The sequence below is a fragment of the Strongylocentrotus purpuratus genome, unplaced genomic scaffold (genome assembly GCF_000002235.5).
Source record: "Strongylocentrotus purpuratus isolate Spur 01 unplaced genomic scaffold, Spur_5.0 spur5_scaffold_16, whole genome shotgun sequence".
Taxonomy (NCBI): Eukaryota; Metazoa; Echinodermata; class Echinoidea; order Camarodonta; family Strongylocentrotidae; genus Strongylocentrotus; species Strongylocentrotus purpuratus.
The window spans coordinates 24580164-24642877 of NW_022145601.1; the positions used below are offsets into that span (position 1 = coordinate 24580164).

The window sequence follows — 62714 nt, forward strand, 5'->3', positions numbered from 1 at the left end:
CATTTCCTTTCGTAATCTTTAATATATATATGTTTGTCTTTTTCACGTCATAGCTGAAACACGAATTATCGGTTAGGGTTAACAGGAAAACAAAATATAAGATTGATGTAATTAATCATGAAAAATGGCAACCTTTGCAATGCCTTTGATCTGCACTATGCACCGACACCACGGCCTATTAACCAACGTTATATTGCAGTGAAATCATAAATTTATTTTTTACCATTTCAATCTACATAATTTATCTCTTATCAAACTTTTGAAAGAAGCGGTGGGTCATTTGTATTTTCACTGTCAAAAAAGCCATTGGAAGCAAAATTTCTATGTAATGTTTGCATGCATGGACCAATAAAATAATCTTGAATCTTGAATCTTGAATCTTGAATTCAATAATAAGAGATATTATAATTATTTACCTCTTTTGTCTGAAAAAAATGAATAATATTTTGCATAAAAGAAATCTAAAGCTGCATATAAATTGATTTTGTTACGACATTGTTTTTAAAATCTGAGATGTTTGTACATTGTATATTCGAATTTTTATAACGTACGTTTGTGTATATTTTTGTACACAAGTGAGATAATTCTTTTAAACGTTTATGTTTTCCCATCTTGTTCAATACAAATAATGTCCCTATATAAAATCTAAAACGTGAAAAAGAAAGGACAAAGAAATTTAAAAAATAACCCGATTTTTGTCCTGGTCCTCAAAACACTAAGCTTAGCAATTGATCGTTTGATTGATTTTGTTTGCGATTGATTGCACGGAATGATCAATGCTTTCGATTACAAAAATGATGTAATTTGTATTTACTTTGTTTTGATTTTTATTCCTTTTGTTTGGAGAATAAAACATGTCATGACACTAAACAAAAATCGTACGAATACGCTATGATTTTAAACGTCTAGACAACACAACGTTAACAAAGACACGCTAAAAAGACGACCGTGTAACCGAATTTGATCAAGTTCATGAATTGTCTCAATTTGTTCAGGTAACCTAGATCTGATGAGAACATTGTGACAGACTCTCAATGGATTTTATTCAAATCATTGATGAAGTAAAATTTCACCAAATCAGGTATGTATCTTTAGATTGACTAAATCGAATGGAATAGAGTTCTCTCGACATTAATTATTCTTATCTTAAAGTGACCCGGTAACATTGTTGAAGGTTGATGAAAAAACTGCAGCATATTTGTATGAAATGTTACTTATTATATTCCTTATACTATACTTATCCTCTATCATGCAAGAAATTCTGAAAAATTCTCAAACCACAAAGATTTGAAGGCGTCACAGTACAACACCCTCAAACAGTTCGAATTTTCGAATTTCCCCAAACGTTTTTCCATGAAAACAAGACATAATACAGGCTTTTAAAAATCTATCATCACTTAGATGTCTGGAATGGTATATAGAGGCAAGTCATTGCTTTGTGACAATTTAAATTCACCTCAAATATAATTAAATTGTAATAACATAATTGGGAGGGTTAAGGTATCGATCAGATTAGTTTTTCTTAATTTGTATCATTAATAATGGTCTGTTTTCACTAAAACTTCCAGATTATCTTTACTTGTACATCTAGCATTGAAGTCACTACCTTAGCACCATTTCACTCATCTGAACTATGTTACCAAGTCCCTTTATAAACGCATGAATCTATTTGATGAGGCAAATCAGTGAAATCACACTTTGTTTAGTGAAAGTAAAATCTACTGACTTCAAATAAACAGAGATGGGGAAGGAAGATGGCGGCGTCGGCAAGCTGTCCACCCCGGTATTTTTTAGGTAACTTCCAGTATTGTGCTTTCTTCTATTAAAGATGAAGTTGAGTTCTGGACATGCAATTGCATTGTGAAAGAAACGGTGTGGAATCGACCAGAAAAGGTTTATCATCTAGCATATAAGAATTTGTGTGTATTGCAAGGTTCTGGAATCATCAAAATGATAAGAAATTTGGCCAAGTCTTGGTAAAGTTACAAACACTGTACACAGAAAGATGTATATGGGACTACACGAACACATGGGTAAAAAAATCCTACCTGGATTTTTACGATGTTACATGGCATATTTAGAATACGAAGGCATTTGAAGAGCCATGCTTTTCAGGGAACATGTCTTATCTGATGTTCTTCCACACTTGCATATAATAAGAATGATAATGCTCACAATTATTTTTCACCTCTTCCCAGAACTCAACCTTCTCTTTAAAGAGCCTCGTTTCCAGAATCTGTCATCAGCCATTGCTTCTGATCATATCGCCAACAAAAATACACTCATGGAGCCATACGTAATTATTGTTCGTATAAGACAACCCTCACAACTCAAATATGAGAACAATGTGAACAGAAACCTCAAGGCACTCAAAAACAAATAATGAAAACAGACATTTCAGCTATATATTTCATAACTATAACAGTAGATTTTCTATATTTTCCCTGAAAAGATATGTGAAAGACGAGGGACTTCGAACTCGTTCGGCACGGCGCAACACACGTTGCGCTCAAAATACCAGAAGAACGGGAACCAGCGTAGCTTATCGCTGCTCTTTGTGAAGACGTAAAGGCTAGTGAGCGTGTGATAAAAATGAAAGACTATGAAAACGAGAAGGATAGCGATGATGACGTCGACCGTGTAATGTCCCCTACCGACGATTAAGATGTAAGAGCCTACAACGTTGAGACTGATCGAAAAGTAACGTAAGACGTAAAAATTGCTTGGTGAATCTGCAGAAAATAGAAGACAAAACAACATTGATAAGAGTTATTATTTACTAAAAGCTATATGGGCCTACATCTTTACTGCGTTAACACTTCCTAGAGCGGTAAACTGCGTTTTTCTCTTTAAATGACGTAAAAAAAAAACTGCGCGCAAAAACAAACGTTCTTTCCAGCGTATTCACTGAGCTCTTTGAAATAATAATAATAATATACATGTCCCTTACAATTATATACGTCATCATTTACCCCCCCCCCCCCCCAAAAAAAAAAAAAAAAAATTAAATAAATAAATAAAATAAATAAATAAATAAATAAATAAAATAAAAAAATAAAAATAAAATAAATTAATTAATTAATTTAAAAAAAGAAAAATCGCGGTTTACCGCGTCATATCTCAACGAGGCGATGTCGCGGTGTAGTATACAAATAATGAATGTTTATGAGTTCAATGATGCGAATATTGTCCTGAGTTGAAAGATTAACGTTAATCTTTAAATGAATGAAAATATTCAAACTATTGTAAGAATGAAAAAACATTCATTATTTGTTTTACATAACATTGTTGTTTAGCAGCAAAATTTTGTTGTTCATACCGGCTGCCATGATGACCGCTTGTGAATGTCCTTGTCAAAGGTTGTGCTGTAGTGCAACGTCAAAACTACGGCAAACGATACGGGTCGCGTATAACCAAAAATGCACGCTCAATGACGTAGCCTAGTCGTTCAATAAGTTATTGAATATCATGCGACCAACAATCCTCCAATCAAATGGCTAAAATCTACTAAGATGTTATGTAAAAGATATTAAAGTCAGACTATAGGTCATAAGGTACGTGGTTCGAATCCCTTTCACAATAATGACGTCCTATATAACGAGACATTAATGCACATTGTCACTCGCTTCCCAGGTGAGCTAAACCTGTTTGTAACAATAAACTTATTATAATTATAATTGAGCACCTCATCATGTTAGCTTGAGTAAAGCCGGGAAATAGTATAATTATTGTATTCAAGCGCAGTAGGGTATATTGTATACTATGTTATAGATTGCAAACTCTGTTAATATAAGTATAATATTAAGGGCTAGTTTACATAAGAATCATTGTAATGTTAGGTTTTGAAATCCTCAAATTGATAAAGGATTGAATAAATCTTTCTAAAACTCACATGCACTTCTCATATGTGGCATGAATGTTTGGTCCTAAATTTTCCAACTGTATCATTTCATATTTCGAATATGAGGTCGAATTGAGAGCTCTCATTTTCAGTGTAAATCTCTAATAATGTTCTTCTAATCTGACCTAAAACAAATTAGAACACAACCTTTTTTTAACCGTAACTGGTTTGCTTAATATATTGATCCCTGCGCGTTTTATAGTTAAACTTTCCATTCCTTATTAAATTCGTTTTCTGAATTGTGTTTCTTTCCAATTTCCGCACTTTCTCTGTATCTATTTCATGTGATCAGGTCAATAATGAATGTAAAGTGAAATGTGTATAACATTCACAAGCCGAGCATAACAATAACATACTATAGTATGACTCGTGATGTATTTACTTATATCCTCGTTTCTGTTCCGTTTAACCGAGTATAACGAAACTGTAAAAATATGGAGGAGTGCGATTTGCTTAATGTATCGACTACTGCAGGTGTTATAGTAAAACTTTCCATCCCTTATTAATTTCATTTTTTTATACTGTGTTTCTTTCTAATGTTCGCACGCTCTCTGTATCTATTTCATGTAATCGGATACGGACAACAATAAATGCAAAGTGAAAGGTGTATAACATGCGTAAGCTGAAACCATATAATATAACTCGTGATGTCTGTACGTGCATCCTATTTTCAGTTCCGTTTAACCGAGTAAAACAAAACTGAAAATATAGAGAGGAGTGCGTTATCCGGATGTTGACGAAACAGTCCTTAGTTTAAAAGTCCTAGATGTACTCGGTACTTGGTTGGGTAATCCCGTTGGCAGCTCATTCAGGAAGCTATACTGGTCGAAACTAATTTATCTGTTTTGTACTAATTCATATTCACATCCTTTAAATAGATGCACATTGTGTGACTATGTATTTTTCTTATTTTTACAAGTAATTTCGTTTATGACATCACATTTTATAATAATAATGCCGAGGGCTTCTTAAAAAGGGTACATGTCCGTCACGCCGTTGCGCTCCACTATTATTACCCCGGTCGTAGCTGCATGGCGGCAAAATATGTGGAGATGTAGCAAAGCGGTAAGGCCCGTTTAAACCTGGGTGGAGGGTGGCATATGTGGATTACTACCTTGCCAAAGGATGTAAGTGGTTGGCTTTGATTCGAACCCTGAACCCTTTGATTGAGAGTCAAGTAAATGAACCACATATACCACAACACCCCTTTGTAAATGATGATTTTACGTGAAAACTTAAGATTAATGTATTTTTCTACACAATTTCTTCGTTCTATAGTTCTGAATAAGATGTATTATATTGGTATGTTACGACCCCGTGTATTCGTATCGGCTTACTTCATATCGCCTGTACTTGTTCATGTAAGATAATTAATTTCCAGGATAAGTCGAGATACGTCAGAAGGAAAGAAAGAAAATTAGTTTAATTTGCATATTTTGATCAAACGAACGTAATGTATATATGTTGCCTTATATCCTCCGTATATATCTCAAAATAATTAAGTGAATGAAACAACAGCCACGAAACCTAAAAAATTAAAGATCGGGCCTAAAGTGACCCATTTCAACTAGGTGAATAAACATAACCTTTACGGAATTACGGGAACCAATAAACTATACTTTTCATGTTTAACTTACTTTTTTTAAGTAAAATTTGCTGTTGGTTGATAATTCCTGGCAAATGAGTCCAAATGTGTGCAGCGATTGAGGCATGACAGATAAAGAGCTGCATGCACTTCAAGCGTGCACGCTGCATGTCTTCCTCATTTGCTATGTCAACCGTTCCAAACATTTTGTTGTTTAAATTGTGTTTTTCATTGGGATTTGAAAAAAATACCACTTTGTACCAAATGTTTATATTGTTACTGATTATCATTGTATGAAAAATGCAGAAATCAATAAATCAAATCAAATCAAATCAACCAACACGAGAAGTCAATGTATTCAAATAATTTCAAAGTAACTTATTTACTTCCCTTTTCTGTATACACATGTATTAACAAAATAGTAAAGTTATAATGTATACATATTGACATTGTTTGTTTCCTGTTGTCTGAAACTGATTTAAAACAAAATCACTCTATAATATTGATATCACATTTATTCATCGTGCTCACTTGGTCTCTAATGAAAATTGATAAGATAAGCTGATTACGTACTTTCATTCATAAATCAAAACATAAATGGTATGACATTGGAAGGAATTCATGGTATTAAACACTTGTATCATCAGGGCCCCGTCGCAGAAAACTTACCATTGATGATACCTTTGCCATTAACGGTAACTACAATGGAAACCTTGATTTTGATTGGCTGTTGAGTCCTGTTACCCTGGTGATTTCATGCATTGATGACAAAGTTACCATTAATGGTAAGTTTTAAGCAACGGAGTCCTGGTTAGTTAGGTACTTACACTCAATAATCATGAGATTTGCCAGGGTTAAGGATGTTATATGACCACTAAACATGTAGTCTCCACACATTTTAATACCACTCAAACGAGAGCCAGATTTCATCCACAAGGAAAAGGTAAGAGCCAGTTGCTCATAGTAGGTATCTGTAGGCTGAATGGTGGTAGGGAAGTGAAAATGGACATAGAAATATAAACAAACGGAGGACAAGTCGAGAATTCAGTATAAGAAAACCAAAGAGGTCACAACGTTACTACTCAAGTACTCTTTCACTAGAAGATGATTAATTATACTGTTTAGGTCTTGATTAATTGATTCCTTCATATCATAAATTGTTTCCTTGTTGTAAAATGTTACGTTTCGTTTTATAAAGGGGTACATGTAGATATAAAATTGACCTCAGGAGGTTTCATAAACTTAGAATGAAACAAAATGTGTAGATTTATGTGTTTACATTAAAGTAATTATAATCAAAAGATAAATCTTTTTATGGTTTCATATTTCATAATGTAATCTTGTCTGAAAAAAATACGTAGCGAGCTAACTAAAAATGTGTGTATCTATCTTCTTGAATTCAGAAATGGAAACGTTTGTATTCAGGGTCTACTAAATTCTATGATTAGAAATTTCCATGTAAAGGGCCTCAAAAATACCAGAAAAGAAAAGATTGTATGAGATAGGATGGGTTATTCACTTATAAAAGTTTGAATTTCCTATGTTTAGTTTGTGTCATGGCCCCAAATGAACTTACTGATACCTTCGTGGGAGGCCTTACAATTTAGAATTAGTATATCAGACACAGATTTACGTCACAACAGCTTTATACAAAGAACAAATCTTGGTTGCCTACCTGGCTAGATTAATCGCCAAATCATCAATAATTATTTGGGCCTATAAGTAGTATCAATTGAAGGACAAATGCATTTTCTATATGACAATATGTCAACAATTTAGAAAATGTCGGAAATCTTGCCCATTAAGATGACAAATACCAAAGGAGACCGAATATCTCTAGAGACTCCTGATTATCAACGCAACCACTATAATTTTTTTTAAAATTGTGGATGTATGTGTAAATCATACATATTTTAGTACGAGATGAGTAGGGTTTCTTTTGGTAAATTTGGGTTGGCTGTTGCCCCCTAAAAAACAAACTGAAGTCCCGAATGGCTACGCCACTGCTAGCCTACGTGATGCGCCATTATATCTCACCTGTTTTGTGCATTCATTGGGAGGCGGTAGAACTGGTAGTGCAGTGCTTAACATCGTGGATATCCGCATAATGTACACAGTCGCCAAAATTATGCAAAATCTCCGGAAAACGATAGTCCTGTAAAAGTTTAATTAAATGATGAAAAAGCGGTTAGAAGGATCGTAACTGAAACATATTTCCTTATAAGAATTATGGCTATATTTTACATTGCGCACATATCCATCCAAGGGGATGCTCAAGTCGCCTACGAATTATTATTAGGGACTTTTAGATTCTGCACGACGAGAACGCGCGGACTGCCCTTTTAAGGCAATGTGACGTCACTGCCAGTGTCTTAAAAGGGCAGTCCACGTTTCCGTCGTGCAGAATCTAAAAGTCCCTAGTATAACCGTGTAGTGGGTTTAGCTCAGCTGCCCCAAAGCACTCGAATCATACGAGGAGAGTGATTAATGTCTTAACAAAAGACATTAGTGCCTAGGAAGGACTCGAAGTGCAAACAATGTGATCCACAGTCCGGTGACGTATCCATTTGACCTTTGTACCTCCAATTTAATGTTCTGAATTGTTCAATAATAATATTTATATTGATTAGTCGAGTTTCTAGAATTGTAATACACTGTACCAAGATTAAACACATAGAGAAAACAGAAAACGCAAGGTAAACCTAGACGTAATGAAATCAGAAATGTAATGTTTCTCTAGCATCCAGTAGAATCACCAAAAGACATGAAGAAAAGATGGATTTTTTACAAAAATAGCCAATTCAAATGTGCGAAAGAAAATTCAACATAATCTGCTTATTTAAAGAACAACTTTCATCACGACTCATCTTAAAAGTGTCAGGGGGAACTTCATTTTTTGGTTGAGCTTGTGGGAACAATAAGAATATGAAATGGTTTTGATGAGTGAGCCCCGATACATGTGGAGCCTTAAATGCTTGAATGTGCGTAATGGCATAGCTTGCAATGAGGAAATAGCCTGGAAATTGCATATTCTGTGACAATTTTAAACACTGAGTGATGATTATGAATTTAAAAAAATAACAGATAACGAACAGATGGTTCCCACGCGGCTCAACAGAAATAGAAAATACTTTGATTGATATAATCCAGCCTATTTTGTTTTGATTGATTTAATGGGAACATGAGAGTGGGTCAGGGTGATCTTTATCTATGTGGCAGTCATAAGATATGAATGGGAGAGATGTAACAGAAAGATTACATTGTCACATAACCTTTCGAACAAAAAAGACATTTGACTTTGTGGTGCTCAATTGTGAAGAAGGGAACACAGATTGATAAGATCTTTTCATAGCTTATTGATCATGTTAAAAGTATCATGTCCGTTTAAAACTCTATTTTTTTAAAAGCCGTGACAAGGAAGGTGTAATCTAATAGTGTTACAACTTATATTTATGTTTAGAGTATGAGTACAAGCATATCTTGATATGTAAATTAGACTCCTTGGACATTTAAACTCTCAGAATGTTTAAACTGTTCACAGGGGTTTAAAACAAATCCTTCTCTATTTGGTGTCATGTCCGTTACGGTTACAAAGAGTACATTTTCTCTACAACTATTATTTAAGCGACATACTGTGAAATTTGCTTGGTATTTGGTAGTTAAATGTGTCCGAATCAGGTACTAATATATGTTTTCGGGTTCTTGATTTTGTTTAAAACTAGTTTAAATAACCCAGAACAGGTTTTAATGTCATTAAAATCTTAATGTCTTATATGTCTTAATGTCATAGGTCTTAGAACCAACGTCACGTCCGTTACGCTGGATTTGACCAGTACAGAAATTTTAAATGAGATGTCCATTGTGCCAATGGTCCTATGGTGCAGATCCGTAGAAACAGGAGATACATTCTAGTTTACTAGTATAGCCTACACGACCTCAGACGTCAGGCTCATGAGACCGACACTCTACGAGATAAAGATAACGTGAATCTTAAAGTTGTCAGACGTAATTTAAAGCCCCACTGCACTACTTATAGCTACTTGCGCCCTGTGTATAGCAAACAAGGCCAATCGGTGACCATTGGTCCCCCATGATCCTCCTTTTCTTATGTTAATTGAGAGCTTATTTGATGAGATAACCACCTGTCAGTGACCATGCAGGGAGGTCTAATCCCTTCTGGCCAAACTAGTGCGATGGGGCATATCGGCCTCACGGTCATGTGATTTGTCGGTATCGCAGACCGTCGGTCTAGAGGCCAGTAGACACAACATATTGTGTTACTAACCAAATGTGACTAGATGAAACTAACTTGTGAACTTCATGGAATGGTTTGTTCGGTCTGTAGTTCGTCTCGGGTCAGTCTTGTCGGTGTGAAAGACGATATCGGCCTAATAGTTGTATACAACAGGGATATTAAAGTCGGACGTATATTGCTATGTCAGTCTCGTGGGCCGTTTGTGGCTAGTAGCCATGCACAAGAGGTGTTACTGAGGACTACTGGAAACTAAATTCATGTATTGATTGAGAAATTACCTGTGTTTATGAAAGATCGTCATCACAAGCAATGTAAGACCGAGAACCATGATGCAGACTTCAGAACCCATTATTCCCCATGTAATGTTGGGCAGATTGTCCATAAATCGATCTGGAAGAGGTGGATGTTTCCTTCTATCCGGGGCTTCTCGATGAGTGATAACAGTAGCGTAGCACATGATAAATACGACAAGGTTCATATAGCCATAGCTCCACAGTGTCTTCCAATATTCCGGGATCAGAGGTTTGTCGGCGGGGCGTTGATGTCCATTCAGATGGCTGAAGTCTGGTATCGTGACCGTTATCCCATTTGGGGGTGAAGTTGGCTTGTGGTTGGATGTGGCCTCCATCCTAGCTCTGCATTACACGAAGCACATAAGAACAATGAAATTAATCATATATGTAATGACAAACGTATATTACAACAAATATTATTTAAAGACCTACATTTTATCATTCTTTACGGGCATTAAAAATAGAACAGACATAAATAAAATGCCCAGGACGAGATAACTATTACTGGACAAATATGATCTCAGTAATAAACGGTCAATGATTTACAACTTGTGGGATTCTTTACGTCATGTCATAAAAAATATTCTACCAAAATTAAACCCGACACTGGGTTTACACATAGAAGCGTTTGACTGAACTCAAATAGAATAGGGACTTGTGAGTTTTTTCTATTTCTCTTAAAGGCCCACTGCACTACTTGTAGCTACTTGCGCCCTCTATATAACAAACAATGCATAATCGGTGACCATTGGTCCCCCATCATCCTCTTTTTCTTATGTTAACTGAGAGCTGAGTTGATGAGATAACCACCTGTCCAGTGACCTTGCAGGGCGCTCTAATCCCTCCTGTAAACTATGGCAGATAAGCTTTAAAAACCTAACTTTGTTTGCTCTCATACTGATGGTGGCAGGTGCGTACGCAGGGGGAGGGGGGGGGGGGGGGTTGTGGGTTAACCCCTCACTCAATTTTTTTGTTGATTGTACACACACACACACACACAAAATGTTTTGTTGTGCTAAAGGAGGCAAAAACAAAGTGTCCCCCCCCCCCCCCCCTCTTCCCCAAACCACTGAACAAAATATCTGACGACGTAATTTTCCAATTATTCAGCGGCTGGCTGAGTTGTTGCGAAATTTCCCCTCAAAAACTGGACACACAAAGAAAAATATGTGCTCTTACCCCTCCCCCGCTTATTAAGCGGCTGGCTGAGTCGTTGCGAAATTTTTCCTCAAAAACTGAACCAATTTTTTAAGATTTTTATGTGCTCTTACCTTTGTATTATATTACATCGGTTCGCTTCCTGTTTATCTACTGTTATGCTATCACTCTTCAGGGTCAGTATGACAAATCAATATTGTCTGGGTTTTACGATTGATCAACAGTGCGTTTGTCCTTTTATTTAGTACGAGTAATATGACACAACATGTGGCAATTATTGTTGTATTAATAAGGTAAACATGGCAAAAACGACAATATACATGAAAACTGTTTTCATCCAATACCTTTAAATATGCACATACATTGTAATAATAAACTATAACACTATCTGTCGGTATCTCTGCCACCTTGCTTCTTAGGAAAGTAATTCGAATGTAGCGTACTTGGAAATGTACATATTTTTCATTGTGCTCTATATTATGATTTTTTGTATTATTTTATACATTATGTTTGTATATATTGTTTGTGTTATTTTCATCCAGGACGGCAGTTAAAATGAAGAGGCAACTCTGTTTGAACTTAACTGAAAATAAGAATGAAAAAAAAAAATGATACTACTACTAATGATAATGAAATTAATAATAATGATAATATTACTAGTACTTATTAATGATCATCATACTCTTTTTTATACACTGTATAGCGCTTTATACATCTACGGTGGCTCTAAGTGCTTTACAGAAAATTATTACCCCTTTCATGGGATGGGGAACAAAATAAACAACCTCATAACATTAAATTACACAAGGCAGGCTTGCCTGTATATCATTCCTTGTACATTGGACTGTGTATAATACGTAGCGGTGCCATTTGTTCCGTATGTACCAGAACTGTATGCAGAGATCATTTACTCTCCGCAAGGCCTTTGTCCAGCAGCCGCAATATCTAGTTCAACCAGCAAAGAGATATTACCCATGATGTGAGGGGTGGGGTTGATGAAAGTAGATGTTTGCTTTTGTCATCTCACTCACTTTTTGATCAAATTTAAGGGCATTGGTTGCTAAAATGTTCCCAATAATTAATACAATCATTTTAGGGTCAGGTAGTGCTGTGTTCTGTCAGTTGAAGAGTTTAGGCACGAACGAAAATATGATATATGCGTTCTATTAAAATCAACGTATTAAAAAAAGAAAAAATCGTGTAAATGTTTACAATGTAAAGTTGCCTAGGACCAGGGGCGGATCCACGTAGCGATTATTCCGGCCCGCCCCCCCCCCCCCTAGCCCCCCAAAACGATAAAAAAATAGGATAATAACGTAAAGTTAACCTTTATAAAACAAAAAACAAAAGCGCCCGCCCCCCGCTTATTCGCCAGCCGGCTGAGTCGGCACTAAATTGTGTATTAAGATTTGGCTACCCCCCCCCCCTTGACGCCGTCTGGATCCTCTGCAGGCGCGGATCCACGGGGGGGGGGGGGGTGCTGACGGGCCAACAAAAAAAGAATTTAAAAAAAAAATTCTCACGAATTAGGTGAACCCCCCCCCCCCCCCCCGCTTATTCACCGGCTGATTGAGTCGGCGCAAAATATTTCCTGAAAAATTGGACCAAAAAAAAGTGCCTCCTACCCCCCCCCCCCCCGCTTATTCACCGGTGGCTGAGTCGCAACTAATATTTTCTCACGGATTGGCCCCCCCCCCCTCTTCCCGCTGGCTGGATCCGCCACTGCCTAGGACCTACGTGTATAATCTAGATGGAGCTGTGCTATCTAAAGATTTGATTTGATTTGATTTATTTATTTCTGTTTGATTTTCTTTTTCTTTTGCATTTTTACAAATATATAACAAACAAATATTGCAAATTTACACGTGACAAAAGAATATATGTAGAATAAAGTAAGGCTGGGTGTAACTAATTGAGAACATCAAACAGGAGGGTTGACAAAATAAGCAAAGCTTGATAGTATGACTACCCTCAAAGGATACATAATCATACAAATATGGAGGAACAAAATATTGGTAAAAGGGGGAAAAGACAGAAAAAAGAAGAGAAAAGAAAGATGGGATGCACATCAATATTCACAGACTTATGTGGTAGTTGGATTTTAAATTGATATATAAAGATTTTAAATAAGAAAAGAAATGCAAATTTGAATACTGAGTGGCCATGTAATACATAATATGTATTCCATTCTATTCAATGTCTCAACCTTTGCAACATTACCACAAAAAAAGGGGAAGGACAGTAATGGGGAATTTCGATTTAAGGCACGCAACCATTATTCTCATTTCCTTTCGCATGATTATTTTCATTCTTGTACATTATGTGCAGTAACTGAAATACCCCCGTGAAAGTGGACTTTGGGTTCGGCGTCGAAATTTGACGGTTTTCACGAAGGAATGGGGCAAAAGGCAGCACAAAAGGGTTAATTCCCGTGATAATTCTCTTGCTTATGATGTCAATTGGTCGACTTCAGAAATCCTATCCTAGTATTTCTGGTTATCCGGGGGGTGTAACTCCTATTCGATGATTGTAGAGAATTTAGGGGGATATGAAAATAATTATAGTAAAATGGGTTTCAGTCTAGCTGTTCACCCCGAGTTGCTTTTGAGGTCAATTATTATACTTCAAGTCACCTAATTGTAATACCTTGTAACCCAAGGTTGTTACTTCTATTTGATTTTTCAAGAATTTTATTTCAGGGGGTGTTGTACTAGTGGCCTGAGCAAAGAGGCATGTATAGAGAACGAAAAAAGGTTACAAGATCAAGTATGCTAATGGTTAAAAAGTTAACATTAACCCCACAGTAAAATGAAAATAACAGAAAAGTGGGTTCTATGCACTCTTTACCACGGTTGCTTTGGTGATCGAGAAGTCCAATTCAATATATATATATATTTTTTTATACTAATAAACATATTTGTCATTGTTCAACCAGGCTTGCTTGTGAGGTCAAGTAGTCGGCTTCAAGTCACCTTTGGGTAGCATTGGTGACTCAGGGTGTAGCTTCAATTAGATGCATTTTGTTAATAAAGTGTGTGTGTGGGTGGGGGTAATTGTTGTGCAAGTTCATAGGACCAGCCAAAAATGTATATTATCCTTCAAATTTAATGGACATAATAGAGTTTATCTGGGTTGCTTTTGAGGTCAACTGCATGGTAGACTTCGAGGCATGTTCGTGAAGTACCTGGTATGGTATGGTATGGTATATTTTGTATTTATTCACGGCTACAAACAAATACACTATTGTGCCCGCATTCAGCAAAAGCTGTTTTTCAGCGAGGCCGTGATTACATAAAAATCGAATAGAATATAAAGCAATGAAAATATAATTTACAAACAATGGTAACTCGGATGTGTTACGTATTGATCTTTTTCTAATTTTCAAGGATTGTCCGGGAAACTGAAGGCAGGGTTGCATACAATAAACACACAAACAATACAAATATAAAGTAACCCGACTATTAAAGTCAACTTTCATGTGGGTATTTCCATCGCTGCATACATATCATATATAATCCGATTGGAAGTGAGAGAATCATGGTTATCTAGCTTAAATCAAAGTTCTCCATTACTGTCTTATTATTTTGAAAGGAACATGACTGATAATCTTTAAATATTCTCGACCGATGTTAATGTCAACGGATCTCTTTTCAAGAGTAATTATAACAAATTTTAGAATTAAAAGCGCCTAATCTATAACTGTGAGTAAGAACTAAATATCTTAACACTGCTATTGGTTACCAAAGCACTTATTAAACCTGATAGTCTTTCTTATTAGAAAGGAAAATTTCAAATCAACTTCTTTTTGCATGGAAGAATAAATATTCCTGAAAGATTTAAGTAAAAAAAATGATTATTGATCACAAGAAAAGTTTAGTCAGGAAATGGATAACTTTCAATTACAATAATAATTTCCGCCATACCGCGGTACGAAAAATTCTAGATTCATAGATAGGTAAATTCAAAGAAATTTAATATATTACTGTCGCCACCCATATGACCATGACACCATTTCCTCTAGAATGACATTTCAACATGTATTTCCAAAAGCTGAAAGTACCTTTCAATCGTGAAAGCCATCTCTCAATTTACATGATTAGAGCTTTGAAATGACAGGAGATTCGTAGATATATAAACTGATATTGACGTTTCTATTTGCACTCGGAAACATTCATGATGAAATTAGACAAGGTGTAATAAGGACAATGCAAATTCAATTCCGCTTATTAGAAATTATAACAAATTTTAGAATTGAAGTGTTTAAAGATAAAGTTGAGTTCTGGTCATGCGATTGCATTGTGAACGAAACGTTGTGGAATCGATCAGAAAAGGTTGATCATCTAGCATACGTAATGGTGTGTACTGCTAGGTTCTGGAATCATCAACATGATAAGAAATTTGGCCAAGTCTTGGTAAAGTTACAAGCACTGTACACAAAAAGATGTATATGGGACAACACGTACATGAGTCATAAATATCCGTCCCAATTTGTTTGATACTTTATGACATATTTACAATATTAATGCATTTGAGAGCCATGCTTTTCAGATAACTTTTTGTATCTGACGTTCTTACACACTTGCATAAATTAATACAATGATAACGCTCACAAATTATTTTTCACCTCTTCCCAGAACTCAATCTTCTCTTTAACCTAAACTTAGAGGAAGAACTAAATATCTAAATACAGCTATTGATCATTAACCGCAGCATTTATTAAATCTGAAATTATTTCCTTATTGGAAAGAAAACCAGGTTACAGTGCAAACCCAGACACATAGCATACCCATTTGTAAAACGCTTTCAATATAGTACAAAATTGCATATTTTTTCCCTAAGTGTTATGCACTAAATCCTTCATACAAGACCAGGGTTCTCGCAATCAGAAGAGTGAGACACGGTGCTGGATTATTTTTACCAGCTTAGTCGTAAACTGCATGATTGAAAACCTCTTTTGTTGGGGGGGGGGGGGGGTGGTAGAACTACAGTTAATTTAATGGCGGCCAATATGAATATAATGAAAGCCGGCTCTGTGATAAGGATGATTGCATTCATTCATACCGTACCTTACTAGTTCACCGCACACATTGGGCAAAATATAATCCCTGAATTTTCGTTTTATATAAGTCCAGTGGCAGCGTTGAAGGCATGTGAGTCAAGCATTTTGGGTTTGGAAAGAATTTGACATTTACTAATCTACGGGAAAATTTCGAATATTACAAATACGAATCAGCAGAATTGTTCACATTTTATGAAATTTCTATCTATCTAGTATCTTCTCTCGGTTCGGTGGTTGATTGCAACATCTCCCCATTTCACCCTATCTTCTGCCATTCTGGTGCACTCTTTCAGTTTTAGTCCACTCCAGTTTTTGACATTCTCTTCCCAGTTGATTCTGGGTTTCCCTCTCGGTCTACTTCCTTACACTCTTCCCTCCAACACATCCTTCAAGAGGCTTTGGTGCCTTTTAACATGACCAACGTATTTGACTTTTCTCTCCTTAAATAATCCTCGCCTATCAGTGCAATTTGTGGCCCTGCCTTGTGCAATATCTCTTTGTTGGTTTTCATTCGTTTCCCAGAGATTTTCATCATTCTTCTGTAAATCAACATTTCAAAAGGTGTTATTCGATTTTCCATGGCCTTGCTTATTGTCCATGTTTCAGCTCCATACAATAGGACAGACCATACATAACAGTTTACTAGCCTTAACATAAGCGCAAATTTCACATTTCTATCTATGAATAAGTCTTTCATTGCCAGAAATGTATTCCGAGCTATTTCCATTCTTCTTTTTATTTCTGCTTCGAATCTGGCATCATCTGTGATATTTTTTCCTAAGTAAATATAATTACTGACCTGCTCAATGATTATGTCCATCTAGTTTCAAACAGATTCTCGGCTTATTCTCTGTTCTAATAAAAATCATAGACCTAGTTTTCTTGACATTCATGCATAGACCAAACTCTTCACTTTTAACTTTTACAATATCCATTCCAGGGGGGTGTTTCACAAAGATCCTAAGTAGAACTTAACACTAAGTGGGACTTAAAATTTATGGGAAGCCATTAGCATCCTTGAAAATATTTTGTAATTTTTTTTTTAGAAGGCATAAAATGTTGATTCAAATCATTCATATTTTCTATTATCATGGGAGATTTCATGTTCTTGATGTGGAATTGATGAAAAGTCTAAAATACTCCAATTTTTGCTTTTGAATGTATTTCATTTTAAGGCTCCAATGGCTGTCCATACTTTTGAAGTCCAACTTAGTGTTAAGTTCTACTTAGGATCTTTGTGAAATACTCCCCTGGTTGTATGAAATTAAGATTTAAATAAAGTAGCCGTTTTGTGTTTGACCATTCAAACCTTAAACTGAATAACTTTATCATCCTCTTTCGGGTTTTTATTCAGTTTCAAAATTTACTTCTGCATTAATCAGAGCTATTTTGATGGTAGCAAAGATGTGGAGCTGGTTATACACGTTTAGTACATAGCTCCGACTGTAAAGTTTATTCAAAATTTTCTGACAAATTTGATTCTAAGTGCTATTTTCCCCTATTTTTGGGGTGCTGAAAACGGATCCTCCTGTTGCCATTTTTCTAAATGTCGTATTTGGCCTTAATAATAATAATAATAAAAATAATAATATTTAATTTTTATATAGCACTTAATACAAATGTCTTTAATAAATTCATGTCTTTAGAAAAGCATATATTTCTAATCAGACAATAAGGAAATATCGTGTGAGTCATACGAATAATTCTAGAATCATAGATAGATAATTTAAAAGAAATTTAATATACCAGTGTCGTCACCTATATATCCATGACACTATCCCCTCTGGAATGAGCCTTTAACAAGTATTTTCGAAAGCTGAAAGTACCTATCAATCGTACAAGCCATTTCCTAATTTGCATGACAAGTGGACTCATTAGAGCTCTGAAATGACAGAAAATTCGTAAACATATCAACTAATGTTGTAGTTTCTATTTGCATCTGAAACTATTCATGATTTAAATAGACATGATCTATCCAGGACAATGACATACGCCATTACGGTGGTTTATTTATAGAGGTTGCGTTATTTGAGTTCTTTTAGAGTGTTGATTTTCTCAATGGCATTTATTATTGCGTGTTTCTTTTAATATATTTTTTTTTATGGGGGGGGGGGGGGTGGTCTTCCTTTTTTTCTACACATTTGTCCAAATGATGTATATGGTAACATGGAGGCTATAGCCTACCACCATTTCTCCCGCTGTGTTGCCGATAGACTGATCATGTGTACTGCATAAATTTAAAATCTAGGTGGAATTTCCTCAATTATTATATTTAACAGAAAAATATTGTTTAAAAAATCCCATGAGCTCTATTTCATTCCTTCCGGGGAAGAAAATCCAAAAGTGAACTCATTAGAATTTGGGAGCACGTGGCTTTCACAAAAATACAAAAATGAAAGTGAAACTTTATCACCTGAAATTTTGCCTTTTCACATATACAAATGGAACAATATCGAACGTACTGAAAGAAAACAGGGAATGTTTTACACAAGACTATGAGTAGACGTGAAAGGTATAGACCAGTTTTGGTAAGATTGCGGTTCAAGGGTTTTCTTTCTTTCATAACACACATTACAAATATGACATGAATATAACAAGTTGACAGAATATGGCGTTACAATAGAAAGATGATGTGACCTTGGTTGAAAGCAAGGCTTGTGGAATTAAGGTCCCTTATGAGTATGTCTTAAATGAACAAAAAAGTCAGATAAGAATAATGCATACATTTAAATTCTTACAAACTAAACTAACTAAACAACTGAGAAAATATAAACATAAATAGGTTATTGATTTGATTCCCACAAAAAACGACATTTTTGCCCACACGTATTTTACCTGCATGCTATTGAGGACGTGTCTGGTGTGTAAGTAAAACCTCTAATCACCATGGATCTGGTGTCAAAAGATGGATAACAAAAAATACCTACAGGTTAATATCAATTTCATTCAGATATCTAGGGCGTGAAATATAATAAGAAATGTGGTTTTTGTAAATATCTTTTCCCTCTAATTTAGGCCAGTATCTCGGTATATTATCAATATTAACTTGACAAAAGTGATAGGACATTTTAGTAGTGCTTAAAGTTCAAAGAATTCGGAGTGCTGATTGCAATTGATAAGTAATTCTTCTGTACCCTTTGATGTTTCAGGAAATGTGGGCATCCAGCTGCTTGTCGTAATCTTGCCCATATTTTGAATTTCCTAAATTTCAAAAAATTCAAGAACTTCCTGGGGATCCGCCCCCAAGACTCCCGGCAAAGGCTCTCCCACTGCACCCTATCCGTAAACTGAAGACGGAAGCGGTTCCCAATACAACCTTTTGTTGTATACAATTGGAGAGATGATGAGTTTTATATAGTTAAAGCTTCTAACAAAGACTCCCGTGGACCTTTTATTATTTACACAATTTCTTGCTGTCTACTGCTTCGAAATCACTGGAGCGATATAAGGGAACTATCCTATCCCTATTCAGTGAAGGATAATCCTTTTTTTGCAGACGGATTCTTCTACCATCCTTGACCAGAAGTCAAGAAGTGCGTTTCAAACTAGATCATGTGGGCATCATCCCATTGAATGTTGTATCCGGTACGTTCTACTACTGAATAAAATGGAATGCCTAATATAAGGCCCTTTTTTAGCACACACTAGGGGCAATACATTTTAAATTTAAAGGGATGGATTAGAGTTTTTATCGCCCACGACGGCTATCTAGAATGTTCTGAATTGCCAAACTCGAGAGCTTCCAGGGGCTCCGACTCCTGGATCCCTGGCTGGGGGCACTGACCCTGCAACCCACCAGGGCCCTAAGGCGGCCCCGTGGACCCCATTAGTAAAGCTGTTGTATAAAATTGTCCTTAGGAGAGAGTGTCGGTTCCATAGCTCAACACGGTCATCTTAAAGGTACTGAACTGCTAAAACTCAAGATCGTCGTGGGGTTCTGCTCCGGAACCTCCGACAGGGACTCGGATCCATTAAGAAAGCAAAATAAGCCCCAATAAATAATTAATATATAAATATAATGCTCTGTATCTGTGCTCTACCTCTTGACCCGATCCAGTAGGGCTAGCGTTTACGCGCACACGTTGCCTTCGACCCCCCCCCCCCGCCCCTTTGAGAAATCCTAAAACCGCCGCTGAGAAATACCCCATTCCTCTTAATGAAGTATAAATTGTTATTTGCAAACTTTTGTTTACAGTTATTTTCTCCTAGAAATCCAAGGCTTATCATAATTTTATGCTGGAAAAAGTCACAGATTTTAAATGATACTCTGGCAAAAAGTATACACCAAATCGTATTAACTGAGTTTGGAAATTCGATTTTTGTCTCCAGCTTCTCAGGGGGGGGGGGGGGCGGCACACCCCCTCAGTCCCCCTTGTCCGCGAATTGCCCCCCCCCCCCCTTTGCCGCCGACCGGATCCGCCTCTGACTACTACTAAATACGGCTATTAATAATACCACTATCATTACTACTAAGACCATTGTATGTTATTACTTCTGTTACTAACACTCTGCTATACTGTCAATTCACCCGATCTAAATTGAGTATCATAACTGCTGTGTCTTTTTGCTAATGTGTAGGCCTACTCAATTGATGGTTTAATGTGTTTATCAGGTATATCAATCCACACCTAGCTGTAAGTTCATTCTGGTTTACTATTTTATGGGTTCAAGATGCCCTGCAAGTTCAATATATCGTCAAATTTAAAAGCAAAGGGGTGAGGACGAACATCTGTGAGAAAATGTATGGCATTCAGTATTACTAACCTTCTTGACAGGGTGATCAAACAAGTCATAAAGATCAAGAGGCTCATCAATGAGCGGTTATCTCCAATACGGCCAATTTATTCGCTGACGTTGGTCAAAGAATATTTGTTATTTTCGCAACCCCTTGGTTTGTCTTATAACAGATTACCTTATCAGGAAATATAACGATATGGTAATAAGGAAAAGTGTGTTGTTTAGTCATGTCTAAATTTAGATTTTCTTTGCTAATCACATTAGGTTAGATGATGCAAGTTTAAGTGATGTATGACTGATGGGCATTTTTAGAGAGTAGGAGAAAGACATTCTTTTAATCTATCAACCAGCATTGCTCTAAATTGTAATATTTATTATTTTTAGTATTCATCACTATATTCAGTCGTATCGTCATCTTTAGCATTATTTGTGTGATAATCTATATTATCATTATCATTATTATCATTGTTGTTAATGTAGCTATTGTGGTTATTATTAATGCATTTATTCCCACAATTAAGAAAGTTGTTATTGTTAGTATTATGAATGAAGTATTTGAAATATAAGTGTATCGCTTTTATATATCAAAATGGAAAACCTTTCATTCAAAGATCTTAAATGCGCGTACATGTTCCGAATGAAATATACCAATATTTCGACTGTACAAAATCTATTAAATTAAATTACCAAATTGGCAACATAATTTATTGGGTGGGCGTTCAGTCGTAAAATATGGCAAGCACATGGAGATGCACAATAAAAATTGATCAAAGTTCAAGAATGAAATTGTAAATTGAAAGACCATAACTACAAGCTCTGTCTGCAGCAGTTAAACATATCAGTGGAAATATAGTTTTTGGAATATTTAGAATATAAAAGAATATTGAACTTGCAGGTAACCTGATCTGGGGGATAGGGTACCAGACTCTAAGAAAAACAGTCGATGGTTCAAATCCCAGCTGCATGATTAATGTTCTATTTTTTTTTTAAATTCATCTCTCTCAACCCAGGAGTGCGAATTTGGGACCTCGTGAGAAGAATTGAATTTCATGAAAGTTTTGGGCACCTCCGGCATAGAGCTCTTCAGTAAAACCTAGATTATTGTTCATACTATTCTCATTATTTATCATAACCATAAATCACAGTCATTATTAGGATGAGGTTATTTGTATAGCCAGTACACACACGAGAGAGAGAGAGAGAGAGAGAGAGAGAGAGAGAGAGAGAGAGAGAACTGGTGCTTGTATACTTACACAAATTCATAATGAAATGTTTGAAAGAATCGAAAATTTCCAATTAAAATGATATATTTGTTAGAAGCTTCTGAAAGTTAATCATGATGATGTCAATGACCAGGCTATTGTTGCCTTATTATACATGATTAATAGCTTTCTTTTGGTCGGCATATTTTGATTCATGATGGTTCTTGTTAAATCAACACAAGTTGATGATGCTGACCACGACATTTTTAACAAAAAATATCTTGTGGGAAATAGTATAAAATTAATCATACAATCGTCACTTGCAAAGTTAATCATATTCTCTGTGTATATATGCGTGTGTGTGCGCGGGTGAGGGTGTATGTTTGGCATAGAGAGAGAGAGAGGGGGGGAGTGGGAGTGATAGTGGGTGTGTGCGTCTGTGTACTTTTTAATACCATGACTCATTGTCGTGATATTATGCTGACGTCGTATTTTCTTGTGCTTTCGAATAAAAAAAAATTAAAAAAAATTAAAATTAACAGTTATGTAAAGAGGCAATTGTCATAGGCGTAGCCAGGGGGCATAGGGTGCTTATGCTGGACCTATTATTATTAGTAGTAGTAGCAGTAGTATTGTTATGATTATTTAATAAATTGTCTCTCGGAAATCCTATTATTATTATTATCATTATTTGATAAATTGTCCCTCGGAAATTTCGCATTTGTATATCATAAATGTCAAACTGACATCAAATTATGAGCAATGGTTATAAATGGGGTAAGTAGGTGACGTAAACCATCCTAACCCATTTAATTTTTTTCTGTAACCCCAGCCGCTAAATTGATTTACTCGTATTCAATTTGTGCAATATTTCGTTTCTCCGTTGAATACTCATTTCACATTACAGTTTTTCTAAGAAAATGATTTTCGTGCCGAAATACATGGACCTCCCAGTGCTTGCAATGTTTTGCAAACCCACCCCACCCCCCTCCCTCCTGACGCCACGGTCCAGATTCGCCGCTGGCAGCGAATCAAGGTATATTACTGATCATCTACCTTAAGGCCCTACCTCACTGAAATCCTCAATCCTTTGCCACTATTTGTGAACGTTCGAGACCTTCTGCTAACTCCTGGTACTCAATGGGTCGATTTTATAAATAAACCTATGGTAACGTGGTCGCTAGCATTGGCGAAACAAAGATAACTGGCGATATAGAGCGACACCGTCTTACAAACGATTGCAAAGGCTTACGACTGTTTTGCAAACGTATACAACTATTTTGTAAACGCCTGCAACTTTTTGCGGAAAATCTTTGAATATGTTCAACATTTCTTTGCGACAAGAAAAACTGTTTTCGACAATGAAAACTAATTGTGAACTGTCTTGCAACCTTTTGCAACCTTTTACGAACCCTGGCGAAACCCCAAATTCGTTACGTTCGCAAACATTCGCCGCTCAGTGAGATAGGGCCTTATTACGTTGTAAATTCGTACCAAACAAGGTTCTAACACGTTACAAAGCGATAATCGCTACCCGAACAATGGTCATGATGATAGAATCAAAATTCTAAAGAGAGCTCCGCACCCTGGCTTCCTACAACTGTGAAGATAATAATGACTTATGATTTGTGTTAAAGGTAAATTTGCGGTTCAAGGGTATTGGGTACAAAATATCCATTCAATATTGTTTAAATATTGCCTTCAGAGGCTTAGATGGTAATGCTTCAACCTAAATTCGCAAAAAAGCTGAAATATTTGCCCAAATGTTCAATAATAATAATAATATTTAGTTTTTATATAGCGCTTAATACAAATGTCTCTAAGCGCTTTACAAATATACTATTACGTTGAAATGCATTTGCGATATCTATCCAGGATCGGATCGATATGATAATTTACCAAATATATCGATTAGTAGGCGGTTTTCCAGCAAAAATTGTATCATCACGTATTAGTCCAAACATATTCTTTCATATTATTGGTAATAAGAGCCTCCATTTCATTTTTGGGAGGGGGGCGTTTCCAAAACTGGTCTATACCTTTAACGTTCAATGTCGGGAATGTATGATTTCTTCTGTTCTGAGGGGGGGGGGGGGGGGGTTAACACTTTACATATTCAAACGTTTAGATACCACTCAGTCTCTTGTTTTCTTTATACGAGATGACTATGCAAGACAAGATATACGTCTATTCAATGATTGTAATAGGGCCATTTATATAGCACAGCTAATATATTAAAGCTTATCTGCCGTAGTTTACAGGAGGGATTAGACCGTTCTGCAAGGTCACTGGACAGGTGGTTATCTCATCAAATCAGCTCTCAGTTAACATAAGAAAAAGAGGATCATGGGGGACCAATGGTCACCGATTAGGCATTGTTTGTTATATAGAGGGCACAAGTAGCTACTAGTTGTGCAGTGGGCCTTTAATATACGCTACTGCGCTTAATAACATTGTGCCACATTGTATGTACCTTGGCACCATGAACTTGTATGATCTAATGCAAGTTAACATTTAATATTTTTTAATCTTAAGTATGTTGAATATTAATTTGAATTATTTGTATGCGCCTTGAGCAGCTCTAGAGATGGATATGTTGCGCTTTATAAATATTGTTATTATTATTATTATTATTATTATTATTATTATTATTATTATCATAGTATATTACACTGGCCGTATCTGAGCCACCGTAATAAAGGCGCTAAAGCATTGAAGAAAGTACTTCCTACTGGGTAATCATTTACTTCACCTGGGTGGAGAGTGGAACATTTTATATTAAACGTACCCACTAGATCACGTCACCTGTTTTTGGTCAAAGCAAAATCATAGATGTAATATAATAGGTTACTATTTACAAAATAAAATCAAAGAAGCCCATTCTTTGTAATAATGTAACAAAAAAATATTCTGCTGATTTACACCTTATAAAAAGATATTACGAAACGGCGTTCTTTTCTTATTATTCGCGAATGGTATATCTGTTTTCTAAATTTAATACTAGGGAGTCAAGGTAATGTTTGTTTTCTCAGCAAGTCTGATGTACAGCCTAAAATACTTTGTGTTATGTTCGGGGGGGGGGGGGGGTAAGCGCTGACAATATGTCGATACATCTGTTAAAGGTAAAGACCAGTTACGGTCATGCGATTGCATTGTGAAAGAAACGTTGTGGAATCGATCAGAAAAGGTTGATCATCTAGCATCTAGCATCTGCAAGGTTCTGGAATCATCAAAATGATAAGAAATTTGGCCCATTCTTCGTAAAGTTACAAGCACTATACACAGAAAGATGTATATGGGACTACCCTATATCTCTCACAGACCATGAGAGAAACAAATTTACCAAATATATGAATTAGTAGGCGGTTTCCCGGCAAATTTTTTATCATCATGTATTAGTCAAAACATATTCTTTCACATGATTGGTAATGAGAGCTTCCATTTCATTTTTTGAAATTGGGGCGTTTCCAATACTGGTCTTTACCTTTAACACATAATCACATTTTCATGATAGAAACTGAAATAGGATTTATGTGTACATTTAATATGATAATCATCACTATTTATGCAACATCAATACCTGCCTTGGGCTTGCGTGACAAACCAACAACCAAAGAATACCCCCACAGCTTGCATATTCGCATGATAACGTACAACAGGTTAATCTAGTAAATCATTACTATTATAGCACTTTGGGGGTCTTTTGGGGGACTCACCGATTACAATTACAATAAAATTTGTGGACTGGTCTTTTGACTTGCCGCAGCCAAAGCGTTACAACGAATATTCGAGCATATGGTCCAGTTACAACTGTAAGATTGATTACGACCTCCAACGAACAGATAGAAGTAACATCCGTTTGGCGCAGCTACAGAGGAGCATATCCCCCCCCCCACCCCGAATGGCAAAATACAATAGATAAGGATGAAAGAGAAAAATGGGAAAAGGATGAGAAAATTGGACGACAGGGCCCTCTCCCTAACCGCTACAACTACCAAAGGCTCTGTAAATAGCATATCATTTTTCGTGTGACACTAATTGCCCCCCTCGTATGCCAGTGCCCCCACCACTTCTAAGTGGGTGGGCTTTCGCTACGCCACCTTTACACATTTACCATAGACCTACTATGTATGTCTAGTTTCCCTGCCGCTTAATACATGATCAACGACCTTTCAGAGGTGTTGGTTGAGCTGTTTCCAATATCATACAGATCCAGAAAACGTAATAATAACCATTTGATGTGTAGGCCAAATGCCGCCATTTAATCTCTTAGTAAGCTGCTCGATGTCCTCTCTGTTAGTCTCTTACTCTTAGCAGTCTGCTAGTCAGTATAATCCCCTCATTCAGTCTGTTAGTAGTATCCTATGAGTCATCTAATTTACGAGTCTGTTAGTAACTATCCCAGTAGTCTGCTAAAATAAATTTCTAAAGGTCTAGAGGTAATCTGCTACATGCTATCTGGTTGCCTTTTAGTAGTCCTCTAAAACTCTCCTATTATTCTACTGGTCGCTTTAGGTTGTGAATGAACCACTATACCACGACACCTCCACGACAAATGTATTTACTACAAATAGCATTAATATTAATAGCAAATATTATTATAAATAGCTACAATATAGAAACGTTGTATCATCCGCTATCTGACTTGCGTGCATAGAACAAATAGGCATGTTTGCATTAAAGCCCAAGTCCACTCCAAAAATACATTTCTTTCAATAGAAGCAAAAGAATCAGACAAACCAATCAAAAAAAAATTGAGCAAACTCAGATAACTAATCAGAAAGTTATGAATGTTTAATGACATGAAATACTTTGAAAATCACTACACAAATTGGCAACTCACTCATGAGTCTGTGACGTATGGTCCTCACTATCCACTAATTATTTTCTTTATATTGATGATATAAATTTCCTATTTTCACCCGAAGAATCTTATTTCTTCACACCAGCATCCAAGTTAAATTGTTAGTCATGTGTTTTTGTGTGGATGCACAAATAAAGAGTAATTTTTGTCCACTTAAATCATGAAAAATTGAATTTTGATAAACTATTTATATAAAAATCAATAATTATGAATAAACAATATTCAGAAAATAGTATCAATTCTTCAAAGTTTTTGGGAAATGTCATGCATGCAATATAATACAAGTCATATAACCTGGACAAAGACATGGGGAAATCAAGTTTTGGGGATAAAAAAGGAAATTAATGTGATTAAACTATATAAAGCAATTGATAAGTTGTGAGGACATGACGTCACAAACTGATAACCATCTTGTCAATTTGTGTTGTGATTCTCATTGTTCCATAGTTTTACATACTTTTTCAAAAATTCATAACTTTCTTATTAGTTATCCGATTTAGCTCAAACCTTTTTTGATCGGTTTTCTGATTTTTCTGCTTTTATTGAAAGTAAGTTATTTTTCGAGTGGACTTGTCCTTTAAAAAGTGAAGTTTACACAAAAGTACGTTTCTTTCCAGCTTAGGGTGCCCGGGAGTCACTTGGGTAACTTTTCGAAAAGTATAATATACACAAAATAATATGCATTTTCTCTGAACTTTGTCGGAAAAAAAAATAGTAATCCAGCACAATTTCGTCTCTTTTTACGTTGGAGATGGCAAAATACAGAGCACAATTTTTTTTTTTTTTTTTTTTTTTTTTTTTTTGCTCCCGAAAATTTGAAAAACGCGCCGGCCAAAAATTCGCTCAGTGGGGGGGAGGGGGGGGGGGGGGGGGGGTAGTGAGCACTTTTTTTTTGTTGATGCTCAAACAAATTTCAATTTGCACCCCCCCCCCCCTTTAGCGCCAGGGGGGGGGGGCCCAACCCCCCAAAAAGGTAAAAATCACGTGATTTAACATGGGCCCGGGCCCCCCCCCCCCCTGGATCCGCCGCTGCGGAGACGATATACTGGAAACGTGCTCATGAAAGTTATGTAATCATTATTCATTGCACTCCATGATATACAGGTGGAAGTAGACTTTGAAAAGCGGAAACAAAGGCTATTTCTGTAGCACCTCCATCGCTGTTGGAGGGATTATTTTAAAATGTAAAAAGTGGGACCTCTTCATATTTTGAAGATCTGTGGATATTCAGGGTCATTGCAGTATTGTGCTAACCGTAAACTTGCTATTCTTTAAATGTGAGAGCTGAAAAGATCGAGGACTAAGCAAAATACTCGAGCGTATATTTCCCAGCACGTTCAACGGCCTCATGTCGATCTGTGCATTGTAAATTGGGATGAGCGTTCTACTTATTTGACAGTTCTGTGCCCGTGACCCCTGCACACAAATATTTATAAATTAAAAAAAAATCTTTTATGAGATAAATCCAAGCATACTTTTCTATATGAATGGGGTGCGATCGTACCTTTTTTCTGATGTATTGAGAATTTTGTTGGAACGTGCTGAATTCAGCCTTTGACGATAAGCATTGTCGAAATAAAAAAAACATCATTGAATTTTCTTGAATAGAATAGATAATGATATACAAATGATATGTAATACATTATACAGTGATATACTAGTATAGTGTCATTTCGACACCACAACAAATAGCATACAGGTACATGTACATCCACATAGATATACTTATGTTTATTGTGTATCACATGTAGATGATAAGTTAATTCAATTCCATTAACCAGGACACTTGACTTTGAACCGACCGTCATACATCTTGTATACACATTGCTGAATAATGTGATTCGTAATATCTGGAAATATACCAATTTTTGCTACAGGTTTATTCACACATATCCGTACAGCGTGCATACATCCTTTTATATGTATCATATCGTATCATTTCACTAATGGGTATGACAGTGGTTTTTCTAGGAATGGGCGGGGTGGCACAAGTTGACACATGTGCACACATTTCCCAGGTGCGGGTTTCCAGTGCAAGAAGAAATCAAAAATACATAATTATTAAAAAATTGTACTTCGGAAGGAGGGGGGGGGGGGTGAAGAAAAGGAAACACAATATTGTGGTAAAATTGGGTTCGATCGGATATGGCCTTCATGAATACATTTCATGGTAATGTTAAGAAAAAATTCCAGTTCTTGGTGTCTGTAATTCTGTATTACAGAAGGTTAAAACGAGTTTTTTTTTTATTTTTTTTAGATAAAAGGAAAGTGGGACATCAAAATTGAAGATGAAAGTAATGGCGATTTGTACCTTTCGTGATTTGACGCAGATTAGGCAACGTTTTTTAATTTCACGTCTGTTGTTAAACCTATGCTGCATGATACTGAACGATTACCCAATAGCATGATATAAATGTTTAATGTCTTGTATTGCTGCTATATGTGCGACAGATGACGAAGCGAAATTGCATTTCGTAAACACATTCCATGTTGATAGTATACAAGTAGTTTGCTAGTATTTAAGGAATTATTTGCTGTTAGTCTGCTGGTAGTAATTAATTTACCCTGCTATGTCTGCTAATAGTCTGTTAGCAGACTCATTCTGCCAGCCGTCTGCTGACAGTATACTGGTAGTTTGCTAGTGTTCAAGGAATTATTTGCTGATGGTCTGCAGGAAGTTTGTGATCATATTAAATGTCTGATAATATTATTATGCTTATTGTCTGTTGATATTTTGCTCATGTGTTTCATAACAGTCTGCTGTTTTTTTTTTTTCTTTGCCTCATCAGAGGATTTATTGATTATATATACATGGTTACATTCAAAGATACAATACTACAAATCAAATTTACATAATCGCAAAAACATTATTATTGTCATAACAAAGAATTAAAATTAAGTTTTGCTTTGCAAAGCAATTGAATCTTAATTAACATACAAATTATACTGATAGTTTTGATTCCCTTTCTTTCTTTTTTTTTCTTTTTTTTTTCTTCTTTTTTTCTTTTTTTTCTTCTTAAATAACACCCAACAGTTCTTTTGGTAAAAGCTTTCTGTTCATCTTTAAGTTTGATTTACTTTCCATTCTTTTTATAATTTCTCTATGGAGATTTTGTTTAGAAGCAACTTTTCTCTTGTCTATCCCAGTTATATTTCGTATAACAATCAATTTATAAATGGTCCAAAATGCTATTGTAAAGAATAATACACAATGACTTTCACAATCTATTTTGAGTAGGTGTTGGATATTGAGCGTCAGTGTCCTTACTTTGTATATATCTCTTAATATTTCTTTGTTTTTCATCTATTTCGATGTTTAATGAAGGGCTCAATTAGTTTGCATTCTATAAATGCGTGATTCATATCCTCTTTTATATTACATGTTGGGCATACATCGTCATTGGATATTCCCCATTTGAAAAGATTACTTCTTACTGGCAATAGGTTATACAGTAATTTCAAATTAAACTCTCGTAATTTGCTTTCTCTAATTTAAGCAAGATTACGCTTGAATACCTTAGACCAATCAATATCTACATTAAGTTTTTTTTTCCCAATAACTGCAACATGTGTTAGTTAATACAGTTCTCGAAGGAATGAGTTTATAGAAACGATTGCTACTTATATCAGTAACATGTATTACCTTATTTGCCACCAACAGATATGGAACATTGTTTTCATTTTCTTGTCTAGTATAATCATGCATAAATTCTTCTTTTAAACTATTGACCCATACAGGAGGTATCGCTCGTTTAAGTCTTGCATAGTCAAATAAGCATTAGCATTATCATAAGCATTAGCATTTAAAAATACTAGACCACTGTCATACCAGCCTTTATAAAAGAGCGACTGATTATCATACACCACATGTTTGTTGTGCCGAATAATCTGATCTGAAACTTTAACTGGTTCATGTATAGATATACAAACATCTTTCACTGTAGTGCAGTATCTAATCATTTCCCATGCTTTTAAGATTTCTACGTAAAATGACGGAATTTTCTTTTGAACTAGAATATCATTAAGTGTGGTTATATTATAAGAGCAGTTCAGCAGTAGATTGATGCTTCCCAATAAGTTGAACCAGTAAGAAAAAAAAGTTTTCCACACTCCATTACTCTCATTGAAAAATCTACCTAACCATTTCAGTCGGAAGCTGAACAATTGCCTTTGTATGTCAAGTATTTTTATACCACCTTTACTGTAGTCTTCCATAAGAGAAACCCTTTTGATTTTTTCTGTTTTCCCACTCCAAATAAATTTGAATATAATGCCTTCTATCAACTTCAAAAAGTTAGGAGGGATGGAATCAACCATGATCAAGTGAGAAACTTGGCTAAGTGCTAGACTTTTCAGTACCGTGACTCTTCCAAAAATAGTTAAGCTTCTTTTTGTCCAGCTATCAAGAATTCTCCTCAATTTTATCAACTTCTGTTCCCAGTCCATCTTTAGAGCTTCATTATTATTAAAATATATGTAGTGACCTAAGTATCTTATAGGTTTGTGGGACCATTTCAGATCATGATTCTCTAAATTCCAACTTCTATCAGTGTCTCCTAGCCATATCATGGCTGTCTTTTCTTTATTTATTCTTGGACCTGCTACTTCGCCAAACTGATTCAGTTCATGTAAAATTCCATTTAATGAAGTTTCATCCGGAACAAAAAATAATGTGTCGTCGGCATATTGCAACAACTTTAGTTTAAGGTCATACCCGACCATTTCTATTGGTTCAATTATATTATTTTTTCTCACTTTGTTTGCCATGAGCTCGGCAGCTAAGATAAACAGCAGTGCTGACAATGGACATCCTTGTCGTATGCCTCTTTCAACATCAAAACTTTTGGAAATCCAACCATTAATCAATACCGAACTTGAAATATTTTTATATAGGGCAGAGATCCATTTGCGAAATGACTCACCAAAGTTAAACTTTTCTAGACATGAGTTAAGAAATTGTATATAACAGTCTGCTGTTAGTCTGCTAATAATCTGTCAGAAGTCTACAAGTTGTCACCGACTTGTTTTCTGTCAGTCTTCCCATATAAAGGTGTTGTAGTCTAATTGATACGGGGTACGAATCCCCGTCACAACACTCTTTGGAAGTATATAGGGACGTTCTTCTCCTTTAGTCTGTCAGTAATCTGCTCGTAATAATCTCATTTACCCTGGCAGTAGTATGTATGTTGTCTACACAATGTCGTATGATAGTGGTGTGTTAGTAGGCCTGTAGTCATCTCATTTAGACTGTTACTAGTCTTCTCTTTTAGCCTTGTAGTAGTTTGTATGTTAACAATGATAATAAAAACGGTGCTTATAAAGCGCTTACCACCGAAGTCTCTAAGCGCTACATTTAGTCTGATATATAGTTGACTGTTAGTATAGTCACATTTATTTTATTTACAATGTTAATAGTCTGCTAGACAGTGGTAGTATAGTCTTCTTTTTTAATCTGTTACTAGTCTCCCTGTAGTCTATTATTTTCTCCTCAGTTGCCCCCTCTTTCATTCTCTTAGTAGTCTGCTAGTTAGTATAAACCTCTCAGTCAGTCTGTTAGAAGTATCTTATGCTCATCTAATTTACTAGTTTGCTGGTAGTATCCCAGCAATCGGCTAATCATTTTCTAGAGGTACGTCTGCCGGTAATAAATAATAATAGTAATGGGTTCTTGTCTGGTTGTGTTCAGTAGTCCTCTAATTTATTTATTGAATTGCCTATTCATTTCTCCATGGTTACATGCCACGATCACGAGATTAACGAACGATAGTAGTAGACTTTAAAAAGGCAGTTGCAATTATAATACATTTACATTAACAATGCATTGGAGAAACACGCAGATGTTTGGCAACGTAAGCCTTTGACTTAAAACGTTGTCAAACCTTTACCATTCAATTTGACATATATTCTTCAAGTGATACAAAACAAACATACTAAACATTCTCAATACTAAATATTAATACTGCATACTAATCGCAATAGCTGAAATAACGAATTAGACTAGAGTAGCCCTTATCTGTTTAAAATACAGTTAAAGCATGCAATGCGATACCCTCATTTCCCCAGTGTAAGTGTAAAATTGAAATAATTTATGTTAAGATAAGAGGAATATTTGTATGGTTGTAACAAAACGAGATGATTGCATATTATAAGTTTGAGGTATTTATGGGCCTATCCGCACGTTTGAAGGAGGGCGTGGTTAATCCGATTTTATTTTGCTAATAATTTACCTTTCTTCACCAACAGGTTCGGTTGCCTTTCCCTATTTCTTCAGCACGGTAGCAAAACGTTGGAGAAGCTCCAAAAGGCACAACTGCACGGTATGAAAACACTGCTAGTACTGCCGATATTGAGGGCGCATATACATTATCGCTTCTATGGCGCGAAGATATATCTAATGGTACTCGCGTACGTAAATTGAGGATTCACATCATTATGTTCCCGACTTCCGTATTTGATCGGTTTAAGGCATTATAAATGAATATTTATATAATATTGGATGGCTTTGTGATACAAGAATTGTATCATTGTGTGATACAAGAATATATTGCTCGAGCTATGAAAATATTGAACGGGTCGGAGACGAGTCCAATATTGTCATAACGAGAGCAATATCAATTCTTGTATCAGACGAAAACAAAACCATTATGTTCCCGACTTTCGTATTTGATCGGTTTAAGGCATTATAAATGAATATTTATATAATATTGGATGGCTTTGAGTGTGATACAAGAATATAATGCTCGAGCTATGAAAATATTGAACGGGTCGGAGATGAGTCCAATATTGTCATAACGAGAGCAATATCAATTCTTGTATCAGACGAAAACAAAGCCATATAATAATATTAGTATTATTATTATTTGTATCAGGCTGACTAGCGAAATAACAAAAATAGACCTACCACGGTAAATATCTTCTGTTGTGTGCTTGATATCGTTAGTTGAAAGCGACTGAGCAATACGAAGACAATCAGTCATCCGGGTACTGCGCTTAAGATATTGAACACATTGATTTATTGTACCACTTGGAGGCCTTATAAACATAATAATATTTGTATACTACTCCCATTCCAAAACTCGTACCCAGACAACCGCAATGATAATTATTCTGAAGAGCATCCCGTCAAATCGATTTATGTCTAATTGACTTTTCGGCGCTTTTCATATGCAGTCATGAATGTCGGTAGCCAATACATACACCATTCCCCTAAAACATTATGTACTTAGTAGACTTACGCAGTATAATGGATATGTTATTGTAATTTATTGTCTCACTTTTTCGAAAACCAACATTGCCCATGCATGGATACAAATGTTGAATGACAACATAGTTACGTCTTTGTGGGCCGGGTGTGATAAAAAGAGTGATCTTTACATGTTGCGTTGCTTGGCCAGTCATCCAGGCATCATTATCGAGGCCAGAGTTTGGGAGAATTAAATGTGTGTGCAAAGGGTTTGGGGGTAAAGCGAATGTCAATATGGATAGAATGGGAGGTCATATTTGCATTTGAAAATCACATTCCCCGATGATATCTAAACTCTTTTTCTTCACATCATTGGCGAACGATAAAAAATTATCTGAATTTGAATCTGATTTGCTTGTTGACTGTATCTGCAATAACTCGGGGGTTAATGATATATATCGGTGAAACCATATCTACAAACATTTCTGACAGTTGACAGTCGAAAACAGAGTGAATGTTTATAATCTAATAATGATAATAATGATTTAATTCAATTCAATTCATTTATACACTCACTATATAAAAGCAGATACATAAAATTGTGTACGAACGCATTTGACAAATATAAAAAGATAAACATAGTCAGGAGTTAGAAGCACAAGTGACATCAATAATTGAGTGGGGATCAGATTAAAGATCTATTAAAGATCTTGTGAATTCGATCCCATTGTGATTTATAAATTGCATTGAATAGTGTTGCATGTACAACAACAGGAGGGAATAAATGCATGTACATAAACAGCTGGCTGGGTCAGGAGAAACGAGAGAGAGAGAGAGAGAGAGAGAGAGAGAGAGAGAGAGGAAGGAAGGAAAATTGAGTGAGAGAAAGGCAATATGAGAAATAAAGTTAATGCATAGAATGAAATTTGACCCAAGCAGAATAAAACCCATACAAACCAGCGATATCACAATAACATTCTTTCTATTGTCTCTCGAATACGTTTTGAGAGCATGCAGCTTTTAGTTAGCAGGCAATGCATTCCTGCATATAGTAAATGTTTTTGTGAGAAACTGACGTACTGGAAAATCTGCATTTGAACAAGTGGATTGCAGAGTTAATGGAAAAATAGCGTCAGGGATAATGGCAAGATCTGTCCCCAACAAGAAAACATAAACATGGCCAGTCATAATTTATACAAATCGAACACTTTCAAAAGTTTTAATTGAATAAATAAAGTTTTAGAGGAGACAAGGAAAAACATTTTACAAATTATCCTCACTGCTCTATTGTGCAACCTATATAATCTCAACATTTTCTCTTGAGAAGCTGAGGCCGAGACAATATTGCAATGCATATGAAAAGGATAAATTAGTGTATAGTATAGAGATAACAAAATATTTTTAGGCAGGTAAGTTTAGTTTGTTCATGACACCAATATTTCTTGAAATTGATGTACATATGTAATTACATGGTCATGCCAACGCAATTTGTCGTCAATTTGAATTCCTAGAAATTTTGTGTTAGATTCTATTGTGATTACAGAGCCATCTAAATATATCTCATAATTGGAAATATCAATATTTCTTTTGGCGAAAATCATTATATGAGTTTTGTTTGCATTTAAGAGAAGCTTGTTATTTTTGAGCCAATGGGCGACATGATAATGATAATGATAGCGATAATTATAGTAATAATTATAACAATAATAATAATAATGATAATAATAATAATAATAGAAATGATAGTAATGATAATGATAGTGTTAATGATAATAACGTTAATAATTATATTATTATTATTATTATAATAATAATAATTGTAATGATATTAATAAACCTATTAATCAATGTAATTTGGTAAGGCGCCTTATACACGTGGAATCAAATGCTCAGGGCACTCTAGACTAGTGCTAACTATGAAATCACATAAAAACACTATACACAATAGACCTGTAGACCATGGAAATATGATGCTTTATAATTTATGATATAAATTTTATTCATAAAATATTAAGTGTATAGCAGGTGTAACACCACCTTGAGTAATAAGTTGTTTTTCTGGGAATCGAAACATTAGGCTTGTTCCGTTTCCTGTATTAAAAACGACTCCAAATATGTTCTGAATTTAGTTCATTTTGCATGTTTTGATAATATTGCTCTTTTCCTTTCTCATGATTTGTTGTGAATGCTGTGATTTGAGGCATGATGTAAGTATTATGACCATGGATTTCACTCGCTCTATGATATATTGCATTTCTTGTGACATTATAATGTGTTACGTTTTCTTTTGTACCCTTGTTGTTTCTTAGACCACCTTTTACGTAATGTATTCTTAGGTAGTCACAAATATATACTCACATAATGTTTATCTTGTTGCTTATTCATGTACCAACTACTACTATATACCAGAGGCCGCGGAGCGACTTCTAAAGTGGGGGGGGGGGGGGCACCAACAAAAAAGGACACCTTCAAAGGGAAATCTCAAAGCGAAAATATTCAATATTTTAATGATGAGAGGAAAAGGGGGCACTTATAAGAAGGAATAGAAGCATTTATTAGGAAGGACAAGGGGGACGTGTCAAAATAAAAGGGCATTTATAAGAGATGGAAAGAGCATTTATCAGGAGGGGAAGGGGGCGCTTATCAAAAGTAAAAAGAGGCGCTTCTCGTACCTGAAAGGTGAACTTACTAGATATTAAAAAGGCAGTTATGAGAATTGAAAATGGGAACTTGTTAAAGGAAAAGGGGTACGTGTCAAAATAAAAGGGGCACTTGTCAGAGGTGAAAAGGGGAAGGGGCAAGTTAAAAATTAATAGTGTACTTGTCAAAGTAAAAGGGGCACTTCTCACAAAGTTAAAGGGGCACTTTTTCTATGTAAAAAGGGGCAATTCTGGGGTACTTGAAAAAGTGGGGGGGGGGGCACTGTGCCCCCCCCCCCCCGGAGCGTAACTCTGTCTACTACTACTGCTACCATGGGCGGCGATTTACTTTCGTGACCGGGGGGGGGGGGGACGAGGGAGCATATTGTTCACTGTGCTGACGTGATACCAACGGAATACAGGTTTCTGCAACATTTTGAAGGATATTATGCGAGGTAGCGTAGCGACTGGGCGAGAAGATTTTTGCAATTTTTTAGTCCAAACGCTGCACTCTTGGGCCCTTCAGAGCCTAAAAGTGTGTTGCAGTCTTAAGTCAGTATTTGCTATACATTTTTTGACTTTTTCAAATTTTCCGGGGGGGGGGGACGATCCCCCCTAAAAATTTCGAGGGAGAACGTGAGTCCGTCCCGTCCCCCCGGGACCGCCGCCCCTGACTACTACTACTACTACTACTTCTACTACTAATTCTCCAACTAGTACTATTTCTACTACTTCTACTCCTACAACAACAACCACTACTATATGTACACGGTACGGCATCAGCCACGATATGAATGCCTTCATCATGCATGCATGGATGAAGGGATGAATGGTCCCGTTATAATTGAAACGATTCCGGGAGTAACGTCGAGACAACAATGAACAAAGCCATAGCATATTATTATTTTCTATTCAGAAGGGGGAATGTCCACGCACAGAAGCTGTCTAATGGAACATGAGTAATAGCCTCTCACGGTAGGGGCGTAGTGAGGGTTCTGTCTGGAGGGGTAGAGGGAGCACTCGCCTATACAAACAAATATCATATGGGAATGGGAAGGAGAGGATGTCGTGAGTTGTTTCTATAGATGTTATCTTCTTTTCATGTCCTCCCTATGCCCTATCTCTTTATCTTTCCCTCCTCTCTCTCTCTCTCTCTCTCTCTCTCTCTCGCTTTATCTAGTTCTCTCTCTTTCTCTGCCTATCCTTCTCTGCCTGTCACTCTCTTTGCCTTTTCTCTTTTGACATTTGATCTAAATAAACTTAACCATTTGTCGGCACAATGTTACATATTTACTTACATTACACGCCACACAAGAAACAAACCTGAATTATTATTAATCGTCGGCAACGTTAGAATGAACCCAGGTATGTCATAACACTTTCAATTTGATAATTTAATTCAGAAATAAACACACTGGTTGCTGTAGCAATTAATAAGAAAAGGTACATCAGGTTTTAAGTCTGCAAACACATGCTTTATTTTAACACTTTGATTTATCGCTGCATGGCCCGTATTTTACTTAAACTTAAAAACCTACACTTCATTCAAGCATAATTATTAAGCCTATTTTTATTACCCCAGCAATTGGTAATAATGATAATAATAACAATGGTAACTTTTTGTTATAAAGCGCTTTACCAGTTAAACATCATGAACGTATTATTACCCCGGTCACTGGATTCTGTTATGATCCTGCATTTTCAAGTGCGCACTCTCCACTCCCTTGAGAGCATTTCCGCCAGTCGCCCTTTTGACGGGACCGCACGCGTCATTCACGTTCGCACCATCTCGGATACCCATTTAATAACCTGGGTGGAGAGGAGTAACGTCGATACAATGCCTTGCTCAAGGACATAAATGCTGTGCCGGATATCGAACCCGTGACTTTTGCATTCCAGTCAAGTGATTCAACCACTCGACTACGATCGACACCTTTACTTATTTACACCTGGTATACAGCTGGGAGAAAAATGGTAAAAATGTGGATTCATCTCTAAGCAAAGGACGTTAGTGCCGGGCGTGGTTTCGAACCCTCATCCTTTGAATTGAGAGTTACGTGAATGAACCACTATACCACGACACCTCCAAGACAAATTTGTTTATTATAATTATCATTACTATCGACAACAACTGTTATTATTAATTTAAAAAATATTGGGAAGTGCGGAATTCAGCCTATGGCTACAAAGCGTTATCGAAAAGAAAAAAACTTAAATGGAATGAATAGCGGTAAAAGAATACAATAATATCTCATAGTACAGTGTGTCACCACAACAAATAACAAACATGCAAATCTACATTGGTATGACAAATGGAACCCACATAAATATACTCAAACTTAATGTGTATCAGACGTAGATGACGGGTAAATTCATCTGGGTACTTAATTTCACTTTCTTTCAATCAAATTATTAATACTTGAATCAATTCGAAGTATTTCGATTAAAATTTGCCGCATGGCCTTCTCCATCTTAACGCCTTGTCAAACTAAATCCATGTATGACGTCTGAGATGTATTAAAGGTACTATGTCCCATTTGCAGGCCAAAAAATGAAAAAAGTTAAATTCCAACTGCATTTGAAAGATAATACTTATTTAGAACTCCCCTAAAAAAGGCGGGGCTTGAAAATGTCTTCAAGTAGGAAAATAATGACTATTAGTTGTCAAATCGACTTTAGGGCTATATATAGAGCCCACAAGTAATAGTCTTGATTTTCAGACCGTAATGTACCGAATGGTCATACGTTTTACGGGTTTCCTTGCATAATTTGAATATGAGGACACTGCTAACGTTTACATTTCACAGTAGGACATACATGACATATTCATAATTCCTGCAAAGTTCTACAGAATTTGAGGTTGGCTGCAAAAGGGACATAGTACCTTTAAGCGCTATATAAAAGTTGAATATTATATTATATTATTAGAAGAATAGAACAAATCATACCGCGACATAATCGTCATATTGGAACGCTTACCTAGAGAGGCCATGGAGGTATACTTTCCCACCCTCCTCCTATCCCCACCCCATCCTATCCCTTTGTTGTCTCGCTTGTGACCATGGACATTGAACCGAATACGACATCCATCTATTATTCAAATCGCTGAATGATATGATTCGCAATAAAAAATTATGTGGAAATATACCGATGGCTGCTACACTACAGGTATATTTATACGTACAGTGTAGATACAGCCCATATCACGAATGTACTTTTTTAAAACTTCAAATCATTAAGCTTATGTAATTGATACATGCAGCATATTTACTGTAATTGTCGATTGACTTATTTGTGTTCATCCTTAAAACCAATATATATATATGTTACAGAATCAAAACATAGCCTGGGATAAAAGCTGGTAAATGAGAAAAGAAGAAAAGATATGTGCTAGTTAAGTCTGGCTCTTCTAAACAAAAATTATAACAACAGATGCAAAGGTTGAAATCAATCGCTGTATTGAATATACAAGTACAACTGGATTACACGCCTTTGTGTTATATACAGAGGGTCGTATCTTTAATTATTGAATAAATGCATGATTTTAAGTGAATTCTCGAAACTGCTTTTGGGGCGATTTTGACTTGAAATCTACTGATATTCTTTTTTAAAAGTCCCGGCCTTCCTTTAATCCTTTAAAAGGAACAGAGGAACTTCGATATTAATCGTTTGGTCTGTGCAATCGCACATACGATAGGCAATTCTGTGAAAAGTCAATCGTCGCAGTATTCGCATGTTGTGAATGCTGCGGGTTATTTCTAAAAATTGTTAAACAAATATTATTTTGCACTGAGTATTGAAAGATCTGTACTTCACGCATAAATCATCCGAACAACGATTCTAACAACAAACGCGGCAGCAGTAGACTGAAACGGAGACACAATCAGCGGTTGCACGTTTGAGAAACGAAATTGCCTCCCAGCTAGTGTGTATATTATTATGAAGGCAATCGCCATCTCCCATTGTTTGCTGGGTTTACTAGTATAACAGGGGAATAAACAGAGGGAAGAGTACATAAATAATAAAAACACCTCGTTTATGATAATGCAAACATGTCACGTGCACTGTGTCACATGTCACGTGTGGTTCGATAATTTATTATAGGCGGCGGAGCCAGAGTGGATCAGGTGAAGGGATGGGAAGGGATGGGAAGGGTTGGGGAGGGAGGAGGGGGATTTGCTCGCGATAGCTAACACAAATTTTAACCGATTGTCCTTGAAATTTGGTTTGGTCTATTTTAGCACAGCATAGGTTGATCTCGCTTTCAATCTTAGTGTAGCTTTTCAGTCTGACTGGCTGAAAATCTAGAGTTGGGCATTATTTGTGTTTATGTTTTGAATTGTTGCATATCACGAATTTCCCCGCAAGATTTTATACAGCAATCAGTTCACGAGGCACTCTCAATTTGTCATTTTTTTCAATTGTCAAAATTATCATTTTCACCATTATCATTATCACCTTTATCATTATCACCATTGTCATCATCACCATTATCATCATCATCACCGTTATCATCATCACCATTATCATTATCAGCATTATCATTATCAGCATTGTCATCATCACCATTATCATCATCACCGTTATCATCATCACCATTATCATCATCACCATTATCATCATCACCATTGTCATCATCACCGTTATCATTATCACCATTGTCATCATCACCATAGTCATCATCACCGTTATCATTATCACCATTGTCATCATCACCATTGTCATCATCACCATTATCATCATCACCATTATCATCATCACCATTGTCATCATCACCGTTATCATTATCACCATTGTCATCATCACCATTGTCATCATCACCATTATCATCATCACCATTATCATCATCACCATTATCATCATCACCATTATCATCATCACCATTATCATCATCACCATTATCATCATCACCATTGTCATCATCACCATTATCATCATCACCATTGTCATCATCACCGTTATCATCATCACCATTATCATCATCACCATTGTCATCATCACCATTATCATCATCACCGTTATCATTATCATCATCATCACCATTATCATCATCACCATTGTCATCATCACCATTATCATCATCACCGTTATCATTATCATCATCATCACCATTATCATCATCACCATTATCATCATCACCATTGTCATCATCACCATTATCATCATCACCGTTATCATTATCATCATCATCACCATTGTCATCATCACCATTATCATCATCACCATTATCATCATCACCATTGTCATCATCACCGTTATCATCATCACCATTATCATCATCACCATTGTCATCATCACCATTATCATCATCACCGTTATCATTATCATCATCATCACCATTATCATCATCACCATTGTCATCATCACCGTTATCATTATCACCATTGTCATCATCACCATTGTCATCATCACCATTATCATCATCACCATTGTCATCATCACCATTATCATCATCACCGTTATCATTATCATCATCATCACCATTATCATCATCACCATTGTCATCATCACCATTATCATCATCACCGTTATCATTATCATCATCATCACCATTATCATCATCACCATTATCATCATCACCATTGTCATCATCACCATTATCATCATCACCGTTATCATTATCATCATCATCACCATTGTCATCATCACCATTATCATCATCACCATTATCATCATCACCATTGTCATCATCACCGTTATCATCATCACCATTATCATCATCACCATTGTCATCATCACCATTATCATCATCACCGTTATCATTATCATCATCATCACCATTATCATCATCACCATTGTCATCATCACCGTTATCATTATCACCATTGTCATCATCACCATTGTCATCATCACCATTATCATCATCACCATTATCATCATCATCACCATTGACATCATCACCGTTATCATCATCACCATTGTCATCATCACCATTATCATCATCACCGTTATCATTATCATCATCATCACCATCATCATCACCATTATCATCATCACCATTATCATCATCACCGTTATCATTATCATCATCATCACCATCATCATCACCATTATCATCATCACCATTATCATCATCACCGTTATCATTATCATCATCATCACCATCATCATCACCATTATCATCATCACCATTATCATCATCATCACCGTTATCATCATCACCATTATCAATCATTATCACCATTATCTTTATCAGCATTATCATTATCAGCATTATCATTGTCATTATCATCGTTTTTATTGTTATTATTACATGATTTATTATTATCATTATTATTATAATTATCTCGTTTTTATTGGGCGTTCTTAACGTTGCATAGCCACTTGAGAGGAAGGGGCGAACTTCTGATAGGTAAAGGACGGGAGGGTTCCAGGCGCGGATCCAGGATTTTCCAATAGGGGGGGGGGGGGGGCCGGAAATTCGAAATTCGCGCAGACCGTTATTTAAACTTACCAATACTGACAAGGTCATATTAGAAGCACTGTACTTTTATAGTGTACTGGTACCTACAAGCGGGCACAATTATTTTGGAAAGGGGACATGCTCACGTCACATCTCTTGTCCGATATCAACATTCCCCGTTTTCAAGTTATGCTCGCGCGCAATTTTTTTGACATTTCCATCAGTGGGGGCTGAAGCCTCTTGCCCCAATATCTATTTCCTGGTTTAATAATTTTGGCGAGTGAGCTTATGTATGTTGTGAAAAGTGTTAATTGTCACCAAAATATACGAGATAAGATATAACAAATGCATATTGGTAATTTTTAAATTTTCGGGGAAAGAGAGGCTGCAACCCCATCCCGCATTAACTGCAGGTGTTTTGAAATCAAATCAGACTCCCCAAAAAAGTATTAACCAAAACGCACGAATCCAGTTTCAAAAATCCAAAAAATGTCAGCTTCAGAGGGGGGCACATCCCCCTCAGACTCCCTCTAAAAGTATTAACCGAATCGCACGAATCCAGGTAAAAAAAAAAATCAGCTTCAGAGCTAGAGAGGAACCCCCCCCCCCCTACAAACACACACACACAGACACCCCCTGTGCGCGCAAGCGTGAAATTAACGCTGGCGCTAATGCGTAAGCAGGGGCGGCGGAGCTATTTCCAAAGTGGAAAGCACCAACAAAAAAGGGCACCTACAAAGCGAAATCTCAAAGCGAAAATATACATTTTTTTAGACATTGGTATATACCCTTTCATAGTGATTCCATTATCAGGGACGATTTCAATATTTGTTTTTCTTTATATGTCATACAAGATATTGCTTAAGCATCACACTTTCGGCTGGGTGTGATTGTCTGAATATTCATTTGCGAGCGAGAAAAAATGTAAGATCTGTGAGGTCGCAGAGTGAAAAATTACATCTTATAAAGAGGAAAAAACCAAATAATGATGGGGTTATAAGCATCACGGAAGACTGAAAAAACATTTGTTTTAAAGTGACAAATAATATAAATGCGAGCGAGCGAGCGAGCTTTAGGGGAAATTACTCTTAGTCGCTTTAAATTAGGTGCAAGCCTAATGATGAGCAGGTTAGGGGGGGGGGGCACGTGCCCCCCCCCCGTGCCTATGTGCCTGATGATGAGAGGTTAAGGGGACACATATCGAAAGGGATAAAGACACTTATTAGAAAAGAAAAGGAGCATGTGTCAAGGTACAAAGAGTAATTATCAAAGGTTCAAACGGGGCACTTCTTACACCTGAAAGGAGGCACTCACCAGAAATGAGATAGGGCACTTATAAGTATGGAAAATGGGCATTTGTTGACGAAAAGGGGCATCCATCAGAATTTGATTTATCAGAGGTGAAAAGGGGCATTTATGAAAAGGGGATAGGTCCCTTATTAGAAAGGAAAAGGGGCACGATTCAAAATAAAAGGGCAGTTAGCAAAGGTAAAAATGGGCACCCATCATAGATGAAAAGAGTACTTATCAGGAGGGGAAGGGGTACTTTTCAAAGTAAAACGAGCATCTCTCAGATTTGAATAGGGGCAATTATCGGAGGTGAAGAGCGCACTGAAGTGAAAAGAATTAACTTCTCATATATGAAAATGGTCATTTACCAGAGATGAAAAGGGACACTTTTTATTTATGAAGGGCCTCATTTTTCTAAATAGCCCTTATCAGATAGGAAAGGGGGCACATGTGTTGATGAAATGTGCGCTTATCCGAGTTAAAAAGGGGAAGGGGCACTTCTTTACAAAGTAAAAGTGGCCCTTGGGGGGGGGGGGGGTACTTGAAGAGTGGGACGAACTTTCCCCCCTACCCCTGCCACCCGGCCCATCATCTGAAAATCCAAAATGATGTTGTAGGGGCCGGGCGCGGCTTTATCATGAGTGCTTTTATGTGAACCTCTTTTTTATAAATATATTATGCTGGATTCCGACCCAGATTGCACACTGTAAAATGATAGTAACTATGATCATCCCATGGTAATACATTTTAACAAACACATCAACATGTTACCTAGACAACTCATCACCATAGCCATTGTAAAACCATATATTAATGATACATGTAAAATATAGATTGAAGCAATTCTCGTCAGTTGGCTGTATCCTGAGTGTGATTTATATAATGGATTTTGAGTAACATTTGCATCTACCTGTAGTTGAAGAATAGATACAGTGTATAACATCAATTAAGTTGGAGTTCAGTTGGAAGGAAGTAACGAGGAATATTAAAGCAAGGGAGACTGGGAGATGAGGAATGCAGAAGTTAGAAATTGAGAGATAACTCGCGAGATAGCCTTGTATTAATGAATCCTTTATATAATGTTGTCTTGAGAGAAAGTAGACGATTTTTTTTTAAATTGGAGATTAGTGCAAGTATTAGATATATTGGAAATAGAATTAATGAGAAAGTTATTTTTTTTAAATCAAGATCAATACATGGGGGGGGGGGCACCATCAAAATAGGGCACTTTCTGGAATATAAGGTGCACCTACAAAGGGAAACATCAAAATGTAAATCTACCATATTAAGACATTGATAGACGTACGCGTAACGCATGTCACACACAGAAAATGAGAAGAAAAGAAAGAATAATGTTTTTAAAAAAGAAGATAGAGGAAAAGGAGAGAGACAGAGAGAGGGAGAGAAAGAAAGAAAGAAAGAAAAAAGGAAGAACATGAAACTTAACTTTACACTTAGGCCTACATATTACATTTCCGACTGAGTTGGCTCGACATGTGCTCAAGTAGTCTGCGGACGAAAGTACAACAATACGAAAACAGAAGTTATATGAAATTGTCTTTAAGAGAGAAAGAGAAGTTAAATTCTAAAATGAAATGAAAGGGGTTATGTGACTCTCAAGGAGGAAACTACAATTTCTATTGCTCATGACGACTATTTGGAATTTCCTATTTTAGAAATTTGAGAAATAACCTCTCTTCCTCTCTTATAGACAATCTTGAAAAGGCTCTGCCAGGCCCCTCAAGCTCTGCCATGTTGTATGCGTACGCGCCTGCATGTGCATCCCTTCCTCCTTATTCCCTTATCCATCGTTACCGTCACTACCATTTGAGTAGGGCCGGCCCCCACTTCAATAACGGCTCCCAAGCCATCGAGAATGACTCCAGAATTTAAAGATGACCATTCTGCCGTTCTTTGGAGGGGCCGGGCGCGGCCTTTTCAGAAGTGTTTCTACACTAACCTTTTTCATGCACTACGGCTTAACATAAACAAGCATGCTAAGATTTTTTGAAAATAAGCATAATTCCGACTCAGTTTCGCATAACCTAAAAATAAGAATACGGCCAGTCACCCCTCCCCCCTTAGACTATAAGCTAGGCGGAGTGCCGAGTTTTTTTCTTTGCTGCTAGACTAACCCTAAGCAGAACGTCTGATACGGCGAGACTACGAACCGTGAGTCGCGAAGCGGCTCACCGCCTATAATCACTGGTCTAGCTTTAGTCGTTGTTTTTTTTATTATCGACCATGAATCCGTGGTAGTTTTTCGTACGAAAAAACCTCATGAATACGAAATGAATTCAACCAATCAGAAACACGTATGGAGAAGAGTCTATGCATATGCATATTATAAATCACGTGACATGACGTCATTTTCTTCATCCAAGATGGCGGGTAGTTCATGCGACGACGATCTTCTGCGAGAAAGTTTATCATATGCGGCCAACAAACTAGGCATTCCTAATGGAAAATTCAGAGAACTGCAGGAATCCGCTATTCGTAGCGTTATTGAAGCCGGCAGGGATATTTTTGTTGCATTACCTACTGGTTTTGGAAAGAGTGCAATATACCAAGCAATCCCCTTGTGCTGTGATTTTCTACGCGACCACGGATTCTATGATCATCATTTGGTAGGGCTGTTGAATGATTCATAGATCCGCCATTTTGAATTATATGAATATTGATTAGCTAGACCAGTGATTATAGGGGGAGCGTCTTATTTTTTCGTACCACGGCGAGGCCGGATTCCTGTTTTATCATGAATATTCATTAGGCAGGGTCGGGGAAAGTCTCGATTCTCTTAAATATTCATATCGAGGTGGGAATGCACGACGCGCGCTATACTCGCACAAAGTGAGAAGATTTAGTTCACGGAGAATGCATATGGGTGAGTAATTGATTGAAATATCAGTAGATTAAGAGAATTTAGTCATTAATTTGAAAAAGCTGTAATTCGTGATCTACTGTAATTTCTTTACATTTTGAGACTGTTCTCAACAGATTTGTGGGGAAAAGGCTAGAAAAATATTTCTCTTGAAATTGCACTTTGATTTTCATCGTCGTGAAGTAGTTTGACTGCGGTTTGCCTTCATGTCACCCTTTAGAGCCCCGGGGTTCCGGCAGGCCCACGTTGGGGAATTTCGGTGCTCATCTGCATCAAGATAAAACTTTCTGATCAGGTTTTATTCCAAATTTGATCGTCATCGTGAATCTAATTCACCAATCATCCATTGAATTTAAATCTAGATTTAACGTTACACCTTAAAATAATCTATGAAGTATGATTTCTTTAATAATCCAAGAGGGTTAATTCTTGTTTATATCTTAAGTAGATGTCGACTCTGTTGGCTATACTAGTATTACTAAGACTAAGTGCTATCCGTTCGCTCAGTTGCATCATTGGTGCGTGTCAACTTTTAGACCAAAATTGTTTGTGACCATGGATAATCAAACAGCTCCAAACCATATTTCATTTAGACGTAAACCTGGAACTTATTAATAAAAATATTCAAAAACAAACAAATTAGACCTAGGATTCATTTATTTAATGTTCAGATGTTGTGTGTGTCCAGTGTGCTTGTCAATTTGTCATAACTTTTCTAGATCTAGACCTATATTAAAGATTTTTTCTTCTCCAAAGTGTGCAGTTCATTTGATAAATCTATTTTTTGTTGGACGTTGTATAAGAGAAGACCCCTAGGGTAGTCGACAATTATGTTTACTTATACGCAGAGGCGGCGGAGCCTTTGGGCAGAGCAACTTCCAAAGTGGGGGGGGGGGGCACCAACAAAAAGGGCACTTTCTTGAGAAAAGGGCACCTTCAGAGGGAAAATATACCATTTTTTTGACATTGGTATATACCCCTATTTTGTGATTACATTATCAGGGATGATTTCAATATTTGTTTCTCTTAATACAGCATTTAAGATATTGCTTAAGTATCATACTTTGCAGTTTTTGGCTTGCAGTGCGAAAAATTACATCTTATAAAGAGGAAAACCCAATCCTGATGGGGTTATATAAGCACAATCTCATAACAGAAGACTGAATAGATCTGTGATAAGTTACATAATTATAACGCCTATAACTATGGGCAAGCGTAGCGAGCGAGCTTTGTGGGAAATTGCTTTTAGTCGCTTGAAATTAGGGACACGTTTAATGATGAGAGGAAAAGGGGACACTTATCGAAAGGGTTAAGACACTTATCAGAAAAGAAAAGAAGCATGTGTCAAAGTACAAAGGCTAATTATCAGAGGTGAAAATGGGGCACTTCTTACACCTAAACAAAGAGGCATGCACCAGGGATGATAAGAACATGGGCATTTGTCGACGGAAAAGAGGCACCCATCAGATTTTGATAGGGGGCATTTATAAGCAGTGAAAAGGGGCATTTATGAAAAAGGGATAGGTTCTTTATAAGAAAGGAAATAGGGTACATATCATTGTTAAAAGGGTAATGAGAAGGGGAAGTGGCTCTTATTAAAAAGAAAAAGTGGCACATGTTTAAATAAACGGGGCACTTATCAAAGACGAAAAGTGGTACCGGTAATTATGATAAGGGGTAAGGGTGCTTATAAGGAAAAAAGGCATTATATAGGAAGGAAAAGGAGGACGTGTCAAAATAAAAGAGGCATTTATAAGAGATGAAAAGAGTACTGACTAGGAGGGGAAGGGGTGCTTGTCAAAGTAAAACAAGTATCTCTCAGAAGTGAATAGGGTCATTTACAAGAGATGAAAAGGGGCACTTAAGAGAATGAAAAGGAACTATTTTCATAGATGAAAAGGGGCATTTATGAGAAGGGAAAGGGCCTATTTTTAAATGGGGGCACTTATAAGAAAAAGGGGCACTTATTAAAAATGAAAGGGAGCACATGTGAAGATATAAGGTGCGTTTATCCAAGTTAAAAGGGGTAGTTATTAAAAGGGGAAGGGGCACTTTAAAAACTTAGGGGCACTTGTCAGAGTAAAAGGGGCACTTTCCTATGTAAAAAGGGGCACTTTTCCTATGCAAAAAGGGGCACTTTTAGGGTACTTGACCAAATGGGAGGGCACTCTGCCCCCCCCTCTCGGAGCGCCGCCTCTGCTTATATGGTATGTAGTCCACCTCTTCTTGTTATAATAAACTAATTCTACTTAGTACTGCTTCGTGTTCATAGGCCATAGAAACCACTGTTTGATGCACAAGTTAAATCTTCCATTAAGTTTTACTTTGTACTGTGGTTCATTAAATAGGAATGTTGATTTCCACACCATATTAAAATTAAGGCCAACCATGACATAAAAATATCTATTAATTTGAATTATGCTAGATCTATTTTATTTTGTTAAGGAGAAAGGGATGCCTTGATTGTCGTATTGATTTTCTTCTTCTTTTTGTTCCAAAAGATTGAAACTGAAGAGCTGGAAGGAGGACATTACAACATCTCTTATATTTGCAAGATGAAGCAGAAAGTCCCATGCATGTACAGTTATCAGGTTATTTAGCACACACATATTAAACGACCACCTATTAATTCACTCAAAAGGAAATGGAACTAAGTTGACATTGCAAGCATATATAGTGGAGGGTATATTTTATTCTAGTTCTGCACCTAGTATACAAATATTGATGTCTTTTCTTTCTATGTTTACAAAGGAAAATTTGTCCTTATTTACAGGAGGTCCTGTGTTTAGAAGAGCCATATCAAATGCACATTGTAAGCACTACATGTAGGGTATACACAGGACCCCTCATTTTTTTTTTGTAAGGGGTACTTTCACGTCTTGAGCAATGAAGATGAAGAAGAACACAAAATAAGATTGATAAAAGTCTGTTTATAGGATGTATTATGGTTGATATGTATCCATCAGTATCAGTTTTTAATTGAAGTACATGTACCTACTTTGTTTTCTCTCATGTAGGATGATGCCTCTCTACAGTGGATGATGAAGGCATTCTGGTTTGCAAACTCAGGAGAGGAACAAAGAACAGATGTTGACGGGATCATATCTAGAGATGCGGGCCTACTACACTTCATACGAGCAAGTGTGCTAATATACATGAAGGTACCCCCAATAAATTTTTGTGGAACAAATGTCATGGAGAAAATTATAGATCTGAAACAGATATTTTTCATTGTCAGTTGACTTGTAAAAGAATAATTGACTTAATATCACAATTGTAATTTAGATTAAAAATTAAATGTCAATATAGATGAAATATAAGTCTACATTACGTATGTTTCAGTAGCATTATTTCCAGTACATTCGCTGGTCAAAGTTGTTTGGTCATTTTATGTCCCATACTTAACCGAGTATTATTCAATTACCGGTATGAGCACGAGTTGTATTACATTGTATTACTTATTTCATACCTTGTCTGATCCGAGCTCCAGCAGGCCTATCGTCTTAATGGGATCATCAGTAATAATTTAAGATACGGTCAGTATTTAAACTAGTCTTGTACAAAAAATAGTTTAGGTTTGCCCACTAGAACCCCAAGTGAATTTCAGTCCTTCCTTTTTCTGAGCAGGTACCAGGGTGTATGTTATTAGTCATTGTTGATTTTTTTATATCTAATTTCATTTTTCCATTCAACAGACTTGGGTTATATTTTTTTCTGAAAACTAGGCTACAACTTTAGTGATGGATGCAGAAGATATCTACACGAGACTACGTCTTAAAGATGCCACCCTCATATAATGAAAGAGGACAATAGAGATGGGTTTAAACTGGAATATTTACATGATATTTATTTGTTATTTGTATTATATGTTTGTAGAATACTACATTCAATAAAGCTAATGAAGTTTATCATCTTGTCGACTTTCAAATAATTAAAGATAACTAATACTCAACGAATAAACATTAAAATTCTAACAATGTCAACTACCATCTTATAGGATGAAACTGAGGACTGGGCAGAAAGATTCTCCTTCAAATTTGATTGATAAAGGTCTATCAGTCTATATCAAAGATTGAATTAATCAATGATATTTTGATTATAATTATACATGTTAAAATTCATTTACCTCCATGGACTTCTGTATGGGAAGTTTTGTAGATTATGAAATTATTGCTACTTCAAGTATTGTATGTAAGAAGGTTTGAAAGAAAACACTCTAAATGCATTAAATATGGAAACTGCTAATCCTCATTGCCTTTCGTATCCAAACTGGTAGCTTTCATAGAATCATGTTTCGATGCTTCCCAACTAAAGAAAACAGGGAGTGGGGGGGGGGGGGGGCTTGCTATCCTCTTATCTTATCCTCTGTACAAATATGATTATATGTTTATATTAGAAGGATTTAGAAAGTGAAATTTTGAATTATAGCATTACTGTTGGTAGAAGTAATGGCAGTGTCGATTGTTAATGTGGGGGAGGGGGGGGGGGTTCCTGGTGAAATTTACGGTATGCCAATGTCAAATTAATAAAAAAGAGAAAACTATTCTTAAGAATAAAAATTATACAGTACATGGGCCTCCTAACAAAAACCCTGGTACCACTGTTGTGTTTTGAGTGTGTTTTTTTTTTGGGGGGGGGGGGGGCAGGCAAACCAATTACAAATTTCCAGTGTTAAATTCAAATTTTTTCTTTAACAAAATTATGTCAATATATTGTAATTAAACAATGTTTCACTTTCCTTTTTTTAAAGTTAGATATTTGAATAAAATGATTAACATACTTTCCGGTTTCTCTGGCCTCTACATTAAAAATGTTCTACTTCTAGCAAAGCTCCTGGAAAGGCTGCAAAAAGGGAGAGTGAAGAGAATGAAATTGAAATGTGGACAGTAATGGAGTGAATATGGAATGGTTGATGGTAGTTGATAACGAGTGAATGCAAATGAGTGGCAACAAGTACGACTGAAAATGAGACAGAAAGGAATTGCAACAGGTTGCTCAGTCAAGAGAACAAACCTTGCAGAAGATAGTTTTCGAAAGACAGAGAAAGAGAGAAAAGGGGAATTATAAAAAAAGGAAAAGGGGGCATGTGTCAAAGGGGCATTTATGAGAAAGGGTTGGGGTTGGGGCTCCTATTAAACAGGGAAAGAGGCACATATCAAAAGGTAAAAGGGCACTTGTTAGAAAGTTTAAGGGGACGCGTGTCAAAGTAAAAAAAAAATGAAAGGGCTTTTATCAGATATCACAAGGGGCACTTATGAAAATGGAACAGTGGCACTTATTATGAAGTTAAAGGGGCATTTGTTGAAGAAAAAGGGGCACCTGTCAGATTTGAATAGTTGGTAATTATCGCCAGGGCCGTAGCCAGAGTTTGGGGGGGGGGGGGCACATGTAATTGATCGACGTCCTGGGGAGGGGTCAAAAAGAGTTCAACCGATCTTGGATTTTTTTTCTTCTTTTTTTTCTTCAATGTATGTGAAAGAATGTGTAGTTTTCTCTCGAGTTTGTCTCATCATGCGTGGGATCTGTGGGTGCTGGGGTTCCTGCAGCAACCCTGTACATGGATTTTCTTCAGTGGGTGCATATAACTCATGGACTTCACATTGTAAACCTTCAAATGATGAATTATCATCGAGTCCCCCACCCCCCCCTTCCCTCGTTATTTTAGAAAGAAACCAAAGAGAACTTTTAAGAGAAAAAGAGAAAGGAAAGGAAAAAATGGTAGCTAGGCCTAAACAAAAACAAGAGGCAAGATAAAAGAAAACAAGATTGAAGATATGGTATCAATATTATCTTGCTCCTTTCCCTTTTTCTTTTGTCTTCTTTTCATTTCAATTTTCTTGCAATTTATTTCTTTCTTCCTTGGTATCTATTCCGTATTCTTTATTTCTTCCATTCATTTATTATTTATATATATTTTACTTTTTAACTTTGTTATTCTTCTTTCTAATCCCATTTTTCTTTCTTCCTTTTCTTCCTTATGCAGTTAAGTGAGCATAGATCATAGAAATAATTTAAGTGCAATACACAAGTATTTTATTTTTGATAAATGTCCGTATGTAGGCCTATTCTTGTTATCTATTTTATACAGTTTATAATACTGTATCACATATTCAATACCATAATGCAACCTCTGCTTGTAATATTTAAAAAGCAAACCTAGAACTGATTAATTACCAATTTATGAAAAGAACTGACTCCCATTAATCTCAGAAAAGTAGGCCTAGGCTACTCACAAATTGCCTATCAAGACTCTTACTTGAAATATATGCTTTATATCTTGTCTACCGGTACTGACATTTTGGCATTTACTAGTAATTAAACACAGCATTTATGACTGTATTATCTAAATGACCATGACATTGCTTTTCTATGTCATATTATAGGCCTGCCATTAATCCAACGTACTTGTTACACACGATATTCGATGCTGCGCATGCCTCGATCATACATGAATATTCAAGAGAATCGAGACTTTCCCCGGCCCTGCCTAATGAATATTCATGATAAAACAGGAATCCGGGCTCGCCGTGGTACGAAAAAATAAGACGCAGGCGGTGAGCCGCTTCGCGGCTCACGGTTCGTAGTCTCGCCGTATCAGACGTTCTGCTTAAGGTTAGTCTAGCAGCAAAGAAAAAAGCTCGGCACTCCGCCTAGATTATAGGCTACTCCCCCCTCAATGCATCCGCCTTCACGCACACCCCCCCCCCCCCACTCCCCTTGTCTTTCCCTTATTGCAATGACGATCTTCGTCATTGCCTTGTTTTCGTTCACATTCTGCCCCATTAATATTCTCCTTTTCCTTTTCCTTATCCTTATCCTTATCGTCAGGAAATCGCATTCGTTTTGCACGTAGTGTTTGTGATTCCTAGTTAGGTGCTTTCCTCATGTCCTTTTCCTTTCAAATTTCATAGGCATAGTCTCTAACATCTCATCAAGGTCACTACATTCTTCGATTTTGGAAATCACTCATGCATGACCGTCCAGGCGCCATTTTGTCCGTTTCTGGTCCATTTTAACGCCTTTATATCTTCCTTCCTATCTCCACTATCCTAGATCCTACAAACTTCTAACAAATTCCTCTAGATAGTCTGAGAGATGTTCTTTCATCTGCGACATATGACTTGACCTTCAAAATGCCATCTTCATACTCGAAATTCAAATCTAAAACCGACTCCGTCAAAAATCTCTCAAGTTCTTGAAAAATGGACCCCTAAATAATCTAAAACTGCCATAACTTTCTCATATAAATTCCGTTTTGTATTTAAATCTTACAGTATCTTTATCTCATAATTGCACAGAGCCATGCCAAATTTCACGCTCCAATGGCTTTGCACAACATAAATAGCGCCCTCTAAAGTTCTGGGAATTGGCTTTCTCTCTGTGGCCGTATCTCCATAATGGCTTGGCAAACCCGTACCCTTTTTTGGATTTAGATACTTGAAGATATGCCCTTTCCAGCCATATACAAAATTATATACCCTAACACTGACCAAATTTGAGAAAAATGCCCTCCAAATTCGCCATTTTCGAGGAAATTCCAAAATAACTTCAACTTGCTCTAAAATGGCGATCTCTATACCTATTTCAATGAAACTTTGCAGATATATGTATCCATATACGTGACAACTGTCTGCCAAGTTAAGTAAAATTCGAATATGTCAGCGCAAATTTATCGTCAAAAATGATGAATTTACTATGCATTATGTAATAGCGCGTTTAATGCGTGCAATACATTCCGCGCGGATGGCAATGGTGTCAAACTGACCGCAATGAAGTGCCTTTTCGAATGATACCAAGTATGGTATATGTTCATACAGAAAATTGTGAGTAAATCGCATTTGAACAAGGGTCACTTTACGAATTCCGCCGAGTTTCCGCCCAAATCTAACACGTATCGGCTATGACGTCATTTTTTCAGACTGCTTTTCGCCCCTTAAACGTCCTTTTTTTTCCTTGAAAATTTGCAGTGACATGCCGAGTTCCAATACGCAGGGCACCTCTTGGCCAGATTTTTGAAATTGGTCAAGGGGGCCATTTAAGACGCCATTTTGTCCTATAAATCTATTTTACACCACGTGTTTCGATAGGATTATCATAGAAAAAAAGAGAGTGGTTTACAATAACAACCATGAAATTCTCTTTCTAATGATACCAAATACGGCCCATAAAGAGACGTAAAGAGAGAGAGAAAAAACAATTTAACTCCGGTCATAATACAGATCCTGCACGTTTTCCGCCCATTCATTACACGCATTGTCTATGGGGCATATCGGGTTCACGCTTTTGGCCCCCAGAACGATCTTGATTGCAATGTCAAACATGCACCAAATCCCATTGGTTTGTGCACGCAGTGCTTGCGAGCCCTTTCTAGGTTCTTTCCCCTATCCCAATTTATTTCAAACTTCGTAGGCATAGTCACTACCATCCCATCAAGGTCACTGTTGATGCCTTTCTTTCGCCCTACCTACATCTCCAATATCACAGAAGCTACAGACTTCGTGCAAATTGCTCTGGATAGTCCGAGAGAAGCTCTTTCGTTTGACACGTAGAAACATGGCGTCATTGCACGCACACCGTTCTGACACGATTGCATTTCTAGTTCGTCGTTACTGTCACTAATTTTTAGTGCCATTTCTTCTTTTTCTTTCCTCTTTTTTTTGAACTCTCTCTCTTTTCTTTTCTTTTTTCTTCTCTTTTCTTTTATCTTCTCCTTTTTTTTCATTTTTTCCCTTCTTTTCTTCCGGCTCTTTTTTCCTTCTCAATTTGTTTGCGCCGCCAATAGGGGGGGGGGGGGCCGCGGCCGTTTCGGCCCACCCCTGGATCCGCCACTGATACACAATACAAAATTTGGTTGGCTCGACTCTCGAGTAATATTTTCCTTTGGTAAATTGCTACCACGTTATACCATCATGTTATTTTTGTAATCACATGATTTCGGTAGTTTGTAATAAAGGATATAGCATGGAAAGGTTGCATAGCCACTTGAGAGGAAGGGGCGAACTTCTGATAGAGTAAAGGACGGGAGGGTTCCAAACACCAAATATAAACAATCTGAATTTGAACTTGAAGAATGAAGAGAACGGCATTAACATATATTATCATTATTATTATCATTATTATCATTATTGTAAGTATCATAATTATCATAACAATGTTACTATTATTGTTTATATCATTATTATTATTTTTCTATTATTATTATTATTATTGTTTTTAAGGGAAGATCGAGACTCGAGACAACTTTAAGAAGGCGAACTGTAGGGCAAAGTAGGCCATATTGTAGAGTGAAAAAGGAACAACCTGAAACGCTGTATCCTTTCATTACACATTTGAACTTACGATAGCAAATTATGTTTAGTACAATTCGAATTGAAATTCATTTATGATTCATTTATGCTTGCACGATATCGGCATACATCCGTTCTCTTAAGCTATGGTCACAAATCAGAGCAGCGACTGGCCGATCAGTAGCCTGCTCGGTCGCTGCTGGAATTTAGGCATCGCCCAGCGATTAGGTCGGTGCCCGGGCGGCGACCGCCCAGGCACCGAGCGTATTTTGGGCGGCGCCAAATTTTAACTCCGCGCTAAAACTTCAGCGGCGACCGAGCGATGCCCTAAAAACGAGCGGTGCCTAGGCGGCGGTAGTCCAGCCTCTGTACCGTTTTCGTTTCGCGCACCCAATCAGCTGATAAAATAACACACCCTCAACGTTGAAAGTAGACCTAGCCATTCCTCTAAATCTGGGACGAAAATTTGGGGATTGCGCGATCAGTGGAGAGACTGCGCTGTGTGTGGGGGATAAAAAGAACGAACGGACTGAATCTGGACTAAGGCGGCGGCCGCTCGGTGGCCGGGCAGAATTGGTTAAAAACTCGCCGCTCGGCCGCCGAGCAGGCTACTTTTGGATAGTGTGACCATAGCATTAGACACATTTGTGTTCTTTATTCAAAATCACAATACCTCTTTCACTATTCAAAGTTCATAAGGTAATAACAATAACATTCCATTTATATAGCGCTCCATGACCTTTATAGACTTAGGTCAATGATTATCTATGAAGATTCAATAGCATCGTGTGTCGACTCAACCAAAGTTTAAGGCTTTTCTTTCAATTTGAATTAGACGGGACTATTCAACGAAATTTTATGGGATTCGTGTTAATCAATTGAAATTTTGCCGGCAAAATGATATCGTTTACATTAATTTTAAGAACGTTCGTTACGTGCGCAATAGGGATGATAACTATGGCAAGCATTCGGTGCATTCGCCTGCAACATGCTAACTATGTGGCGCATATCTGTATGCCACAATGTCTGTTTATAAATTAAACAACATTAAACGTTCATCATTTGTCAATGCGTCTCTTATATATTAAAGATAAAGTTGAGTACTGGTTATTCAATTAGGCGTTAAAAAAGATGTTGTATTGCCCCTTGCGACCAACCCAAACATTTTGAACTCTACGGTCGGCTTTTAAAAATAGTTTTTTTTTTTTTTTTTTTTTTTTTTACCGGTTTTTTGGGGAAAAAATGTTTAATGAATAAAAAATATATTTATTTAAAGCATTCCAAACTGAGAAATATCAGCACAAACAGGGAAGGGGAAAAAGAAGATTTCCGACCGACCGACCCATGTTTTGGCACCCAAAGGGCAATACAAAGCTTGTAGGCCTTACGTTGTGAAAGTAACCGTCAAGAAGTTACTAGAAAGCCTCATTAGGTATATAGGGAGGCCTATAAAGTAATGGTTTGACATTCAGCAGAATTATGAGAATTATTTTGACTCAATCTTTAAATTTATATGCAGTGCACACATGAATCGGATTTCACCAGAACCCAGTCACCCAATACACAGTCTGCTTGAGAACACAACATGTTTTTTATTGAGATCCAATACAATGCATCTTTTCAGTATGTTATGCCCGTTGACTTTCAAATTTATTGAAACCAAGGGAGCCGCTGCATGGTTGCGTTTGTACACAGATGGCTCACTGTACGTTTCCCGTGTTTGCATTTTGCTCCATAAGAGAGAGAGAGAGAGAGAAAGAGGTAGAGTGAGAGAGAGAGAGAGACTACATGGTACACGATGGTACTGTAGCCTACTGTGCGATCGAGGATTCCACAGAATACCATAACACGACTGTACATCTTACATCGAGTACAATATGGTGGAAGGAAAGAGCAGGGTATGTGAGTTAAACACCTCCCTGGAAAGAGAGTGAATCTACCTCAAGGAAGTTACAGATAAGACGATAAAATGGGTTCGTTTGGTGGACATGCAGTACCCGGTGGATTTTTCATTATCGTCGCTATTTGGTGGATCATACAATTTGCATACTCCATAGTGGTATTGGACAACGGTCGCCAGCGGCCCCGGTCTCGTGTGATGTACTGTTTGCATCGCGCACCTCTTGAGGCAGGATTAATCGTTTTCGCGGGCATTGCCGGCATCGGTGTCGAGATGGCGTACTCGGAACCGGTCCTGGTCCTTGTCGACAAGGACGGCCACTGGCAAAATGACGTAGAATGGGGGCACTGCTCCATGTACTTATATTTTGGTCTCTATGGATTCGTCAAAATCCTTGGGAGTACCTGTGTCCCTTCTGCAGCAAAATTTGAACACGCTCTTGGTGCTTTGGCGTATGCCGTGGAAGGGTTTCTTTTCTACTACCACACCCACGGTCGAAGCCCTCTCGAAATCCACCTTCACAGCATGCTCGTCTTCGCTATCTTTGTGTGCTTTTTGACAGCAGCGGCGGAGGTCTGGTCCAGAGAAGATACCTTAATACGTCTCATCCGGATTCTTTTCACTCTAGTCCAGGGAACCTGGTTCTTTCACTTGGGTATAGTGCTCTACAAACCTCCTTCAGGAGAACCTTGGGATGGAGAGGACCATCTCAACGTTATGTTGACTACCGTCATGTTCACATGGCACATCCTAATCGGCATGCTGGTTCTCTTTCTGGTCTACGGCATCACCAAGCTGACGTTGAAGGCATGTGGCTTCTCATCAGTGAAGTACTCTCAGATGAGCAATGGTCGTTATGAACTCGCGGAAACAGCTCAGAGTCTTGATAGTTGAAAGTGACAGTAATGCGTAAACAGCAATTCTGGATTTGGGAAACAGCACGGAGGACTCAGAGATTACAAATTTATAATTTAACAATTCAACGACGTTACATTCGCGAAATTGTAAACATATTTCCAAATTCGTATCTTATAGACTCTTGTAATTATAGTTTCCCCAAAATAATGATGATAATGTCAATGAAAATACAAGGTTGCAGATTAATAATATACAAATTTGATATACATCCACCAGAACAAATACATGTTCAAAGAATTCTATCTAGTACATGGTAGGAACGTTTCAAATGTTCATGATATTATTCAGTATCAATAAAATTATGAACATATTCTATATTGATCTTATCAATGTCAATTCTGTACTACATTGAATGCCACTGAATAACATGTGGGATATATTTGTATAATAAGTGTTGAAAAATGTCCATCTTCTCTTGCTTGTCAATAGATTCGGTACACACTAGCATAGATAATAAAAATTATTAATAACAATTATGATAATGATGAACCGTTCTTGTAAAGTGCATATTACATTACAATACAACGTTCCTATGCGCTTCAATATGTATCCATACATGTATTCTTTGTTAGCATTCAAAACAATTAAATCAGTTATCAAGCGTTATCATTTGCAATTCGTTCATATACAGATAAAATGGCTCCAATGTTGAAGATGTGTTTTTTTTCTTCAAAATAGTCTCTACTGTTCTATAAATAGCCCCCCCCCCCCTAAAAAAAATATTAAAAAACACACCTGAACCAATGTATGAGAAGGCCAGCGCGATGATGTGTATACTATTCAAACGTAAAAAGGGAATATGTATATTCATATATGCGAATAATATACGTTACACATTCGGAAATTATCATTATTATGTATCAGAAATTATCACGAATTATTGACTCCTTATATATTTTATAATACATGTACCGTATCCGGTTTAGTTACTTATACGTACCGTAAAAACGGAATTCCTACTTCCGACATTTCAGGAATTTCAGAACTCGTCGTTTGGGATATAGATTTTACTCTTTCTTTCGAATCCTGCTCTCTAATAACACAGAAAATGTTCTTTGGATCGAGATCAGTGGTTCTATGTATTCGAGGTGTCGAGTGTATGCATATAATATATATATATATATATAGTCCGATTACTTGACTGGAAATGCAATTGTCCTGGGTTTGATCCTTATATATATATATTATATATAATATACATTATAGTTTTTGTATTCATTTTACATCATAGTAATAGCAAAATATGTACTTTTCTCAATTCTTTCACGTAACTTTGGATTACTTCTCGCAATTGCTTTGCTCTGAACATTTCATGATTCCAACATCTTACGGGTTTTCATGGAAATTGATATATTTTATGTAGGGATTGTGTCAAAAATATATGTGCAATCATGTTGAGGATGCGTGTACAATTTATTGAATATTTTCGTTAAAAGAAAATATGATCGCTTTTTCCAACTACAGATCAGGTAGATGCTTTAAAGATAAGTTACAACTTTGCCAATTCATGACTTTCTCAAAATTTCAATTTTTTTCTTTCTCTCGTTTATCTGCTAGTTCAATTGAAATCGACCATTTAATATGATAGCGGACTTTCCCTTTAATAATGTTAATAGTATTTGGTGAGGTTTAAAGCCTTTTGTAGATCCAGTGTATGAAGGGGTTTTCATTAACAGTGTCATAATTTATCCCCCCTGACAGACGGTACATAATTTATCCTAATTCTAATTGTGGTTGCAATTGATTTTTGTGGTTGCAATTGTTTTTTGTTGTTGTGGATTTTGTATCACTTTATTGTCAATATTTAATATTAAAAGAATATAGTATAAACAGAAAAAAAATTGCACAGCCACAGACATAATAGTTAGAGTAGTCCAGGTCATGGCTTATAACTGCCAAAGTAGGACAAACAATACTAAACATATAATTCATAACGATGTCATAAGACATGATTGCCGGGATTTTTAACAGAAATTATTGTGTACTACGTCTTGACAAATAGTTTCGTTTCAGATTAACAAAATATCAAATATATAATTCAATTTACTCAATTAATGTATAGAGACGCTTAATTGTTTCGGAGGAATAGAGGACTCACGTGATGCAACAAAATATGACACTGACATGCATTCAGCCAACGGTTGCATCACGATAGTCCTCTTTATTACTTATAAATGATTTTAAAAAAAAAATAATTATTATAACTATCATTATTTTTATGAATATTATTATTTATTATTATTATCATTATTATTATTATCATCATCATTTTTATCATTAATATTATCACTATTATTATTGTTATCATCATCATCCTTATTGTCATTATTATAATTATTACTATTATTATGTATTAATTATATTCAATTAATTTCAGTAAATGTGCCTCATGACCTACAAGCATTGCTTTCTATTTAGGCTCCATCATATTTCTTCCCTTATTCAACTTAGTCTTATGTATCATTCTTTCTTTTTTTGTTGTTGTATAAACGCATCCTAAAATGAGTTCAAAATGTAACATGCTATATGTAATGATGTATTATACAACATGTGAGAAATATGAAAATAAACTGAAACTGAAACTGAAACTCATATAGTATGTATATACGGAAATGACCCTTGGCATTATTTTTAAGGGTGGCAATATCACATGGTAATCTGTAAAAATTGTTATGTGAATCTAATTATATGTGATTTTTTATTGAGCTGAGTATTTTATATTTAATTGAAAGAACATAATAAATGTCGCCTAATATTGTCTTTCCTATTGCCAAATGTGATGTGTGTCGTTATTCTTTATCTTAATCATATAGGTGAATCAAAGGAAAGGTATGAGACCAAATAACAAAAATGAAGTGTTTCCCGTTCCCGCCCGCCTCCTTTTTGTGGTACTTTTAATATTCAGAAGAAAAAAAGCAACAAAAAAGGCGTGTAGTATAGATTTTATTTAAATAGCTTCTTAAATGATACACATCAATTGTTTTGTCATACATGCATCAGTATACTCATATAGCACAATATCTGTGGATAAATAGGCTCGGCCAGTTATATCTAGCATGGCAGCCATCTTGGGGAAAAAATGGCAAAATAATAATTAGTAATGCCCTGCCTCCTCCTTTTTTTTAAAGTCCCGACGAGAAACACGTTATATTTTGTTAC

General features: G+C 36.5%; 2 protein-coding genes and 1 long non-coding RNA gene across 5 annotated transcripts; 2 read left to right on the forward strand and 1 right to left on the reverse strand.

The window, feature by feature from the left end:
• Positions 1–2128: 2128 nt before the first annotated feature.
• LOC755569 (sphingomyelin synthase-related protein 1) lies at positions 2129–33372 on the reverse strand. The gene is made up of 5 exons (XM_030987108.1): positions 33282–33372; positions 10020–10376; positions 7524–7641; positions 6314–6464; positions 2129–2732 (listed from the first exon to the last, which is right to left on the reverse strand). Exons 2-5 carry the CDS (start codon positions 10367–10369, stop codon positions 2434–2436), a joined length of 918 nt encoding a protein of 305 aa, XP_030842968.1. The 5' UTR covers positions 10370–10376; positions 33282–33372; the 3' UTR covers positions 2129–2433.
• A 13915-nt stretch (positions 33373–47287) lies between these two features.
• LOC115924588 lies at positions 47288–51317 on the forward strand. Of its 3 annotated transcripts, XR_004064378.1 has the most exons (4): positions 47288–47453; positions 49952–50028; positions 50468–50611; positions 51146–51317. It is a non-coding gene; the product is annotated as an uncharacterized LOC115924588 (long non-coding RNA). The 3 variants fall into 3 exon arrangements; XR_004064379.1 differs by lacking the exon at positions 47288–47453 and having other exon boundaries at positions 49869–50041; XR_004064377.1 differs by lacking the exon at positions 47288–47453 and having other exon boundaries at positions 49869–50028.
• Positions 51318–58910: 7593 nt separating this feature from the next.
• LOC577836 (transmembrane protein 45A-like) lies at positions 58911–59531 on the forward strand. The gene has a single exon (XM_778044.4). It carries the CDS (start codon positions 58911–58913, stop codon positions 59529–59531), a length of 621 nt encoding a protein of 206 aa, XP_783137.4.
• The last annotated feature ends 3183 nt before the right edge of the window (positions 59532–62714 follow it).

Coding starts and splice junctions, on each gene's coding strand:
- LOC755569 (XM_030987108.1), bottom strand. CDS start 10,369: ATGGAGGCCACATCCAACCACAAGCCAACTTCACCCCCAAATGGGATA. Junction 7,642..10,019: donor ACGATCTTTCATAAACACAG/GTAATTTCTCAA, acceptor AAACTTTTACAG/GACTATCGTTTTCCGGAGAT. Junction 2,733..6,313: donor AAATCTCATGATTATTGAGT/GTAAGTACCTAA, acceptor TATTTTCTGCAG/ATTCACCAAGCAATTTTTAC.
- LOC577836 (XM_778044.4), top strand. CDS start 58,911: ATGGCGTACTCGGAACCGGTCCTGGTCCTTGTCGACAAGGACGGCCAC.